The sequence below is a fragment of the Alligator mississippiensis genome, chromosome 5 (genome assembly GCF_030867095.1).
Source record: "Alligator mississippiensis isolate rAllMis1 chromosome 5, rAllMis1, whole genome shotgun sequence".
Lineage (NCBI taxonomy): Eukaryota > Metazoa > Chordata > Crocodylia > Alligatoridae > Alligator > Alligator mississippiensis.
The window spans coordinates 93212749-93284837 of NC_081828.1; the positions used below are offsets into that span (position 1 = coordinate 93212749).

Below are 72089 nucleotides of genomic sequence, written 5' to 3' on the forward strand. Positions count from 1 at the left end.
CTTGCTTTTGTTCCTGAAGATAGAGCGCTGTTGTATCACAATTGTTTTAGGGGTGTCCCCAGTGGGGTTTGCCCCATAATCTAGAACAAGATCTCTCAAGGTTTCAAAGTTGATTTTTTCACTGTTGGCCACATTCAGGGTAATCCCTTTCACCTTCAAGCAAACCTTTCCCCCAGACACCCTGTACCCGTAGGTTTTTGGACCGGCCGACACAAACTCTGTGATGTGTTCATCTGGTGGGATTTCACTGGTGAGCTCGCCTAAATAATCACCTAGCGGGGGATTCCAATCTCCCTTGTGGCTCACAAATATCACAGAATCTGTGTCGTGGTTCTTGCAATCTGTCTAACAGCGAGTACAACTCTAAGCGTGCATAAGCGGTGGTGAAACAGGCTATAAAGATGTTTGTGTTACCAGAGACCGTGTAACGCTCTTTGGCGTGTTTCCAAGACACGCAGGCTGCCTCATCATCAATAAAGTCGCAAGATGAAATTTCATAGGTGGGAGAAAAGAGGTAGCCAAAGAGTTCTTCGGGGTCTCTAACGATACTGGTGTTGGGCAAGTTGGTTCTCTGACCGAATTTACCCCACAAAGAATTTAGAAACAATTTTGCTATTTGGTGCTTGGCAGGATTGGGTTTGATGTGCTCAGGGCGTAAGGTCACGCCTTCTTTTTGCAAGAAATTGGCCACGTATCTCTCTTGTTTTTCTAGGTCAGTACGCCAGGCGGGGTAGCCCGAAGCTTCCTGCTTCTGACGGAGGTGCATTTTATGTACTCTGAAAAAAGGGTGCTAGACTTCTCAGCAAAATGCCAAACTTCATAGATTTGAGCTACTCTGTACCCCTTGGCAATAGCTTTATTCAATTCTGGTGTGCACCACGTGCCCAGGAGGGCCCTCTCTTCATCTGTGTGGTCACACTTTTGCTGTCTTGTTTCTGCGCAGAGGCGGCACAGCGTGAACATAAGTTTCCCGTTCATCCTAGTGGGTAGCACAGGGAAAAAAAGACTTCGCAGTGGGTACAGTCTCACCCTGGCTATTCCAAAATAGCTCAACAGGGGTTGGAAACTGTCATTTCAGGGTGTCCAATTGGGTATTCCTTCGTTTTGTTTATAAAGGGGTAAAAACTGGTAAAGTCGTAATAGTGTATTTGTTCGCCAGGTTTAGTTTGGTAATATAGACAGATGGCATTAGTTCTGCCCCCAAAAAGAGCATCTCTAGGCACCAGTGGAGAAGGCAGCGGGGTTCTGCTTAAAAAATCTGCCAGCTCCCCATCCATTTCTAACAGAGCTCTCCACTCGTGCTCCCAAATGGTCCTAACGGTAAACCCTTCTCTCTTGAGATAATCGGTCTTGTGCAATGCCTGATAATTCAGAAACCCGAAGGTCGTCCCTGTCAAAGGGTTCTGGTTTTTCTCATTGTAGCAAGTGACACAGCCGTGGAAAAAGCATCCGTTAAATTCAAACGCCGTAGGTTCCCCACCAATGTTGGCATAGCCGTCTAAAAAATAGGGACCTACATGAAATTCCCCACCCTGTAAGGCATGTTGAATTTGAATATTTTCTTTCTCCGATATGTACATTAGCCACTGAATAGATGGGGTTGAAAACCTCTTTTTCTTCCTGTGATAGTTGTCCGGGGGGAGAAGCGCTACGGTCTGTGGTTCCAAAAACATAAACCTGTACATGGCCATGCAGACGGAGGCCAGTGTAATGTATTGAAAAGGATCTATGCAGCGTACTACATTTTGGAGTTCACCATCTACTTTCACTCGGTCTACCCGCCGTGTCATTTTCATAATCTCATCCCTGTAGAGACAACAGGCCTCTTTCAAAATTTTTACATCCTGCTGGCAATAATAGGCCAGCTCCTTCTGCATGTCAAAGGTCTTATCGCGGTTATTCTGATACCATTCTAAAAAGTGTCCTTTCTCACTGGACATCATATTTTCAATGCCGTAGTACTCCATCTTTGGGAGAGGTCCCACATAGTTTTGGTTTTCTGCCCTGTTAAAAAAATGTGGGAAATAACCTTTGCATCCTTCAAATCCCATTGCCTGTGGAAGTCTGCTAAGTTTCATAGGCAAAAAGTTTAAAGAATCTATGAAACGGATGCCTAGCCTGGTCACTTCAATGCACATGAGTTTACCGCCCTGGGTGATTAGTTTCACACCCAATTTTTCCTTCAATAACTGGCTGACAACGAAGTAACCGTCATAGCCTTTGGCATTGTGAGCTATGAAGGTGTAGTTCTTGAACTTTTTATCCATAAAAACCTTAATAAAATCAGACAGACACTCTTCACCCTTAAACTCCCAAGTGCTTTCTGGCTTTTTGGGCTTAGCTTTACAAACCCTTTTGGGGTTTTTGCCTGCGTCTTTCTGAGGTTTTTTTTCCCCTGTCTTTAGCTCCATTGCAAAAATATAGTTGGGCACATGCCTACCCATCTCCTGCACACATTCAAAATCATAAAAAATGTACCCCTCGCCTTCTTCAGGCTCTTTAATCTGGCGCATAAAGCACCAGTGTTTGTTTACATCCGTGATTTTCCCATAACACTGTTTGCACTGTCGCCCTTTGCACTCGTGCTTTTTGTCCACATAAGATTTACACTCATCGCACAGAGTTTTAGTCAGACATTCAATCATATTTTCAGAGGCCAGGGCCACGTGCTTTTCTAAGCACTCTTTGGAATGACAGAACAGTTTACAGTTAGGGCACCGCTGTGTCCTACCCACGTTTTCAGAGCAGTTTGGGCTCAGGCAAAGATGACATTGGAACCTGCACGTATGGCTATGGCTGTACAACGTCTGACAAAGATCACAATAATTTCTCATGCCAAACACATTTCTCACATCTAAAACACCATAATAATGTTCACCATGTAGCAGATTGATTAAGGAAAATAGTGCATGTATAAAGTAAAATATAACTGTATTAAAATAGTCAGCACTAAAAGACAACCCACCCCCTTTAGTCTTAAAAAATGTGGTGATCTGGACACACCGGGCGTCTTTTTTATCTTTATAACACACACCCCCATCACCCCTATACCATAACACAATCTGTGAGAATATATCTTTTTAAATTCAGTCTTTATTTCCCTTAAAAACTTTTATAATATTTTATTAGTTTATTTTGTTAATCCTTCATCTAAGAAGTGTTTCTTATCATATCCAGTGACCATTATGCATTGTCGACCGGAAAATAGTGTGTGTATAAAGTAAAATATAACTGTATTAAAATAGTCAGCACTAAAAGACACCTCCACTCCCTTTTAGTCTTAAAACATGTGGCGATCTGGACACACCAGGCCGCTTGTTTTTTTATCTTTATGATACACACCCCCGCCACTCCTATACCATACACAATCTGTGAGAATATATATTTTTAAATTCAGTCTTTATTTCCCTTAAAAACTTTTATAATATTTATTAGTTTATTTTGTTAAACTTTCTTCTAAGAAGTGTTTCTTATCATATCCAGTGACCATTATACCTTGTCGGCCTTATCTTTACAGCAGGCCTTTTGGTAAGAGATAACTTATGGTCATCTTTTTTTTTTTTTGAGGTCTGTTTTATCTTTATAACAAGACCCCCACCCCACCCATACCATACAAAAGCTGTGAGAATATATGTTTTTAAATTCAGTCTTTATTTCCATTAAAACTTTTACAATATTTTACTAGTTTATTTTGTTACCCCTTCTCCTAAGAAGGATTTTTATCATTTCTAATGACCATTAAGTCTCATTGTTTTATCTTTACAAAAAAACCCTATATGTATGTGATTAGCTATCCAAGACACTAAAGCAAATGCTAAAATACATTAGATGTAGAAAACTGTTGTTGTGTTTTACAGCCTCACATTCCCCAGTCTCCCACCCAGAACAGCAACAGAGGTACGCCCCAAACTCGTTTTGCTAATCCCTTCTTTTAAGCAGGGTTTTATAATCTCTAGCACCAATTAAGCGTTCAATATGGGGTATGAGTGTTTCATCTTCCTCAGTGATCAAATCATGAAGGGCAGCCTTAGGATCTTCTGCAGAATACACAGTGTTTAGAAGCTGTCTAACCTGAATTAAGTGTTTCTCAGTAATTCTGAGACTGTTCCTGGCAAACCCTATGATTATAACAGCATTGAAAATGCTATCAAGACATATTTCCTGGCAAAGATCCTGAATTATTTTATTTATGTCTTCATCTAACCAAGTAATACATTCATGGGCTTCTTGACCCCCTAAGTCAAATGTGCACCCCCAGCATAGGTCAAAAAGTCTCTGCCTCAAGCAGTATTTCATTATGCCATAAAAGGAAACGTGAACAAGAGACTTCATGAAAACTTTACATTCACGTGATGTAAGAGCTTGTGTAGATTCGATGCCAAGCTGACTTCTTAACTCTTCAGTCTCATCAGGTCTTTGTTCTCTGCAGAAGCATACACTTCCTTCTGGTGTACTGGTGAGGAGGTTTTCTGGTGTCATTAAAAAGGCTTCATCTAGCTGCAAAGGAATTCAAATAAAGGACTAAGTTAGCTACTTCCAAACACACATGTGCCATGAAGTGAACCCCACCACTACCGTTACAACCCAAAGACCCCCACATTCATGCTCCAAGTCTCTTACTGGTCTCTCCTCTGCAGTGACCTCTACTTCGCACGCAGGCTCAGGCACAAAGATACCATCTTCCAAAGTCTCAACATCTGCTTCGAGGTCCTGGGTCTCCTCCAATTGCCTGTTCACAGGCTCTTCCCCAACAGGGTCAGGCGTCTCAAAGAGTCTTTGGGCAAGGAGTCGGGTCTCCTCCTCAAAACTATTTCTACGGTAACGCTTTCTATAAGGCCGTCTTGGTGGTGTAATGAGTGGGCCTACAGGCGTTGTGAAAGAATCCATATTTGCCCTTGCTTGCCTTAGCACGGTCTCAGATAAACAGAGGGGTCTTTTGGGAAAGCAGATAGACCTAGTGGGTTTGCCGCCTAAACCCCACCCCCCCACTGTACTCATTCCAATTGGTTCAGGATTGTTCTTGGGAGGTCTGAGGCCTCTGAAACCCCTGCCAATTGGTTGGGGGTGTTGGGGCCGGTTGTTAGAGGGGTCACATCACCACCCTACCACCCCATAGGCCACACCTATGCTCCGGCGTAGGGGGGTTAGAGTGGTCAGGGACTTGATAGGCCATAACAGCACCATGTGATCTAGGGCGGATCTTGCAGCATGAGGGGTTGGGCTTTGAGGGTCTGCCTGGGTTGTCCTTCTGATGTCATGAACCATGTGGTGTTGGTGTCACACACCACGTGTTTGGGGTCAGGGCGGAGTTGCTGATGTCACGCACCATGTGATTGGGGTCAGGGGCGGAGTTGCTGATGTCACGCACCACGTGACCGGGGTCAGGGGTGGAGTTGCTGATGTCATGCACCACGTGACCGGGATCAGGGGTGGAGTTGCTGATGTCACGCACCATGTGACTGGGGTCAGGGGTGGAGTTGCTGATGTCATGCACCACGTGACCAGGGTCAGGGGGTGTGGCTGATGACGTCACACACCATAAAAGGGGAACGGGGGGTGGAGCGAAGGGGGCGGGACTTCCGGTCCCACCCACCTGTCACATTTGCATTGAAGGGCGGAGAGCCATATACTACTCTTGGGCTATGGGCTCCCATCCCCAGCCCTCACCCCTCCTGGGTTACAGGCTCCTTGGCCCACTTAGTCTCTGACTGTGACCCCCAGTCTTTGTCCCCTCTCTAGGCCCTGACCCTGCTTCTGGGCCATGTGAGGCTAGAGGCCATGTCCTCTAGCCTCACCAGTCACCAGCTGTGACCCTTCTCAACCTTTGGCCTATCTCTGGGCCCTGGCCCTGTTCCTGGGCCAGTGAGACCTTCAGGCTTGCAGGCCTTGCTTACAAATGCCCCTCCTAGGCTACAGCCCCCTGGGTTCTCCAACCCTACTGACACTCTACCCACTGTGGGCTCTGTGCCCTCATGGCCCCACACTCTGCCTCTCTATGGGGCCCGACCAGCTCAGGCCCTCTAATTGGCCCCTGCCACTCCTTCAGGCTGCTTCTAGCTCAGCCTCTCTTTTCTCTTGAAGTGACAGGTGTACTAAGTGCCCTGTCACAGCCTGACAGCATATTTCTCCTTCCAAAATGTATAAGTTTGCCCCCGTTACCCAAACGGATGCAGGAAAGAGATGCTTTGGTTTTGTTTTAGTTTCTTTCAAAAGCTTACTTCACAAAGCTTGCTCAGTGTCAAAGATCTCTGAATATTCAAGGTATTGCTAAGTAAGTTTTATTATTAATTTATTTCTGTGCACAATTATCCTTGCTGAAAGATCTACAAAACAGGGAAAACTGTGGAATCCATTAGAGGTCATTTAATGCTTCCTAATAATGAGAGAGAACTGGAAAGGGATAAGCATTTTATGGAAAGGATTTTAAATTGTATGCAGTCTTCCCCAGATTAGGGGAAGTGGTTCATAAGCAGGAGGCTGGGTTACTGAGATCTCCTTCCATAGAGGAGTGGCAAGTCCTGTTATCAGTAAAGTTGTATACTCTGTTTTATGAAGGATTTCTGTCTAGATTATCATAAAAGTCCTTTTTTGTCTTAAAATCCATGGGTCAAATTCTCTTCATATGTATCTCAACTGATATTGGTTGAGATACAAAGGTAATTTGTCCAGATAAACATGATTTGGGGATTGAAGAATTCCTACAGAGTGATAATGGGTACCTTTTCTGATATAGTCAACACTGTGAACATGTTAATGCATATAGTATGATGCTTTTCCTTGCTTGTCAGTGATATTAAATTTCATTATTTTGTTCAACACCATTTACTGCAGCCAGTATAATGGTGGCACATGGCAATGGATTACTTTTACTCCTGTACATAACTTTCTTAGCAGCTCTACAGCATGCTTTCTATTAAGTGTTCTAAGTTTAATATTTTAAAAGAAAAATAAACTTGGCTTAAATGAAGAGCAGTACAACCACAGAGTATGGGACGAGGGAGTGGGAAACAGCCTTAGGAGTGGGACAGACTAGGGATTTTGAAGAATGCAAATCCATGCAAGGATGGCCATATATAGATGACTGGAATGATTGAAAAGAAGGATTTAGTGTCAGAAAACCATACCAGAAATGTGGGTTATACAGTTTTCCCTCCAGTACCTAGCAAAGAATTATGTCTGCTACTAGCTTTGAACTAAAATATCCAAATCTGTGAGCCCAGACAGTAGGGGTAAGTACAGACAGTCAAAAAGCCCAAGGCTGAATCAATTGTCTGTCCAGGTTAGTCTAAACTACACAGATTAAATTGAAACAGAAGTGAACAAACGTTTACCACTGATTCAGAAAATGCAGCCACATGCCTGCAGTGGCTCAAGCAGGAAGCCAGGGGGCTCTAGAGCATGGCCTTCTGTTCACTACCTCTTCCTGATGCCCCCAAGTTCTTTGGGATTTGCAGTCCAGAATTATAACAGCAAGACTCTGCAGAGTTCCTTATATTTCCTCTTCCTGCTTCCAGGTTCCTGTGGGATTTGTAGTCCACGTGTGCAGCCTACAGTAAATATGAGTGGGGGAATGGGTGTTTAACCCCCGTCCCTGGCCCCAGATCCCAGCCAGGGTTTATGTAGTAATTGGGCAATTATAGGGTTATATTGTTAGTCCTCATTATTATGGGATGGAGCTGGAGAGCTAGAACTCCACCCTCTGTTATTCCAGAGTTACTTTCATTTTCCCAGGTAGTTGTTGTTTGTTCCTGAATAAAACAACCTGTTGTTTTGGGCTTGGAGAAAAGTAAGTCTCAGTATTCTTTGTAAAGTAAGTAACAGTGGTGATGAGAAAATCTAACTATGTCTTCCTATGGGAAAATTGAGGAATGTAATCCAGACACTGTGGATTGACAGCAATATATTCAGAGATTGGGCCATTCTTTTCAAACTAATGAAATCACTAATGGGGACAAACAGAAGGCAATATTTCTCAGTGTTTGTGGCAGCAAAACATATTCCCTTTTAAGAAGTTTGTTGCAGCCTTAAAAGATAGGAGATAAACATTCGGCAGAGTTGCAAAAGATCTTATCTGAACATTATACTCCAAGCCAAACACTACTTTAAAACATTTCAAATTCCATAACAGAAGAAGGAAGGAAGGTGAATCTATCTTAGAGTATATTGATGAGCTCAAAAAGCTAACTGAACGCTGTTCTTTTGGAAACGTCCTAGAGGATATGTTGAGAGGGAGATTTGTTTGTGGAGTTAGTGATGTCAAAATCCAAAAACAATTACTTGCAGATGGGGACCTGACCTGGGACAAAGCTGTAAAGGTGGCAACTGCCATGGAAGCAGCAGTAGAAAATGTACAGAATTTACATCTAGACAATAAAGAAACCCAAATGAGCCCATAAACCAAGTGCAAAGCTCTCAACAAAAGTTTAGAGACTTGGAGAGATGTTTTTGCTGTGGAGGCATGCATTCAGCCGCATTTTGCAGACAAAAACTGTCCCAGTGCCATAAATGCAGAAAAAAGGGACACTTGGCAAAGAAATGCAAGGGGGGCTATCCGGTTGCACAATTAGGTCAGGCCAAAGAAAAGGAAAGAATGCAAAAAGCTTATCACATACAGGGGGATGAGGAAGAGTAGGCAGATGAAGAGGTACACAGTGTATACTGTGTAATGGAGGATAAAGTGGAACCTTAAAGAGTAACTGTACAGTTAAATAATCAACCTGTATGCATGGAAACAGATACAGGGGCTTCTGTCATAGTGGTTAAAGAAGAGACTTATCAACAGTGTACAGCAGGCCCGAGTCCATTGGAAAAGACAAGAGTGAAACTAAAGACTTATACTGGGGAGAACATCCCAGTAATAGGATCAGTAAGTGTCCCTGTTACAGCTAAAGGACAACAGAAAACCTTAAAAGCCTTAGTAGTAAAAGGAGAAAGGCCAAACTTGTTTGGTTGGACATGGCTGAAAAACAACTCGGACTAGATTGGGAAGAAATATGTAAGTTAGACTTACAGGAAATGCCCTCCCTTAAAGAAATTCTGGGGGCCTACCCTGCAGTATTCCAAGAGGGGTTAGGTACATTGAAGGGAATAAAAGCTAAGATTTATATCCAAGAGAGCAGCCAACCATAGTATTTCAAAGCCATGCCAGTTCCATATGCCCTCAGAGAGAGAATTGAAATAGAATTGGATAGATTGGAACTAGAAGGCATCATTTCCCCTGTGAAGGTTGCTGAATGGGCAACACCCATTGTACCAGTAGCCAAGCCTGATGGAACCGTTTGTATCCATGGGGACTATAAAGTCACAGTCAATCAAGTTTCTAAGTTAGACAACTACCCCATTCCATGCACTGAGGACTTGCTAGCAGTGCTTGGAGGAGGTCAACATTTTAGCAATTTGGACATGTCCCAGGCTTATCAACAGATGGAACTCGAGGAGGACTGTAAGGAATTCACCACAATAAATACCCACAAGGGATTGTGCTAATATAGATTACCTTATGGAGTTTCATCAGCCCCTGGCATATTCCAAAGGGTCATGGAAATCCTCTTAAAGGAGATTCTAGGGGTAGTGGTAAGGATTGATGATAGCCTCATCATGGGAAAAAGTGATGTGACTTCCATCAATTCCCTCTGGGTCCGACCAAGGAGCCAATTTTCCAGTCAGTGGATCGTGGTGGACCCAAGGCAACAATTGGCCCGTTTCACCAAGAGGTGATCATGGGATACCAGATCAAAGGCTTTTTGGAAGTCAAGATATATGACATCAATCTCTTCTCCCTTGTCCAGATGATAGGTCACCTGGTCATAGAAGGAAATGAGATTGGGCAAGCAAGACCTACCCGCAACAAACCTGTGCTGGCTATCCCTTAAGATGTTGGCATCGGCCAGTCCATTAAGGATGGCCTCTTTAATAAACATTTCTAAGGTCTTCCCCAGGATAGAAGTCAGGCTAATGGGCCTATAGTTTGCCGGATCCACTTTCCTCCCTTTCTTGAAGATAGGCACCACGTTGGCCTTCTTCCAGTCTTTGGGCACTACACCAGAACACCAAGAGTTTTCAAAGATCCGTGCTAGAGGCTGGGCTATGATGCTCGCCAGCTCCTTGAGTACCCTGGGGTGAAGATTGTCAGGGCCGGCTGACTTGAACGTATCCAGCTTCTCAAGATGTTCCTTCACGAAGTCAGCATTAATGGAGGGCAGGGGATCACCCTCACCCAGACTTCCCTGTCCTGTAGCAGGCATGGGCGTCCCATGGGACTTATGAATGACTGACGCAAAGTACCTATTTAATAGGTTGGCTTTTCCTGGGCGTCAGTTGTCAGTTGCTACACCTGGTTCAGCAGGGGTCCAATGTTGCCTCTGCTTTTCCTCTGGCTCCCCACATATCTGAAAAAGGACTTTTTATTGTCTTTGATGCTCAAAGCTAGTTGGAGTTCAGTTGCAGCCTTGGCTTTCCTGGTATGCTCCCTGCAGGACCAGACCAGTGCAGAATAACCCTCCTTGGAGGTGACTCCCATCCTCCATCCTTTGTAGGCCTTTCTTTTTAGCCTCAGGAGGTCTGCTAGGTCCCTGGAGAGCCAGGGGGGCTGCTGTGTCCTCTTGCTGCCTTTCCTCCGAGATGGAATAGACTTAGTTTGTGCATTGAGGATCGCTCCCTTGAGGAGCAACCACTCTTCTTGAACTCCCCTCTCCCTGTGGTCATGGTCCCTTAGGGCCTCACTGACAAGCCTCCTGAGCTTGTCAAAGTCGGCTTTCCTGAAGTCAAGGACTTCTGTGTTGCTGACTGACTTGCCAGCTGTTCGGCGGATGGTGAAGGTGATCAGCTAGTGGTCGCTGTCACCCAGCTTCCCATCGATCACTAGGTCGCCGACTAGGTCATCCCCAGTACCAGGTCAAGCAGTGCTTTGCCTCTCGTTGGCCCATAGACTTCTTGAGTCAGGTAGAGGTCATCCACGCACGAGAGGAAGCTTTGTGACCGCTCAGATTTTGCTGAGCAATCCTCCCACGAGATGTCCAGGTAATTGAAGTCACCCATGACAGCCATGGTCCTGGACCATGCGGCCTCAGCCAGTTCCCGGGCAAACTCCTGGTCAAGCTCAGGACTTTGGGTGGGAGGTCTGTAGTAGACGCCCACCATTGTGTCCCCTGTGCCATGTTCCCCACGGATTTTAACCCAGAGGGTCTCCGGTCATCCACCCTGGTTGCCAATATCGGCTTGCAGGGACGTGTAGCTTTCCTTAACATAGAGAGCTACACCCTCCCTCCTTTTATCTACACAATCCCTCCTGTACAGGGTATAGCCATCTCTACCCGTGGTCCAGTCATGGGTGGAGTCCCACCAGGTCTCCGTTATCCCTATGACATCATAATTATTTGCATTGAGCAAGAGGATGAGCTCCTCCTGCTTATTCCCCAAGCTCCTGGTATTTGTGTACAGACAGGCAAGTGTCCCCTGGGGGGCTCCTTCCTTGCCCACAGATTTTACTAGGGCTGGGGCAGGGGTGGGCACCCTTAAGTGCCTTGACCTGCTGGCTTTGCAAGGATTGCTCAGCGAGCCAGCAGTGGCGGTAGTCCCCCCGTCCCCCAGCGGGCTTAGTTTAAAGCCTGGTGGAGCAGGTCAGCCAGTCTGGCTGAGAAGAGCCTCCTCCCTAGGGAAGAGAGGTGGAGGCCATCTCTTCCCAGCAGCTCATTGCCTCTCTCACCAAAGAGTGGGCTGTGGTCATGGAAGCCAAAGCCTTCCCGATGACACCAGCGCTGCAGTCTTTGGTTGACCATGTGGATCCTCCTCTCCCTCCTCAGCCCATAGCCTGAGACTGGGAGGATCGACGAGAACACCACCTGTGCCCCCAGACCCTTTAGCCCTGCTACCAAATCCCTGTAGCACCTCATGACCCAGCTGGGAGTGCTCTGAGCTGTGTCATTGATGCCCACATGAATAAGGAGCATGGGATAGTGGTCTGTGGGTTGGAGGAGCTTTGGGATCCTCTCCGCAATGTCCCAGATGCAGGCCCCTGGGAAGCAGCAGACTTCAGAGATTTTGGTTCATTTTGATCCCAGCAAGGAATTAATACTGTCCTACGATGCTTCATCTTATGGAGTACGGGCTGTGTTGCCCCATAAACTGAACAATCAGGAAGAACGGCCTATTGGATATGCTTCAAGGACACTAAACAAAGCTGAATGGGGTTATTCTCAGTTGGAAAAGGCAAGTTTAGGTATATTTGGCCTAAAAAGGTTTCCTCAGTATATGAATGGGAAGGCTTTCACCATCATAACAGACGAGAAACCTTTGGTAGGATTATCTAAGGAAAATAAAGCAGTACCCACTATGGCAGCAGCATGACTACAGTGGTGTGTTTTGATCCTAGCTGCATAGGAGTACAAAATTCTTTACAAGCTGGGCCATCAGGATGGGAATGCTGTCACCCTGAGCAGACTACCACTACCAGACTCAGCCCCTACAGAACAGCTCCCCAGGCAAGTAGTTTTGCTGATGGAACACTTGGAACAGACACCAGTGAAGGCTTCTCAGATTAGAACGTGGACTAAGCAGGATCTTATCCTGTCTAGAGCAATGCACAATACCTTACAGGGCTGGCCAAAACAGAATCCAGGAGGAGAGCTTTGGCCCTTTTGGACCAAAAGTACCAAACTGAGCATAGAGGTTGGCTGTATTTTGTGGGGCATGTGAGTGGTAGTCCCCCTCAAGGATGACAGAAAATGCTGGCAGAACTATATGATGCACATCCTGGAATTTTCCGAATGAAAGCTGTGGCTTGCAGCTATATGTGGTGTCCACACCTAACTGAAGACCTGGGAAAGGTGGTTAAGCACTGCCCCCCAATGTCAAGTATATCAACAGTCACCAGCAAAGGCACCCTTGCATTCTTGAGAATGGCCAAGACAGCCTTGTCTTTGTCTGCACATAGACTATGCCAGTCCCTATTTAGGGAAAATGTTTTTGATTATAATAGATTTCAAAATGGCTGGAAGTGCACTTCATGAACTCAACAACCTTAGAAGCAATATGTGACAAGCTTTGACAGACTTTTGCCACACACAGATTGCCTGTGGCATTGGTCACAGATAATGCCCCAAATTTCACTAGTCATTAATTTAAGGAGTTCCTTTGTAAAAATGGAATTAAACATATTCAAACATTTTCATACTATCCAGCTTTGAGTGGTCTTGTAGAGAGAGCCATGAGGACCTTCAAAGAAGGGATGAAAAAAAATGACCAGAGGAAGTTTGGAGACACAATTGGCTCGATTAATTTGGAAATATCAAGGCACACCTCAAACCACCACAGGCATGAGCCCTGCCCAGCTATTAATGGGAAGGAGGATCAGGACTCATTTGGACTTACTGTATCCCAATATAGTACAAAAAGTGCAGAAAAAATAGACCCTTCAAAAACACAACCATGATTATTTCGCTAAAGAGAGAGCTTTGCGGGGGTGTGATCCTGTCTACACAAAACATTTCAGTACCTGTCAACCTACTTGGATTCCAGGCAGGATCCAAAAACAAACGGGACCCTTATCTTTTAAAATTGGAGTCAGTAATGGCCAAATGGTGAGACGACATCAGGAGCAAATCTGCTTACGAACCAACCTACCGGAGGGACTGGAGCCATTGCCTGAGAAAGATGGGTTTTTGGAGGAATGACTGAGAATTCTGAGCCCAGTAATGTGGAATTATCCACAAACTCTTCTAGTCTGGAGCTCAGAGATGCTGGAGACAGATACATACTCCCCTGGCCAGAGGAGCAGTGCTTTCCAGCCAGAGAATGGAGAGCTCCTAGTTGTTTGAAAGATTATGTCTGGGTTATAAATTAAGAGGGGAGGACTGTAGTAATTGGGCAATTATAGGGTTAGATTGTTAGTACTCATTATGATGGGATGGAGCTGAAGAGCTAGAACTCTACCCTCTGTTATTCCAGAGTTACTTTCATTTTCCCGGATAGCTGTTGTTTGTTCCTGAATAAAACAGCCTGTTGTTTTGGGCCTGGAGAAAAGTAAGTCTCAGTACTCTTTGTTAAGTAAGGAAGTTAACAGTTTGCCTGGAGGCAGGGGGCAGTCACGTCCTCCCCCACCCTACTGAACTGCATCCCCAGCCTGGCTTGCCCCCCTACCCCCGCCCTCTTATATCAGCCAGCCCTCATTGTTCCAGCTAGGGAGCAGAGGGGCAGGGCAAGCCCTGCTCTCTGAAGCAGACAGCACAGCATAGCCCAGGGCTGCAAAACATGCTGGGGAGGCTGCGATTTAAAGTGAACCAGAAAGGGGTCTGGGACAGAAGTTTGATAAACCGGTTTGATGCAAATCAGTTAAGTGTGATACTACATTCAGCCAGGTTTATCTTAAACCAGTTTCAGCCATTTTGAAACTGGTTTATGTGCACTGAGCTTCTGTTCTGTTACAGGTTTAAACCAGTTTCTGATCACTTAAACTGGTGTATATGTAACTTCTGTTCCTAGCCTAGAGGATCAGTCTTCTAAGTCCAAGGCCCATTATTCAGTGCTGACTGCCAGCAGTCCTCCCCAAGGCATTTCTTTATCGTGTATTCAAGGCCAAAAAATAATAGCTTGGAGGGAACAGAAGACTTGACTGTGCACATGGTTCAAGGGTCTGATTGCACTAAAAATATCTCTCAGCACTGCTTACCAGGAGCTGTTTCAACAACATGTAACTGAGAGATGCAATCTTAATGCAAACAGTTGCCTTAGTTTAAAAAGAAAAATACATAGATTTGAGGCACTAGAAGGAAGTGTGATGCCAAGATGGGAGGCACCATTCAGTTGTAGACTGTTGCTTTTAAACCAGCTTAGTTTTGTCTAATGTCTTATGTTAAATGAAGCAATAATTCCTCATGGACCAGTGTTCACCTCACACAATCCACCAATTAGTACTCCAAACTGAAGAGGTTTAAAGGACCAAATGGCGTGGAGACTTAACTCCCCAGCCATTTATGCTTAAGTGAATTACTCTGTCCGACCCGCATGCACTATGCATACTAAGGGGGCATTTGCCCCTTGACAATGGCTCAGTGAAACAAGCTGGCAGGGACAGAGACTTGCGTCAGACTTACTGATATTTGAACCTGAAGAGTTTTACCTTTGTTAGAACAGCTTGCCCCATCTAATATCAGGGCACAGTCACTGCTTCAGTCTTCCCTGAACTATGGCCTGGCAGGTGACTTGACCCACAACTGAGTCATTAGACTCTGTCCAATTAAAAAAGTCAAAAGAAGCAGCCAGCTGAAACAGGGCACACTCCTGTACCTTCCTCAGACTCCAGAATCTTTCTGCTATGGTCTGAGTTGGTTTTCCATGTTCATACAGTGTTAGAGCCCTTCCTTGTACCTTTTCCCAGCAGTCGCTAGGTTGGATCCCTGGAAGAGCAACAGCTGCAGGGACTAGACTACTTGCCCTCATCACTCCACACCTTTGTTTGCCTTCCCTTTGCCAAGGTCCACCTCCATCATGCTGCTTCGCAGGTCTGTTTCCATAGCCCCTCCTGGGCTGAAGACTTCCCAAAAATGTATGGTTCTAGCTCCAAGGCCACCTCCATGGGATTTAGGTGGGAACCACTAGACACATTCTGTACTCTACCTTGTCTGAGTGAGGACTGCCTGCTCTTGAAAAAAAAATTGTCAGATAAACTTCAGCCAGTCCTTCTGTGTCAACAGACAGAGCTCCTACAATGGGAAAATTATCCAGTCACACTCCCCCTGCCCTCCCTCCCAAGAACTGCAAAGAGTAAACTGATATGGGATTCTCAATATGCGCATTCTGTTGCTAGGAATCCTGACAAGTTGCTAGGGACCAGAAAGGTCTCTAGATCTAGCAACCTTCATCAGACTCCAAGCAGTGTTCTGGTACTCTTGTAATAACATGACCTCTCTCAGTCAGGGTTCAATAGAAGTTAAATTTGATGTAGGGCTCATTCTGCAGGAGCTAACTTGTCTTTAAAGGGAAAGTACACATTCCATTTATCAAGACTTTTCTAGATATTTTCAATCCCAGTTTCAAACTCCTAAACTGTCCTCTAAACAGCTATCTTTATGGATCATTTTGGTGAAATACTGCAGTGAATTAGTAAAGGTAGATGCATAGTTCAATGTTTTTCTTTTTTTTTTTTAACATAATCATATATTTTTCCTTTGACTTTCAATGCAAAAAATAATTGGTCATTGAGATCTTTCTCAATGTACCTATGCATGTTCATTCTACTCTTCAGGTACTTTCTTTAAAAAAAGGGTCACAGAAAACAGTACTACATTGTTAATAAATGTCCTTACAATTAAATAAAATACTGTACACCAAAACCCTGTTGAAAGAACTTTAAGAACACAGTGTTATTCTCTAAAAAGATAGGCAATTCCAAAACTAAGCTTGCATGCGCATGTATAGATCACATACACACACAAGACAAAGAGAAAGAAACAGAGACACTCTTAAAATGGTTTGGATGGGTGTCATCATTTGCAAACCCATGGGCCTAATTTTAGACTCCTATCTGAATTTAAGCTTATAAATGAAATGCCATATTTTTGAAAGTTCAGGATGCTTGGGGCTTATGAAAATGAGGACCTAAGTGATTAAATGTGGACTTAGGGTTAGACCTACAAGTTTTATAATCTGGACCCGTAAGAGAAATCATACTAATCATTTGCACACTGCATATTTAAAGCCACAGCATGGGAGCAGGGTGCAAGCTCATTTTGCCTAATTTTGAAACCTTTTAGATACAGGGAATTTGAATGCTTACTCTTGATTGTTATAAGGTTTGTTTTCCTCTTAGGAGATGCTTTGACCAAAAAAAAAAAAGCCAAGCGAATAAAATCTGACATAAAAATATGGTGAATCATGGAACAGAGTGAATAGAGCTCAAAATCAGTTCAGAAAGACTGCAGGGAAAAAACAGGATTTGGGTAACAGAGTGATATGCTACTAAAAAAAATTAAAAGAAATACCCTATACACAAGCTTATTTTAAATACAGTGTTTTCATCATTAAGACAGGAATATAGGATGGGAAGGGGCCACTTAGGTCACTAAGTCCCATTCTCTACATTTACCTATTACCATGTAAAAGCCAAGTAGAAAGAATCTACAGAAACATCCATGCTGGCTCTGGCCCTTCCCACAAACCACCTAACACCCTATGGCCAAGGGTCTTAAGAACTGCAGCATGCCAAAGGAAGAGAGCAAGAAATACCAGAGGTGAGACCAAAGTCTTGAGCCCTTGCAATAGCAGGTAATTTGTTATACAAAATGTGCCCAAATGATCCTAAGAAACTAACCCTGCTCCTTGCTACAGCATATAGTCGTGATGTCCATTTTGATTTCTGATCCAATGGTCCAGCTTCTTTGCCCTGAATGAAATGGGTTTTGGATTATGCTGTGAAAAAGATGTTTCTCCTGAAATTGCATTTCCTTCAAGAAAAAAAAAAAGTAATCTCTATGTCCTAAAAGCCAGTTCCAACACTGTTTCTTTTCTCCTTCTTTTCTTCTGGGTTTTTTTTTTTTTTATTGCTCTCTTATGGCAGACCATGTCGGGTGGGCAGGTTTTCCTCAAAACTGTATCCATCTTTAGTTTTAAGGTTCTTTCACTGGAATGGAAGGCTGTATCAGGTAATGACTCTCAAATGGTCCTTATCTGTGAGATACCTGATATGACCCCTGTAGCAAGTGGCTGATTCAATACACACAGAAGCATTCATAGATTTTCATAGACATTTCATGAAGTCAATTGGAATTTATAAGATATCCATCAGAAGATGTATTTATATATGTTTAGAATTCTATAACTGTCCCAGATCAGTTTTTAAAATTGCAACAGTTTTTGTGTGCAGTTTTCAAGATTTCTATCTGCAAAAAAACAAATTATCTTCTTGAAACCTGGCTTGTGGGCTGGATCCATCCTGCAACATCACTGGATCCAGCCTTGGGGCTTTGGTGGTGCTTGGCAGGGGAGGGGAAATTTCAGCTGTGGGTGCTCTGCCCATGCCATGCAGAGAGAAATGCCAGGTCTAAGCAAGTCCTGAACCCACCCACCTCTGACCCAAGGTGGGTTTGTAATAGGACCTGCCTTTGAGGATGGCCATGGCACCCTCTGGTGGAAATACTAGTCCTGTTACTCACACTTCAGCTTCCCAGCATACGACCCTGACGTGCCTTAATAGTAAAAAAAAATTAAATAAAATAAAAACATTAAGAGGTCCTTTGGAATACCAGAATAAAGACCCTTACAGCTTTCTCACACTAGCCCCCTGACCAGTAGTCTCACTCCAAACTCTAATCAAAAGATATAGTGTCTTTCTGGACACCCACCATGGCGCCTCATCTCCTACAGCCATACACAGGCTTCATAGCCAAAACAGCCACCATAAACAAACTGATTTAAAAAAAACAACAACCCCCATCAACTTCTGTGTCTTTGTGTCACAGCAAACCCATACACCTTATATGGTTCCCTCCAACTCTCCAGGGTACCTTTGTCAGCCTGTGGACCTCACAGCAGCAGCCTGTACTCAGAGGAGTTTTCTCTGCAGCACTCAGGGCTGCCTTCTCTGGCCCAAAAGCCCTAGTACCATGGGCTTCACACTTTACCATCACCTGATCTTAGGGGTTTCCCTGAACCCACTAATCAGCCTGCTCTCCTCTACTGTAGCCTATTCTGATGTGCCACAGTCACTGCTTAAACAGCTGCCTGGAGCTCTGCTCTTACAGACTATTGCAAAGCAGTTTGATCCTAGATAGTTACTGGCAGATTTGTAGCTCCTGTCCACACCTTTTCTTGGCTACTTACAATGAGGTCCTGCAGCTGGAAAGGGTTGCCTACTGCTCATCAAGAATACTGAAACTGAAATCATATCACATAAACTAGAAAGAGAAAGTGTAAAAACTCATTTTGGTAGGCAAATAACTTTGCCTTTGGTAGGCAAATAACTGTTAACACCTGGTTTCTTCATCTATTCAGAAACCTTCTTGTAGATTTGCAGATGTTCTTGCTATCTTTAGAAAGTTACTGATCATCAGTACAGCTTTGTGCATACTCAGAAGGACCAGATAAGGGCGATACACTGCATATTTGTATTCCCAGCAGCCTCAGAGGAGAAATTGTGTTAGCAGATTCAACTGACCTTACACTGAACCATAAGATACGAAGCTACAGCATTTAATAAAAATCAACTAATTCTTCAAATTCTATCTTCTTTAATACCCCAAATAGTTTCAGATTTTAGACCCATTTTCTAAACCATTCATCGTAATTGTCAGAGCAATTTAAAGGTTACAGCATATCCCTCCAAGCTCTGCCAGTTCCTAATGTTTTGTCTCTCCTATTAGGTTCTTACTGGGCACCCACCATCATAGAATCTCAGCTTCCCCAAATGGCCATAAACCTGCTTACCTGCAATGTACTGATGAAATCTTGTTACATGCTATTATTATTAGAGCTCAGCAGCTATGGGCATTTCTGTCTTAGGGGAAATTTAGCTATTCTTATTTTTTTTTCATCTTCATCTACTCCACTGCTCTCTGCAGTTTTAGTAAAAGCCTGCTCTCTGCTGTCACTTGCTTCACTTTCATCCACACCACCTTTTCACAAAGGGGAGGAACATATAGGGCCATAAACTTGGTCACTGTTTCCAAGAATACGTTACTTCTGGGAACTTCGAGCTCTGACCATACATTTAGTGAGGAAGACCTTTCACTCCCACCATATGCAGCTCTGTTGTCTTCCCTTTTCTGTTATTCAGCAGAGATAATCATACTTCATTACCCGCAAGCTTAAAATTTAACCAACTCATCACTAAAAACTATCACTTTTACTGAAATCTGAATGAGGCCTGGTCAACTCAGGCATTCAATACCAATAAAGAACTCCTTTCCCTGGGGAGCCTCTGCCCACTTGGAGTTCTGAAAGAGCTCTGGATTGTTCCTTTCCCTGGTCAGCAATGCATGTCACTATTCCCTGGGGTCCAGGCACAGAGGCCAGGTCTACAGACAGGCATAAGTGATTGGGAACTAGTCTATCCGTGTAACAGAACAGAAATTCAGCAAACAAAACTTGTCTATACTCATAACAGAAGTTTGGTATGCAGACTGGGGTCCACCATTTTTAACACAGTCTAAAGTTTGCACCCTCCCCTCCTCCAAGGGCAAATATGCATTCTGTTCTCTACTGACCTAAACTACACCATTTACAGAAAATCACATAACTTAAATCAATTCTATCTCAGGCTTTTTGAATGTCTGTATGTAGCCAGAATGTTTATACTTGGTTTAAATTGAAAAGCTATACTTTAATACAGATTTAGATGGAGGTGCAGGAGTTCTTGACATTCATTATAATCTTGCACAACCCCTCCGAAGTATCAAGTGGTGTCTACCATCAAGAATGGGATGCTGGATTAGATGGACCCACTGGTCTGAAATATCCCAACTTGTTCCTATGGTCACTCATACCTAACTGTTCCTCACCCACCTGCAGGTATTCAGAACTTCATACCATATTCACCTTTTCCATCTGAAGGGGGCCCAAGATGGTAGCTGTTTAGTTTAGAGAGGAGATGGAAAAAAATCCTCCATGCTGATAAATCTCAAAATTTTCATTTCCTAATTCTTTTATTCACCATCTTCTTGACTAGCTTCCTCATTTCTGTACAGCTCCCTTTCCCTTCTTCAGACTTCAGTGTTACAATTTAGATTTTGGTATAATTTTCACATTCTCCCCCAAGCATCTTGAACATAATTGTATTGGCTGTTGTGATGTTACCAGGATGAAGAATCACAGAAAACTTAATTTCTTCTAATGCAGAACAAGGAAATCTATGTGAAAAATGGCATCTTCCTACAGGTACTCTCTCTGTCTCTCTGATTGTTCTAAAGCTTTCCTCAGTCGACCCCAGCAGTGCCCTAGCTGGTTTCTTAGTGCAGGTTTAAAGAAAAGTACACACATAATTCAAATAGATGTTATCAAGTAGCAGCTATAGTTAATAGAATGATCTGGTGTTAATAAAAAGGATACAACAAAGCAATCAAAATTTCATGAAAATATTAAAATGAATTGGCATGATTTCACTGATAATTTTAATAGGAAAATATATTTTTACTTTGTATTTAAATATTTTATTATTCATTTTGCTACTGCTTCCTACTTCGGTACAGATGTACATTCTGCTCATATAAAAAAATCAGATCTAATTAATTTATAAACCTTTGGGGGAAATTATTTGATCTATGACATGAAAACTAGACCATTGCTTGCAAACTCAGTAAACAGGATCTTCTACATTCACTTTCTAGAGAAGTTTATATATATATAAAATGAAGACAGTTAATATACCTGCATTCATTCACACTGCTGTGCATTACTGGGAACAAAAGAGATGAGTAGCCTTGAAGGAAATAGGCAAGAGTTATTCATAACATGATCTCAGGGCCATTCTAATTTTAATAGCACCTTCATTGATTTTCCCTTTAGGTATAAAATTTCTTGCTACCTATTTTCTATTAAAATAATTAGGGCTAGATGTTTAAATGTTAGTCTCTGTTTCTGCATGTGCAATTTATATATGTGTAGATAGTTAGTGGTGCAATTTATATAAAGTCAATGTTTGATGAAATATTTGATTGTGCTCACAATTCATTCCACAAACAGCATTGCCATGTAATACACCTTCATACTGCTAACATATTCCTTTGTGCTATTCAGTTCTAGATGATCAAAACTGTGCATGTATGTAACTAACTGGAGGTGCCAAGTATTTCCCCACAAATAGCTAGTTATAAAACTAAATCCCAAGTAAAGATGGACTAGTAAACTGTCCTGTGAATAGCAATTTAATCTCATATTATCAAGGCCTGCCAGCTTTATAGAAAAAAAAAAAGTTTTATCCTTGCTTTGGTAAATCTCAGAAGACTGGATAGCAAAAGGAGAAGGCCACCAGCAAAGATGATATTGGTGTCAACAGGCTTTGTATGCTTCTAAGACCATTCCCAAGGTCTGTAATACAATTTTGTTGCCACACTGTATTGCACAGTGCTTTGCAATGAACAAACTCTTGACTCAATCCCCCTAAAAATTCAGCTTCAGATCCATGTGAAATATAAGAGTCTAGGCAAATTAATTTCTTGCAAGTTAATCTTAGTTGCAAACTCATACATCTGGCCTTCAGCTTCTCTCCTACACCACGAATAAGCTCTGTGTTTTATGAGAATGGGTAACAACCAAAGAGACTGAGGTGTCAATGTTTTGCTGCCAAAGCATTATGAGAGGTGTTTATCTCTCTAGCTCGAGATGTCAAACTCAACTGCATGCTTGGGCCAGATCCAAACTAGGTAGTAGGGTAAGCAGTGACATAGAGGATAATGCGGCTGTTGCTCTCCCCCTCCCTCCCCCCTCACTGACATACTTACCTCGAAGGTCTCTCTGCCCCAGATTTCAGTGGCAGGTCCAACTCCCACTCACTACACCCCCAAATCCCTGGCTCCTCTGGGAGCTCTGTAGTCATAAGTGTGCGACTCCTGCCCTAGCTGATGTGCCTATACCAGAAAAAAACCCTGGTGTAGATGCAGCTATGCTGGTAGGAGATGGGTTCTGTTGGCTTAGCTTCTTCCATTCACGGAGATGACTTAACATGCCAGCAGGAAAAAAAAAACCCCTTCTGCCTCTCCACAACATAGCTATGATGACATAGCTTTTTTTCTTTTCTTTCTGAGGTCTTACCTACCACACAAACTGGCACAATTGTAATTAAAATAGACTTTAAAATTATATAAACTGGTGAGCAACCCTTGTGCAGATACCCTTAAGTCATTTTAACCTGGTCTCTACTGATGTACCTTGCAGTTGTTTCTTGCCAGACTACACTAAGTGGATCCCAGCCACTTTACATCCAACCGACGATTGTCCACACTGGATTAACTAAATATATATTGAGTTAAATTCATTCCAGTTTGTGTTCTGAAAAAGAACAGCATTTTCAAATAGGCCTAAATTACTCAGGAGTCTATGCTGTGTTTTCAAAAGTGCCTTGGGCACTTAGGAGCCTGAATCATATTATTTATGATGTGGGCTTCCTAAATAACTTAGGGGCTTTTGAGTCCTCTTCATGCCCTTATTTTTCCCCTTTATCTTTAGTTGTTCTTTAAACGTGTGATAATTTTCTGTTTAGCTGATGGTGTTACTTTGACTTTTTGTTTTCTCTTTCACTTAATGATGCTAATGTGTGATCAAGCGAACAACTAAAAAATTCTATAAAAAATGCATCATAAAAGAATATATTAACTGCAATGAGCTCTACTACATCCCATTTAGATTCCAGAGTATATAATATTATTCTGTGAAAAGTAAGAGGTGAAATAAGACATTTTGGTGGAAAAAGAAAGCTAAACAATCATTCTGAGGATAAAGAAACAGGTGCAGAAAGACAAAAGCTCGAACAGGTATAAAAAATAGATAAAAATTTAAATCTGAATTCCTGTAAGATTCTTCCAAATGCATTTGAAATAAAAGGAAATGGGCAGCTGGTTAGTTATTCTGGTTTACCTATTACAGTTAAAAACATTTTTTCAAACCATTTTTCTGCCACCAGGTTTTGCATTTTGCTATTTTTCTATTTAAAATTAATTTGATAGGCTGATTTACCTGCTTACACACCTTTGCTAAGCACAGAACCAGGAACAGCAATATGCTCTCCCTTTCCCCTGCCAATTCGCATGAGATCCTTTCATTTCAAGAAACTATGGGCTACTCTCCATTCCATTTCAGTATTTGGCCTTTTATGATGATCATATGCTATAATGATTGGCTTAGTATAAAAGGCTGGCTGGCTGCTTGACCCTTTGGAGAACTAAAGCAGAGAAGCTAAATATATTTAGTCTAACTCCAGCACTTTTAGAGTTAAGACCTTTGAGGATCTGGTCCTGAGTGCTATTATACTTAACATTTTGTAACAGATGCTCACTACCAGACACCGTCTGAACCAAAGTTTCCAACTACAATGGAATAAAGCAGTGCTGCAACCAGAACCACCTCTAATGGTGGGTGTGGTGCCCCAGAGCAACCACACCATTCTCATCTCTCACTCTGCCTTCCCACGATACCACCCTGTCCCAACTGTGATGCCTTCATGGAAAATAAATACAAATTTGGGAGGCTTGCCCTCAGAACACCATAGGGAACCATGAGTTGCCCTGCTCTTCATTAAGCCACCTCTCCCACCATCCCTAAATTCAAACACTCAGCGGAACACCTCTTTTCAACTGGCCTAAGTTTTGGGCTCTCTCTCTCTCTCTCTCTCTCTCTCTCTCTCTCTCTAGCTTCCAGTCCAGGTTTCAGTTAGGACTCTCTGTGAGGGCCTCCACCCCCAGCCATTCCCTCTCCAAGCCTGCAACACTTAACGGTCTTAAAAAACCCTTTTGCAGAAATGTGGTGTGGAGCACGGCAGCATCTGAGCTCTGATAGTGGCAAGGCACTCAGAGGGTAGCAGGACTTCAGCAGCTGAATGGCTGGGGGCACTGGGGGAAGGGGATCCACAATTGCTGCCACCCCTTCCCACCCACATGTCAGTGAGCCTTATAAGCCAGGACTCACCTTCTGCCTGCCAGCCACTGGGCAGTTCAGTGCCAGAGGCGTGTGTGCCCTGATGAGCCAGGGTGCCACTCATACCCCAATGGGCTGGGGTGCCACTCTGCTGCCCAGCTTACTGCTATCTACAGGTATCCTACTGAGCATTAGTTAATGCACCATTTTTCTAGTACCTGTATGTACTGATACTAGCAAATGGAGCATTCATTAGACTAATCTAATGTGTAGTAATTAATTTAATCTGGTGACACTGTACTGCAGATTAGGGCTGTTCAAAACACCAGCATTCCACTTTGACTTCCATTTTGAATGTTTCGATGGAACAGTGTTTCATTTCAACTTTCATTTCATTTTGAAAGCACTGTTCCATTTTGTTTTGTTGAAACAATTTCGCTGTTTCGATTGTTTCGATGTTTCGCCCATAGGCTATAATGGGGAAGCACGAAACAGCCTATAACTTTGTCATTTCTTGCGTGATGTGGATGAAACTTGCAGGGATGGTAGCCCCTTCTGAGGGCATGAAGTTTGCCAAGGTTCAAGTTGATAGGTGCAGAGGTTTCTAGGAAACTTCACCTCAAGCTGTCAACAAGATGGAGTTGGGGAGCAGGAGTAGCGTCTTGTGATCCGGCAGGCCGATCAGGGGCCTGCACGCATGGGAGGAGTCCGGCATAGCCCCCACAGCCCTTCTGGGGGTACCAGAGAGCCCCTGATCTGCCTGCCAGATGACAGGAGGCTGGTTCTGCCCCCTGGGGCCAGCAGCAGCACTGATTTTCCCGGCACAGGCTGTGACAAGTGCTGGTCCCAGGTGACAGCACCAGCCTCCGGTCATTTGGCAGGCAGATCAGGGGCTCTTTTGCACCCCCAGGAGGGCTGCAGGGGCTGTGCTGGACTCCTCCTGGGGGTGTGGGCCCCTGATCTGCCTGGCAGGTGACAGGAGGCTGCTGCTGCTGCTGCTGCCTGGGACCAGCGCTGGGTGCAGCCTGCACCTAGAGCCAGGAAGATTGGTACTGCTGCTGGCCCCAGGGGGGAGAACCAGCCTTCTGTTACTCAGCAGGCAGATTGGGGGCCCACCCATACTCCTGGGAGGTCTGTGGGGACTCTGCTGGACTACTCCTGGGGGTGTGGGCCTCGATCTGCCTGCCGGATCACGGGAGGCTGCTCCTGCTGCCTGGGGCCAGTGGCAGAACCAATCTTCCTGGCTCTGGGTGTAGGCTGCTGGCTTGTGGTGGCTTGAAGCTCTGGGGAACTGAGCCCAGTGGGGGAAAGTGCCTCCCGCCACTGGGCTCAGCTCTGAGTGGCTTGCAGCACTGGGGAACTGAGCCCAGTGGGGGAAGCATCTCCCACCACTGGGCTCAGCTCCCAGTGGCTTGCAGCACTGGGGAACTGAGCCCAGTGGAGGGAAAGTGCCTCCTGGTACTGGGTTCAGCTCCCAGCAGCTCCCAGCCCCTTGGAACTCAGCCCAGTGGCAGGAGGCGGAGCACAGCCCCAGCTCTGCCTGCCTCCTGCCACCGGGCTGAGCTCCATGGGGCTGGCGGAGCCAATTGGAGTGCAGCCCGGCGGAGGGAAATGGGCAGCACCAGCGCTGCAATTCAATCAGCTCTTCCAGCCCCATGGAGCTTAGCCCAGTAGTGGAAGGCGGGGAGCACCAGGGCTGCACTCCCTGCCGGGCTTAGCCACATGGGCCTGCGGAACTGTTTAGCCACAGGGAGTGCAGCCCTGGCTCTCCTGTGCCTCCCACCACCTGGCTGGCTGCTTCAAAATTCAAAATGTTTCAACTGGCCTCATTTTGTTTCGAGGCTGTTTTGAAGCTGTTTGTTTCATTTTGATTTTGCTGTTTCGAGCTCGGAACAAGTCAAAACAGCGTCAAAACAAAACAGCTGGCAAAGTTTCACACAGCCCTACTGATTATATTAGTCTAATGCATAGTAAAATGTATCATGTAGATGTACCCTATATCACTAAAAGTTAATGTTAATTCTGTATTTGAGTATATAAAAAAGTGTTTAGGATAATTCTCTTTGTATCATTAGAAATGGATCCAAATCAAACCCAAATTTAGAATTTCCTGAATTTTCAAAACCGGATTCAAACTTCATGGTTGAAACCTACCTCTGTCATGTAACAATAATACAAATTTTAATGCTACCAGGCATACTATGGTCTGAAGTTTCCCACTGTGGTAGCTTGTGGTTTCAAATCAAGTCTTCAGGGTTCTCAACTTTCTAGCTTTGCTGGAAAATATGAAGCTCAAGATAAAATGTGTTTTTATCTCTGTCTTGAGGGTTTGTTTCTAAGTGTTTTGTAGCTGCAGGACACCAACTACCAAATCAATTAATTACAGCAAAATTTTAATTTTTCCATGTTCTATATAATGCAAAATATCAGCAGTATGATGTACAATATCTTTATCAGCTGAAAGATGTTTTGCCTCTGAATATTCATCTTCCAGATGTAGCTACAAGCCAGTAGCTGTGCAGAATAAGTCATTATAGGAGATCGTTGAGAATGCAAGAAAACATGAATTTCCAAGGTGGATGCACTGACACTAACCACAATATATGAACTGACACTAACCTGACTGACACTAACCTACAATATATGAACTAAAGGATAAAAATTGCTTTCCCCATTTTGACTTGATACACAATGCAATTAAACTGAAAGAATGAGGACCCCAACCTCCAGCCCAAATTCTAACTGATCGAGAATGGAACTCTTTTAGGATCAAAGACACTTACATTTGTACAGAATTTGCCCTTTTCTTTTTGCATACTGATGAGTTTCAAGGTTCTGAGTGGGGTCAGAAGTGGATATGTCAAAATTCTAAGAGAAAAATCTGCTTTTATGAAGTTTCCAGTCCAATTTTCTCAACCCAAGAGAATTCACTTTTGTAGTTCAAAGCATAGTTTGGATGGATATCTAGAATCAAACTTTCATCTCAGTTACATCAGCAATGGTGTGATGAAATCACGGGGCTTGTATCATGTAACATGAGAAAACGTGATTCTTTAACATATAGTCCAGCTAAGAGTTCTACATAGACAAGGAAATAAGTGAACTAATTGGACTTTTTATCTCAAAGTATTTTCTAAAGCTTTCATATGACCTTATCAGGTATAATTTATAGATTATAGCTAAGTTTGAGTAAAATCTATATGAGATAAATGTTAAATAGAGAAGTTCTCTTAGTTACATAGTGCGAAAATGCCTATAATACTCAATGGTAATTTAGCTATAATAATCAGGCTATAGATAAGAACATAAGAAGAGCCGTACCGGGCCATAGCAATGGTCCATCTAGCCGAGTATCACGTCTCTGACAGCAGCAGAAATAGATGTGATAGAAGGAGATCATTGAACTAGATATCTAGAGTGATCTAGATACCCTCCCTAGCATCCACCATTATAGGTTTAGAGATGCCAGAGGAACATCTCCAACCATTCAGTTGATTAGCTATTAATAGATCTATCACCCATGAATATACCTACTCACTTTTTTAACCTAACGTTGCTGTCTGCCTCTATCACCTCCTGGGTGTGACTAATGTGACTAATCTAGACATCATCATCTACATATACATTTAAATTAAGTAATTTACTCCGCCATTGGATAGTACTTGTGTCTGACAGGACTATCCAACAGCACAATAAATTAAATTAGTCTTTACCAACCTAATTGCCACACACAAGTAGATGATGACACTTTACTGAGCAGTAAATTAGGCTACTGCACAATAAAGCACACATGTAGATATGCCCCCTGTGGCAATGACTTCCACAAGTTAACTGCACATTAAGTAAAATAAAGCAAGATAAACAGTAGCCTTTCACATCACTCTTCAGGATACATACATTAGTACATTAGCAGAATTCCTGCCATAAGAGAATGCACTGTGAGCAAACTAAGTTAGAGTACACAGTAATTGAAATAGGGAAGCATAATCGCAGTGAACATACAAAGCCAACTGCAATACTTGCCTGTTTTATGAACATGGGTAAGCAGAAGGTAGGGCAGGATGGCGCCGCAGTATGCAGACACATGAAAGCTTGGAGCCCTTTCAAAAGGGGAGTGTAAAAAAAAGGCAATGTGACCAAGCTGAGAACGTTCGCCTTTTGAGAGAGCTCTAAGCATGCCTGTGCCCATATCCTTAGAGTATAGATACATTTAGCCTTGTTTAAATGCAGTTTAAACTCAAAGAGGACAGATATACAAGACTGCTTGTTCAATAAAAGCTCTCTTTTTAACAAGACAGCAAAAGCTAACATATTTAACAATTTCTTTGCCTCCATTTTTCTGAGTAGGGACCTGGTCATCCCTCCACACTGGGACCCCCATAGGCCCTGTGGGAGGCACACCCAGGCCTAGGGTCAGTGAGGACCTAGTCAGGGAAATACTGGAGGGACTGGACATATTTAAATCAGCTGGTCCTGATGATCTCCACTCCAGAGTGCTGAGGGAACTAGCAGAGTTTATTGTGGGACCTCTGGCATGGCTTTATGAGCACTTGTGGTGCTCTGGCGATGTGCCGGAGGACTGGAAAAGGGCCAGTGTGGTTCCCATTTTCAAAAAAGGGAGGAAAGAGGACCCAGGAAACTAACTCGGGAACCAGCAGCGGGAAGGAGAGGAGGCAGCACACGTGTGTCCCGCACGCACGTGCGCCCTTTTTACCAACCAACTGACCGGAGGTGGCGGCGGCAGCAGCAACAGAGGAATCGGCAGCGGGGGCAGCAGCAGCTGATCCCCCGAAGGTAAGTGGGGCGGAGGGACCCGGCACAGCTGAGCCGGATCCGGAGGGGAAGCCCCCTGGGTCCCATATAGCTGAGCCGGTAGGGAGCCGCGCTCCCGAGCCGCGCGGCGCAAACAGAGCGCGCAAACAGGGAGGGCTAGGGAGGGGACTGTCCCCCCAGGCCAGGGGGAACCCCCGGGGCTAACCCTTGGGGGAGCAGGCTCCTGTGGCAGCGGATCCTCCCAGCGGGGGAGTGTAGGGGCAGAACTGCCGGCAGGCACTTCCGGGTAGACCGGGGCGCCTGAATGGCCGTTGGAGCGGGGCGGGTAATTCAAACCGCGGGCTTTAAAGCCACGGAGTGACGTAGTTCCCAGCACTCGGGAACCAGCAGCGGGAAGGAGAGGAGGCAGCACACGTGTGCCCTTTTTACCAACCAACTGACCGGAGGCGGCAGTGGCAGCAGCAACAGAGGAATCGGCAGCGGGGGCAGCAGCAGCTGATCCCCCGAAGGTAAGTGGGGTGGAGGGACCCAGCACAGCTGAGCCAGATCCGGAGGGGAAGCCCCCCGGGTCCCATATAGCTGAGCCGGTAGGGAGCCGCGCTCCCGAGCCGCACGGCGCGAACAGAGCGCGCAAACAGGCGTGCTCTGTAAGAGCACGCCGGCGTTTGTGCAGGCGTTCGCGCCAGAGGGCGGGCCAGGAGGGCCAGGAGTGAGACTCCAGTAGGGGTAGGGTGTAGACACCGCACAGGTCTACAAACAGTAGCTTGTAGAATGGTGTCTACGAGGAGTGCTGCTAGGGCCTCTGCCCAGGGGGACAAGGCTACCCGGGGCAGGTCTGAGGCCTCCACCCAGACCGAGCCCATGGGGGAGATGGTGTCCCCCTACCTCCTGGCCTGTGGGGTATCCCCAGCAGGGCCAGGGGGGGCAGAGATTGGGGGCCCGCACACCTGTCCGGCAGGTGCCCGTCTTAGGGCTCTGGAGGCGCAGGTGAGGGAGCTCCGGGAGGAGGTTAGCAGGCTGAGGGGGATCAGGGAGGAGGAGGATGAAATTGATAGTTATTTCCTTTCCCTGCAGGCCCAGGCACCAAAGGAAGAAGCACCCCGGGGAATACCCTCCACAGCAGAGTGGCAGACAGTCACAGCCAGGACCGGAGCAGCACGCAGCGAACCGGTACCAGCTTCTCCAGTCCGACTGGTGAACAGGTACAAGGCCCTGGTGACCCTGCAGGAGATGGAAGGGGAGGAGGAAACCCTTGAGCAAGAAGAAACACCACGTTCTTCACACTCTGAACAGATCAAGAGATCCACGATGACCCAGAGGAGGAGGCGACGAGTGCTCGTCATAGGAGACTCCATCCTGAGAGGTACGGAAGGACCCATCTGTCGCCAGGACCCCTCGGCATGAGAGGTATGCTGCCTCCCTGGAGCAAAGATTCGGGATGTGACGGAGGTAATCCAGGCCAGGATCAAGCCCACCGATTATTACCCCATGGTCCTAGTCCATGTGAGTACTAATGATGCGGCCAGGAGAACCCCCGATCATCTGATGGTGGACTACTGTGCTCTGGGTGGCGTGCTGAAGGAGTTCGGTGCCCAGGTGTTTTTCTCTTCCATCCTACCAGTGACTGGACGAGGAAGACGGCAGGAGAACTGCATCAGAGAGACCAACTGGTGGCTTCGGCAGTGGTGTCTCAAGGCAGGCTTCGGCTTCCTGGACAATGACCCGCACATCACGACGAGGGACATGCTCAGCTGGGATGGGCTTCACCTGTCCCCCAAAGGTAAGCGTGTGTTTTCTACTAGGTTGGCGGATCTCCTCCGGAGGGCTTTAAACTAGGCTGTCGGGCGGAGGGGAGTATGAGGGCAGGGGAAGCTGTGGACCACCAAACCATGTGGCACCCACAAGGACAGCCCAGCCTGAAGAAGGAGAACATTGGGAACCTGAAAGCCATGGGGAGGCCAGCACTACAGAACAGGTAAGAAACAAGAAGGTAAGAAACAATGAGCCCCATGGGACTTGGAGCGGGGGGGCAGCAAAGGCACCAGTCGCAGGGCTCAAGTGCCTATATACTAATGCTAGGAGCATGGGGAACAAGCAGGACGAACTAGCGCTCCTGCTCGCACTAAACACCTATGACTTAGTGGGGCTAACAGAGACCTGGTGGGATTCATCCCATGACTGGGCGGTACATATTGAGGGCTATAGATTGTATAGAAAGGACAGGTCGGGGAAGAAAGGGGGGGGGGGGTTGCACTTTATGTCAGTGAGCAATATACATCAACCCTCATCAAGACAGAAACCGAGGTTGAGGAAGTAGAAGGATTGTGGGTTAGGCTACATGGGGGGCAAGGAGAAAGGGATTTGGTGGTAGGGGTCTGCTACAGACCCCCACACCAAGGGGAAGAAATAGATGCGGGGCTCCTGAGGCAACTCTCGGAGACCATAAAAGCTAAAGAGGCGGTAGTCATGGGGGACCTAAACTACCCAGACATCTGCTGGGAGACGCAGACAGCAAGTTCCCATTGCTCATGCAGGTTTCTAACCTGTGTACAGGACCTCCACCTCACACAGGAGGTGCATGGTCCCACTAGGGGGAATGCCATACTGGATCTGGTATTGGCAACGGGAGATGACATGATAGGGGACCTCCAGATCGGTAGCCATTTGGGAGACAGTGATCACCTTATAATAGAATTCAACATAAGATGGCGAGTGGGTAAGGTAACTAGTAGGGTGAAAGTGCTAGACTTTAGGAAAGCTGATCTCAATGCACTCAGGCGATTAGTCAAGGAAGCAGTGCAGAGTAGGAGTTTTGAAGGGATGGGAGCCCAAGGAGGGTGGCTGTGCCTAAAGGAAACGATCCTTCGGGCACAAAGCAAGACGATCCCCGAGCGAGGCAAAAGAGGGAAAGGGGCCAGCAGGCTTCCATGGCTGACCAGAGAAATCCAGAGCAGCCTAAGGGCCAAAAGGGGTCACATAAAAAGCGGAAACAGGGTGAGATCACTAAAGATGAATATACCTCCTCTGCTCGTGCTTGTAGGGAGGCAGTTAGGTGGGCCAAAGCTACCATGGAGCTGAGGATGGCAACCCAAGTAAAGGACAACAAGAAATTGTTTTTTAGATATATTGGGAGTAAAAGGAAGGCCCAGGGAGGAATAGGGCCGCTGCTAAATGGGCAGAAACAATTGGTGACAGATAGGGGGGACAAGGCTGAACTCCTCAATGAGTTCTTTGCCTCAGTGTTCCTAAGTGAGGGGCACGACAAGTCTCTCACTGGGGTTGTAGAGAGGCAGCAGCAGGCGCCAGACTTCCATACGTAGATCCTGAGGTGGTGCAGAGTCACTTGGAAGAACTGGATGCCTTTAAGTCAGCAGGCCCGGATGGGCTCCATCCAAGGGTGCTGAAGGCACTGGCCGACATCATTGCAGAGCCACTGGCAGGAATATTCGAACGCTCGTGGCGCACGGGCCAAGTCTCAGAAGACTGGAAAAGGGCTAATGTGGTCCCCATTTTCAAAAAGGGGAGGAAGGAGGACCCGGGCAACTATAGGCCGGTCAGTCTCACCTCCATCCTTGGTAAAGTCTTTGAAAAAATTATCAAGGCTCGCATTTGTGAGAGCCCGGCAGGGCAAATTATGCAGAGGGGAAACCAGCATGGGTTTGTGGCGGGCAGATCGTGCCTGACCAACCTAGTCTCTTTCTATGACCAGGTTACAAAACGCCTGGACACAGGAGGAGGGGTGGATGTCGTATACTTAGACTTCAGGAAGGCCTTCGATACGGTATCCCACCCCATACTGGTGAACAAGCTAAGAGGCTGTGATGTGGATGACTACACAGTCCGGTGGGTGGCGAATTGGCTAGAGGGCCGCACCCAAAGAGTCGTGGTAGATGGGTCGGTCTCGACCTGGAAGGGTGTGGGCAGTGGGGTCCTGCAGGGTTCGATCCTTGGACCGATACTCTTTAATGTCTTCATCAGTGACTTGGATGAGGGAGTCAAATGTACTCTGTCCAGGTTTGCAGATGACACAAAGCTATGGGGAGAAGTGGACACGCCGGAGGGCAGGGAACAGCTGCAGGCAGACCTGGATAGGTTGCACAAGTGGGCAGAAAACAACAGGATGCAGTTCAACAAGGAGAAATGCAAAGTGCTGCACCTAGGGAGGAAAAATGTCCAGCACACCTACAGCCTAGGGAATGACCTGCTGGGTGGCACAGAGGTGGAAAGGGATCTTGGAGTCCTAGTGGACTCCAAGATGAACATGAGCCGGCAGTGTGACGAAGCCATCAGAAAAGCCAATGGCACTTTATCGTGCATCAGCAGATGCATGACGAATAGGTCCAGGGAGGTGATACTTCCCCTCTATAGGGCGTTGGTCAGACCGCAGTTGGAGTACTGCGTGCAATTCTGGGCGCCACACTTCAAGAAGGATGCGGATAACCTGGAGAGGGTCCAGAGAAGGGCAACTGGTATGGTCAAGGGCCTGCAGACCAAGCCCTACGAGGAGAGACTAGAGAAACTGGACCTTTTCAGCCTCCGCAAGAGAAGGTTGAGAGGCAACCTTGTGGCTGCCTATAAGTTCATCATGGGGGCACAGAAGGGAATTGGTGAGGATTTATTCACCAAGGCGCCCCCGGGGGTTACAAGAAACAATGGCCACAAGGTAGCAGAGAGCAGATTTAGACTGGACATTAGGAAGAACTTCTTCACAGTTCGAGTGGCCAAGGTCTGGAACGGGCTCCCAAGGGAGGTGGTGCTCTCCCCTACCCTGGGGGTCTTCAAGAGGAGGTTAGACGAGTATCTAGCTGGGGTCATCTAGACCCAGCACTCTTTCCTGCTTATGCAGGGGGTCAGACTTGATGATCTATTGAGGTCCCTTCCGACCCTAACATCTATGAATCTATGAATCTATGAAAGTCTTACCTTGGTTCTGGGGAAGCTTTTTGAGAAAATTACCCTGGCGCATGTCCATGAGGGGCCAGCAGGGAAGACTATGCTTAGGGGCAACCAATATGGATTCATTAGAGGCAGGTCCTCTCAGACCAACCTGGTGGCCTTCTATGACGGTCACCAAATCCCTGGATGCAGGTTTCGTGGTGGATATAGTCTTTCTGGGCTTTAGGAAAGCCTTTGACACGGTCTCTCACCTCCTTCTCATTAAAGAAAACTAGAAAACTGTGGTATTGATGCATACACAGTCAGATGGGTCACTAACTGGCTAGAGGGCCGCACCCAGAGGGTGGTGATGGATGGGTTTTATTCGACCTGGAAGGATGTGGGCAGTGGAGTTCTGCAGGGCTCGGTCCTCGGGCCCACACTGCTCAACTTCTTCATCAGCGACTTGGACAAAGGGGTAAAATGTACCCTGTTCAAATTTGCAGATGACACTATTCATGTGGGGTGAAGTGGCCACATTGGAAGGAAGGAATAGGCTGCAATTGGATCTGGACAAGTTACAGGGGTGGGCGGATGAGAAGAGGATGGGTTTCAACACTGACAAGTGCGAGGTACTGCACCTGGGGAGGAGAACCAGCAGCATACCTACAGACTAGGGAACTCCCTTCTCATCAGCGCAAGGCAGAGAAGGATCTTGGAGTCATTATTGAGGCCAATATGAACATGGGCTGACAGTGTGGGGATGCGGTCACGAAGGCCAACCACACCTTGTCATGTGTCCACAGATGCATCTCAGACAGGTCCAAGGAGGTAATCCTCCCCCTCTATGTGACACTGGTTAGGCCACAGTTGGAGTACTGTGTCCAGTTTTGGGCTCCACACTTCAGGAGGGATGTGGTCAGCATGGAGAGGGTCCAGAGGAGAGCCACCTGCATGATCAGGGGTCAGCAGGGCAGGCCCTACGAGGAGAGGCTAAGGGACCTGAACCTGTTCAACCTCCACAAGAGAAGGCTGAGGGGGGATCCAGTGGCCATTTACATTGGGAGAGTCCCTGTTCCCCCGAGCACTCCCAGGAGTGACAAGAAATAACAGTCACAAGCTAGCAGAGGGTAGATTCAGGCTAGATATCAGGAGGCCGTACTTCACTAGGAGGGTGGATAGGATCTGGAACCAACTTCCAAGAGAAGTGGTGCTGGCTCCTACCCTGGGGTTCTTTAAAAGGAGGCTGGATGAACACCTGGCTGGGGTCATTTGACCCCAGTGCTCTTTCCTGCCATGGCAGGGGGTGGGACTTGATGATCTGTTCAGGTCCCTTCCAACCCTACCAACTATGAAACTATGAAACAAGCTGCATCCTCATTCTGTACTTGACCACAGTCCCTCAATATACTCCATGAGCCCCTGGGAACCTCAAAAATGTAGGTTCATGTGTTCTCTCCCGCCCCCTTGAGCACCCCAAGTCAGGCGAGAACTCTGCAAAGCTTAGTTAAGTGAAGGCTATGAAACTTTACTGAACTCAGGCTTAGGAGAGAAGAGAAAGCAGAAAACTCCCACAAACATGGTTCACTCAGCCCCTGAAAACTCCAAAGCATGGGTGCAAGCATTCCCTTCAGCCATACACTGAGGCATGCTGGGCTGGATGCTTATTCCCATTCCTGTGTGCCAGAGCCACAGCACTTCAATGCCAAATACACCTGGAATTCTTGGACAGTGTACAAGTGGACACCTTTGACCTGTGACAGTTGTGAACTAGTCCCTAGTCAGTGACATTTTGGAATAGTTCAATTGTTACTTGTACCCACACACCTTGAGACTCACTGGGTTAAAGGCATGAGCTTTCATAGGCAACAGCCTACTCTGTCAGATGCTATTCTATGCTACCTACAGGAAGTAAGTGGTTTGACTAAGTAATGTGCACAGGGGTGGATCCAGGAGGCTTTGGGAGATGTAACTGTGGCTCAGGTATGGCTGAGGAATCCAGGGAATTAATGTCTCTGCTGCTTGCCCACCCACCTCCTTCTCTGCTGCCAAATGGGAAAAGTGGGGAAGGGTGAGTGATGGTGGTATTCCTCCCTGGATTCCAGAGCCACATCAAAGCAGGGACTCCAGCCAAAGGCATGCTGATAAAGGAGTGAGCTCTAAGAGCTCATTGCACATGCAGCACATAGCCAAAGGGGGTTTGGATGCCCCACAACCCCAGTCCCCCTCCTTGATCTGCCTATGGATGTGCATGTGTTTAAATTTAGAGACTGAATTGAGGCATCTGTGAAAATTTGGTCCATAATCTTAAAAGTAGCCTTTATAAATAATCTGACTCACCTGTTTCCCAGAACTGAATTTTCTAAACTCTTGAGGGGGAAAATTGAATTTCTAGCTACTGTTTGATTTGCATTTTCTTACTCTGAGTGTTTGCATAATTGGATTATCTTTGATATAAAAAAGGCAATCATATTTTATTTAAACAGTGAGAAGTATAATAACTTACCAGGGAAATGCCTACTTTTGCAAATATACAGTAGCAAATTGAAAAAAATTCTTAAAATTTTAATTTTACAGAGGATGATCTGTCAAGAATGATGAAGTGCATGGAGTCTGTGAAATGTGATATGCTTCATAAGCTGCTTATACTTTGGTGTGTTACCCCAGAACAGGTTCCTTCTAGTCATGATGGTCTGCTCCCTAGCAATCTTTAAATCCCTTGCAGGATAGTTTTGGCCAATTCTAAGTATATTTTAATCAACAAAAGAAACCTATGGTGTGAACTAGCGGGGTGGACAGTTATAAATCTAAAGCACAGAATTAGGTTTGTTTCTTAAAAGAGTTAGGTTCTGTTCTCAGTGGGCAAGTCTACATTTGTGCTTTACTGCATATTAGCTTATCTTAATGCACATTAAAACATCACTAAAAAGTTGTATTCTTTAGTTAATGCACATTAAGACAGGCTAATGCACATCTTTGTTGTACCTCACAATAGAGGGTGCCTTTAGACATGCTGTGGGGCTGCTCTGACATGTTACAATTATAGCATGTCAGAGCAGACTCTGGCATAAATACCATGCTCCAGCCAGCATCTATGTCTTGTGTATTAGCAGCCCTCTACTTCAAAATGGCAGTGGGGGTGCTTGAACTAAAGCTCATTTGTTGGGGATGCTAAACACAAGATGCTGCAGTGCTTTAATTAGAGCAGCTCTTGGCATCACTGTAATTAAAGCACCTCCCTCCCCCCACCCCTGGAGCATGTGTAAAAGTGCCCAGAGGTACTAGATTTAATGTGCATTAACTAAAGCGCATTAATGCATGTATAGATGCACCCAGTGTTGTCCCTAAATTACTGCGGTGCCTTGGGTAAGTAATTTGGAATTGCTTGGTTAATTAATTTCCCTCTCTGTGGCACTAACTGATGGGCTTCGAGTTTTTGATCAGAATACCATTTGTAAGAGAAATGCTATTTTCATTCCAACTGACTGTGAGGAACTGAAAGATACTCACCTGGGATGCATCCCCGACCAGGGGCATGGACCCCATGGGAACATGACGTCCACACTGTGGCGGGAGCTCCCGGTCTGCCCCAGCCCGGCTTTACCACCTTGGCAGGTGAAGCAGATTGTTGCAAATCTGCTGCTGGGGCAATATCCAGGGGTCGGGAGCAGAGCCGGGAGAGTGAGGAAGACTAGGACAACAGAAGATGAGGAGAATGAAGCATGGGAGCCAGAGACGTGAGGGCAGGGTAAGCATCTGGTCGGGCTCTGAAGAGATGATGGAACCCTCACTATGAGGGTGAAGAGGAAGGAGGAAGGAAGAAGATAAAGATAGGAGAGATCCAGAGAGAAGGTGGAGGAGGCGGATGCTCCTGAGCCATCATCTCCATGTTTTTTTCTCTTCTTTTTTCATGTTCTGTTTATTTTGAAGACACAGATCAATTGCTGCAGGACGCCGAGTGAGCCAGAGGAGGCCGTGGCAAGAAAACTCTAAGAGAGAGTGGGAGCTTCCCGGACAGAGGGAAGAAAATTGTGCTTCCCCAGTGGCTCCACAGCTGGATCCAGGAGATGAGAAGCTGTGATGGCCTGGGGAAAGAAGGATGGGGAAGACCACCCCTCCAGCTGCCTATTTCGCATTAAGGATTCCCTCTACTCATTAAGTGGTCATGTGCCGTCAATTAAGCCAGGCATGGCTACAATCACCAGGGGAGCACGGAGAAAGCCCAGGGCGGAGGAGAAGCCTCAAACAAGCCCCAAGGGGTGCCTGGAACTCAATTTTCCTGAAACAAGCTTCAACAGCTGTCTTACAGATAAAAAGAAAAAAAGAAAAGAAAGGAAGGAATTGCTTCGGACTGATCCCTTTTCCAGGGCTTTGGGAACTAGGGCGGAAACCGGTGGTTGGTCATGGTGGAGGTGGGTTGTTAATGAAAGAGAGGTGGTGACATCTCCAAAAAAAAGGAGAAAGAGAAAAGATCTTTTAAACATCAGAGTCATGGCAGGCAGGAAGAGAGAGAGAGTAGGACCCCACCTAGACTGACCAAAAGGTTGCAACCACCCTGAGGGGGCCAGTGGATATCAGCGGGACATAAGAGCGTGCGCCCGTACTCGGTGGCTACCCGACACTGATATATTATATAACTACATTTTGAACAACTGAAAACAAGTGTTAGGATAATATCACGATGTTCCATTTTCATATTTTGGGAACAGTGTTTCAATTTGTCCTTTGAAAACAATGTTTATAACTTTAAAAGAATGCATTTTTAATCTAAAAAAAATTAGAAGCAAAAATAAGACTTTATTTGGAAATCCAGTTCTCAGCAAAATCTGAGACCTCTCTGTCTCTGCCCCTTCCCCACCTCTAAACGCTTCCCCAGGATGGGAACAGCCTAAAAAGAGAAGGCACCAGTTATGTTCCACCCTACAAATTAATGATGGGAAGTTCAAGTTTCATTTTCTTTGTCAAGTGGAAAGAATTGAAAAATGGCTGCACTTTCCTTACTTGTTCCTGGGGTACAATAGGTGTGTCTACACATGAGTTTATGCACATCCAAACTTAATGCACCTTAGCCTAAGGCACTTTAAGGTGATTTACATGCGTGCCTACACATGGATGCTTTAAGGTGCCTTAACATACTTAGCTGGGCAAACGCATTTGCAGCCTGCCCTGGGCAGCACCTGGACAGACCCCCGCATGCTCAGCCACACTGGGGTGCAGGTGGCAGGTGGGTGCTGCTCTGGGAAAGTGGCTGGGGGGCAGCACGAACAATGAGCACATTCCTGGCTGGGGAGCACAGAGAAGGGCATGGGGGCATGCCTAGGGACCACAGGGTCTGTCAGTGGTACATGCAGAGCTGGGGCCACTGGACTGCAGTGAGAGGCTGCTCAACTCCAAGTGAGCAGAGGGCATGCTTGAGCCCCCAGGCCATGTGCCAGAACTTGAGACAGCTGCACTCAGTGCTGGGCCTGGCCACGGGTTACCAAGTCACCCACCAGCGTCCCAAAACCCGCAGCAGCGTAGCCAGGCAGTGCATCCCAGCACCAGTCAAGGGGATGGCAGCCTCCAGTCCCCCTGGATGCAATCAGCCTGGCCCCAGCTCTAACCCCCTCCCCATGCTCCTGCCTCCTCAGCGTCAGTTGAGAGTGGGCTGGAGCCAAACCCATGGAGACCTGCACTACCTCCAGGCACCGCCAAGAAGAAACAGCAGGCCCTGTTCTCCTGTTGCCTGTGGGGTCAGGCTAACTCTCAGGATTTCAATATTGCACTGTTAGACAGGAGGGTGTGACAGAATTGCACATATACAAACACACAAATCAATTGGATGCATACACACACACACACACACACACACACACACTACCAACTCAGGCACATACAAGTCCAAACTAGCCTAGGCAGATGCATACCTATCACCAATTCAAGCACATACACTATATACCCCAAAAGTTAAATAAAAATCAATTGTCCATACCCACACACTCAGTACACATACACAGATCACTAATTCATATATCATATAATGAAATATATACACACACACACACTCACCAGTTCACACCCATACAACCCACGTACACATAGATAAGTTCCTAACTTGGATGGCACGGTATGTATGTGTGTGCTTGGGGTACCTGGGATACTTGGGGGAAGGTTAAGGTGAAAGAGAGAGAGTTAAAGTGTAGGGAGCGAAAGTTGCCAGAACCAGGATTAGAACCTGTGCTTGAGTTGGTAGTGTGCGTGTGTATGCATCCAATTGATTTGTGTGTTTGTATATGTGCAATTCTGTCACCCTCCTGTCACATCCAGGACCAGAGCTGCTCGCAGCGAACTGATTTCATAGATTTCATAGACATTAGGGCTGGAAGGGACCTCAGAAGATCATCAAGTCCAGCCCCCTGCCCAAAGGGCAGGAAGTTAGCTGGGGTCATAGGATCCCAGCAAGATGAGCATCCAGTTTCATCTTGAAAGTGTTCAATGAAGGCGCTTGAACCACCTCCGGTGGCAGGCTGTTCCAGTCCTTGGGGGCTCAGACAGTAAAGAAATTCTTCCTTATGTCCAGCCCGAAACAATCTTGAAGTAGTTTGTGACCATTCGACCTTGTCATCCCTTGGGGTGCTCTGGTGAACAAACGTTCCCCCAGATACTGGTGGTCACCGCTAATAAACTTGTAGGTGGCCATCAGATCACCCCTGAGCCTGCGCTTTTTCAGGCTAAAGAGCCCCAGGGCTCTCAGCCTGTCATCGTAGGGTCTGCTTCCCTGACCTCTGATCATGCGCGTGGCTCTTCTCTGGACTCTCTCAAGCTTCTCCACATCCTTTTTGAATTGTGGAGCCCAAAACTGGACACAGTACTCCAGCTGCGGCCTCACTAAGGCCGAGTACAGGGGGAGAATGACATCCCGGGATTTGCTTGAGAAGCATCTATGGATGCAAGCCAGTGTTTTGGTCGCTTTACTAGCCGCCGCATCGCATTGCAGGCTCATGTTCATCTTGTGGTCAATGATGACCCCCAAGTCTCTTTCTTCCATAGTGCTAGCCAACATAGCACTGCCAAGCCTATAAGGATGCTGCGGGTATTTTTTCCCAAGGTGGAGAACCTTGCATTTATCGGCGTTGAACACCATCAGATTCTCGTCCGCCCACTTGCTGAGCCTGTCCAGGTCAGCCTGGATCACCCGCCTGTCTTCCGGTGTGGATGCTTTGCCCCAAAGTTTGGTGTCATCGGCGAACTTGGCCAGTCCGCTTCGGACTCCAGTGTCCACATCATTAATGAAGATGTTGAACAGTATGGGTCCAAGGACAGAAACTTGGGGGACCCCACTGGTCACAGGACACCACGATGAGTGACTTCCATCAATTACTACCCCCTGGGTCCGACCCCGGAGCCAATTTTCCAGCCAGTGGATTGTGGTGGACCCAAGGCAACAACTGGCCCGTTTCATCAAGAGGTGATCATGGGATACCAGATCAAAGGCTTTTTGGAAGTCAAGATATATGACATCAATCTCTTCTCCCTTGTCCAGGTGCTAGGTCACCTGGTCGTAGAAGGAAATGAGATTGGTCAAGCAAGACCTACCCGCAACAAACCCATGCTGGCTATCCCTTAAGATGTTGGCGTCGGCCAGTCCATTAAGGATGGCCTCTTTGATAAACTTTTCTAAGATCTTCCCTGGGATAGAAGTCAGGCTGATGGGCCTATAGTTAGCCGGATCCACTTTCCTCCCTTCCTTGAAGATAGGCACCACATTGGCCTTCTTCCAGTCTTCGGGCACTACACCAGAGCGCCAAGAGTTTTCAAAGATCCGTGCTAGAGGCTGGGCTATGATGCTCGCCAGCTCCTTGAGTACCCTGGGGTGAAGATTGTCAGGGCCGGCTGACTTGAAGGTATCCAGCTTCTCAAGATGTTCCTTCACAAAGTCAGCATTAATGGAGGGCAGGGGATAACCCTCACCTGGACTTCCCTGTGCTGTAGCGGGCATGGGCGTCCCATGGGACTGATGAAAGACCGATGCAAAGTACCTATTTAATAGGTTGGCTTTTTCCTGGGCGTCAGTTGTCAGTTGCCCCATCTGGTTCAGCAGGGGTCCAACGTTGCCCCTGCTTTTCCTCCGGTTCCCCACATATCTGAAAAAGGACTTTTTATTGTCCTTGATGCTCAAAGCTAGCTGGAGTTCAGTTGCAGCCTTGGCTTTCCTGGTATGCTCCCTGCAGGACCAGACCAGTGCAGAATAACCCTCCTTGGAGGTGACTCCCATCCTCCATCCTTTGTAGGCCTTTCTTTTTAGCGTCAGGAGGCCTGCTAGGTCCCTGGAGAGCCAGGGGGGCTGCTGTGCCCTCTTGCTGCCTTTCCTCCGAGATGGAAAAGACTTAGTTTGTGCATGGAGGATCGCTCCCTTGAGGAGCAACCATTCTTCTTGAACTCCCCTCTCCCAGTGGTCAAGGTCCCTTAGGGCCTCACTGACAAGCCTCCTGAGCTTGTCAAAGTCGGCTTTCCTGAAGTCAAGGACTTGCGTGTTGCTGACTGACTTGCCAGCTTTTCGGCGGATGGTGAAGGTGATCAGCTCGTGGTCGCTGTCACCCAGCTTCCCATCGATCACTAGGTCGCCGACTAGGTCATCCCCAGTAGCCAGTACCAGGTCGAGCAGCGCTTTACCTCTCGTTGGCCCATAGACTTCTTGAGTCAGGTAGAGGTCATCCACGCATGAGAGGAAGCTCTGCGACCGCTCTGCGACCGCTCAGACCGGAGGAACTGGTACCAGTTCCTCCATTCTGACTGGAGAACAGGTACGTGGCCCTGGCAACCCTGCAGGAGATGGAAGGAGAGGAGGACACCCTTGGGCAGGGAGCAACACCACATTCTCCACACTCCGAACAGGTCAAAAGATCCAAGCGGACCCAGAGGAGGAGGTGATGAGTGATTGTCATAGGCGACTCCATCCTGAGAGGTACGGAAGGGCCCATCTGTCGCCAGGACCCCTCAACACGAGAGGTCTACTGCCTGCCCAGAGCAAAGATTCAGGACGTGACGGAAGTAATCCAGGCCATGATTCAGCCCACTGATTACTACCCCATGGTCCTAGTCCATGTGGGTACTAATGATGCGGCCAGGAGAACCCCCGATCACCTGATGACGGACTACAATGGTCTGGATGGCGTGCTGAGGGAGTTCAGTGCACAGGTGGTATTCTCTTCCATCCTACCAGTGAGCGGACGCGGAAGACAGCATGAGAACTGCATTAGAGAGACCAACTGGTGGCTTCAGCAATGGTGTCTCGAGGCAGGCTTCGGCTTCCTGGACAACGACTCGCACATCACGACGAGGGACATGCTCAGTTGGGATGGGCTTCACCTGTCCCCCAAAGGTAAGCATGTGTTCTCTTCTAGATTGGCGGATCTCCTCCGGCGGGCTTTAAACTAGGCTCGTTGGGGGGAGGGGAAGATGAAGGCGGGGGAAGCTGTGGACCACCAAACCATGTGGCAGCCACAAGGACAGCCCAGCCTGAAGAAGGAGAATATTGGGAACCTGCAAGCCATGGGGCAGCCAGCAGTACAGCACAAGTAAGAAATAAAGGGCCCCTTGGGATTCGGAGCGGGGGAGTAGCAAAGGCACCAGTCACAGGGCTCAAGTGCCTATATACTAATGCTAGGAGCATGGGGAACAAATAGGATGAACTAGCGCTCCTGCTTGCAGAAAACACCTAGGACTTAGTAGGGCTGACAGAAACCTGGTGGGATTCGTCCCACGACTGGGCGGTATGTATTGAGGGTTATAGGCTGTACAGAAAGGACAGGGTGGGGAAGAAAGGGGGAGGGGTTGCGCTCTATGTCAATGAGCAATATACATCGACCCTCATCAAGACGGAATCGAAGGATGAGGAAGTAGAAGGATTGTGGGTTAGGTTACATGGAGGGAAAGGAGAAAGGGATTTGGTGGTAGGGGTCTGCTACAGAGCCCCACACCACGGGGAAGAACTAGATTCGGGGCTCCTGAGGCAGCTCTCGGAGACCATAAAAGCTAAGGAGGCGGTAGTCATGGGGGACCTAAACTACCCAGACATCTGCTGGGAGACGCAGACAGCAAAGTCCCACCGTTCACGCAGGTTCCTATCCTGTGTACAGGACCTCCACCTGACACAGGAGGTACACGGTCCCACTAGGGGGAATGCCTTACTGGATCTGGTATTGGCAACGGGGGATGATATGGTAGGAGATGTACAGATCGGTGGTCATCTGGGGGAAAGCGATCACCTAATAATAGAATTCTTCATAAGACGTCGAGTGGGTAAGTTAACTAGTAGGGTGAAAGTGCTAGACTTTAGGAAAGCTGATTTCAATGAACTCAGGCGATTAGTCAAGGATGCACTGCAGAGTAGGAGTTTTGAAGGGATGGGAGCCCAAGAAGGGTGGCTTTGCCTTAAGGAAATGATCCTTCGGGCACAAAGGGAGACGATCCCGATGCGAGGAAAAAGAGGGAAAGGGGCCAGGAGGCTTCCTTGGCTGACCAGAGAAATCCAGGGCAGCCTAAGGGCCAAAAGGGGAGCTCATAAAAAGTGGAAACAGGGAGAGATCACCAAAGATGAATATACCTCCTCTGCTCGCGCTTGTAGGGAGGCAGTTAGACAGGCCAAAGGTACCATGGAGCTGAGGATGGCATCCCAAGTAAAGGACAACAAGAAATTGTTTTTTAGATATATAGGAAGTAAAAGGAACGCCCAGGGAGGAATAGGACCTCTACTAAATGGGCAGAAGCAATTGGTGACGGACAGGGGGACAAGGCTGAACTCCTCAACGAGTTCTTTGCCTCAGTGTTCCTAAGAGAGGGACAGGACAAGTCTCTCACTGGGGTTGTAGAGAGGCAGCAGCAAGGTGCCAGACTACCATGCATAGACCCTGAGATGGTGCAGAGTCACTTGGAGGAACTGGATGCCTTTAAGTTGGCAGGCCATGCCCAAGGGTACTGAAGGCACTGGCCGACATCATTGCACAGCCACTGGCGGGAATATTTGAATGCTCATGGTGCATGGGCCAACTCCCAGAGGACTGGAAAAGGGCCAATGTGGTCCCCATTTTCAAGAAGGGGAGGAAGGAGGACCCGGGCAACTATAGGCCAGTCAGTCTCACCTCCATCCTTGGCAAAGTCTTTGAAAAAATTATCAAGGATCACATTTGCAAGAACCCGGCAGGACAAATTATGCTGAGGGGAAACCAGCACAGGTTTGTAGCAGGAAGATCATGCCTGACTAATGTAGTCTCTTTTTATGACCAGGTTACAAAATGCCTGGACACAGGAGTAGGGGTGGATGTCGTATACTTAGACTTCAGGAAGGCCTTCGATACGGTATCCCACCCCATACTGGTGAACAAGTTAAGAGGCTGTGACTTGGATGACTACACAGTCTGGTGGGTGGTGAATTGGCTAGAGGATCGCGCCCAGAGAGTCGTGGTGGATGGGTCGGTTTCGACCCGGAAGGGTGTGGGCAGTGGTGTCCTGCAGGGCTCTGTCCTTGGACCGATACTCTTTAATGTCTTCATCAGTGACTTGGATGAGGGAGTGAAGTGTACTCTGTCCAAGTTTGAGGATGACACAAAACTGTGGGGAGAAGTGGACACGCCAGATGGCATGGAACAGCTGCAAGCAGACCTGGATAGGTTGGACAAGTGGGCAGAAAACAACTGAATGCAGTTCAACAGGGAGAAATGCAAAGTGCTGCACCTAGGGAGGAAAAATGTCCAGCATACCTACTGCCTAGGAAATGACCTGCTGGGTGGCACGGAAGTGGAAAGGGATCTTGGAGTCCTAGTGAACTCCAAGATGAACATGAGCCGGCAGTGTGACAAAGCCATTAGAAAAGGTAATGGCATTTTATCGTGCATCAGCAGATGCATGACGAATATATCCAAAGAGGTGATACTTCCCCTCTATCGAGAGCTGGTCAGACCGCAGTTGGAATACTGCATGCAATTCTGGGCACCGCACTTCAAGAGGGATGTGGATAACCTGGAGAGGGTCCAGAGAAGGGCCACTTGTATGGTTAAGGGCTTGCAGGCCAAGCCCTACAAGGAGAGACTAGAGAACCTGGACCTTTTCAGCCTCTGCAAGAGAAGGTTGAAAGGCGACCTTATGGCTGCCTATAAGTTCATCATGGGGGCACAGAAGGTAATTGGTGAGGTTTAATTCACCAAGGTGCCCTGGGGGGTTACAAGAAACAATGGCCACAAGCTAGCAGAGAGCAGATTTAGACTGGACATTAGGAAGAACTTCTTCACAGTTCGAGTGGCCAAGGTCTGGAACAGGCTCCCAAGGGAGGTGTGCTCTCCCCTACACTGGGAGGCTTCAAGAGGAGGTTGGATATCCATCTAGCTGGGGTCATCTAGACCCAGCACTCTTTCCTGCCTATGCAGGGGGCCGGACTCAATGATCTATTGAGGTCCCTTCTGACCCTAGAGTCTATGAATCTATGAATCTATAAACCGGTGGACTACAGAGAAGTTGGCTGAGGAACTGAGGCTTGGGGTTACTTAAGGTAGATTGGGGCTGGAAACTGAGGCAGACTGCTGAGATATTGGTAGGGGGGCAGATAAGTGGTGGCAAGGAGGAGACAGCCAGGAAAGAGAGAGAGAGGCAGAAACCTGGGAGTTTGGGTCTGTAAACAGGCTGACAGCTTAGAGACTGGGGGGGCGGGGGGTGTACAGATAAGTGGTGGCAAGGAGGAAACAGTCAGGAAACAGACAAAAACCCAACTTGGTGTTTCAAAATAACAGGTTTATTAAACAGATAACACACTGCACAGCCCCATGAAGTTATTGGTGTACACACACACACACAAGCACTCACAATGGCAGCAGGAGAAAGAGACTCAGTAGAAGGGTTGGAGTCCAGGTGGGGAAGAGAAGTAGAGTCAAAGTCCTTGATTGAAGAGGGGGTATGGGGTGATAGCTACCTATCCAGGCTGGAAAGGTGTCCTTGTCCAGTAGGCGTTGTCCAGAGGGGGTCACTAGCAGAGCCTCTGGGTGGATAGGTGGTGTGGCATGGTGCTGGTCCAGATGGAGAGGGTGTCCCAAGGAGTCAGTCTTCACTACCCCTTTTTATGGGGCAGACTACCTCTGATCTCCTATGGGGAGGGCCTGTCCAGGCAGTCAGTCCTGTCCCAGAGGGCTCCAGGTGTTCTTACTGAGCACATGCAGCCTGGTACAATGGTGGGTTGCCTCATCTTTTGTTTCTTGAATGCTGATGGGTGGTTCCAAGGGCTGGGTCCTGGGTCCAGGTATTGGTGTTGATGGTTCGGTCATTCAGAGGGAGCTATTTTTAGACCTACTGCCATTGTCTCTCAAGCACCCTCATTCATCTCCATTCATTCAGGAACCAGGTTATACAGGAGGGGTAGGTGCGAGTCACGGGTTACACAACTGGGCCTGGGGACAGGATGGAGACTTGACAAACAAAATGGAAACTTGACATGGCTTATGCTAACTTACATATGTAGGCCTAAATCATATAGTACCAGTAAAACAGTAATATAGAACAGTAAAAATCAATATAAACATAATAATTATACAATATAAAGAAGGAGAAAAAACAAAACAAATACAACTTGCTACCAAAATAAAATGCTGAAGCTTATCCTATGTCTTAGCTCACTTATACTTATCTATAGGGAATAGAGAGGGAAAGAAAAAGTCAGAAATGGTTGGGGAAGGGGAGGGAATGCATTTTAAAAAGAAAACAAAAGAAAAACTGGGGGTTTTGTTATACTCCAAGGCACAGATGCTGGAGCTGGAGCAGTGGTTGCAGCAGCAGTGGTACCTGTCAGTGTGCTGACTGACTTGGGACAGACGCACTTCAGTACAGTTCAGTCCTTGTTCTTGGATTGCATAGTACTGTGATATCATGGTTAAAAATAAGGAAGACATGTAGCATCCTCCAGTACTTCATGGATATATGATAGATAGAACTTCTGTTTGCAGACCTTAGACAGGGGGGGCAATCTTGATATTCCAGTTACTTCCCACCCCTAGGTAAAAAAAGACAATCATGTGCTCCATTACCTTTTGAAATGCATAACCAGAGGATTATTTATCATTTCCTATTTATTTTTCCTATTTATTTTTACTTTTCAAATACTAAAGACTCTTTCGTCCTTAATTTCTGCATGGGGTAAGACAAGAAACTAAAATGAATTTGAACAACAAGTGTTTCCCTTTGTCCATTAGTTCTATACATTGAAGTGTGTCTGTACTGAATCATTTAACAAGCTCTCTCCCATCTTCTCTAGGGGATAGTTTGAATAGCATTAATTGGACCTTTCTAAATGGAAACTTCTTCTGGTTATGCATTTCAAAAGGCAAGAATTTACAGTGCACTCATTTGAAAAGGGTGTGCATGATTGTCTTGTTTTACCTACAAAAGATGCTATGTGTTTTCCTTATCTTTAACCCTGATATCACAATACTTAGCAATCCAAAAAAAAAAGGACAGCTTTATGAATGGGACAAAGAAATAGCTGGGAGGAAACCAAGCCCTGTCACAAATTCCTTTTGTGATCATGCACAAAACACTTCCTGTCTCAGTGTTTCTGGTTGTAAAATGGGCTCACTAATAATCTATCCTCCTAGGAGGATAGATTGGCATAGAAAAAAAAAAAAAAAAAGACATTAAGGTCCTCAGAATGCAAACACTTGGTAAGGGCAAGCTATTTTTTTAGAACAAGATAGTCTTAGCTAGTTCGATAATGCCTGTTTGGTGATTTAAAGATGAAGCATTACTGATGATATTATACTAGGATTTATATATTGTAAGGGAATACTTGCATCTCTTATATGTCACAAGGTTCAGCCACTTATCCTTATATTGGGCCCGATATCTCATTTTCCCCCAAGATCTAACTTGTATTTTGGCTAAAGTATAGCCTTCAGATAGTCCTCCAGCCCTTATTTAAAATCATCAACAGATGTACAATCCAGAACTTTACTTGGTACTTTTTTCCAGTTGCTAATTATCCTCATTTTAAAAAAAAGCAAAGCAAAAATAAAGATGCTTAATTTCTCATTTGACTTTGGCTCTGGCTAGCAATTGTTCTTGTGTTTTTCTAGATAATAGAATCCATATAATCTAAAGATATTACAACCATAGTTTCTATTTTATTTCTAATTCTGGCCACAATTTGCAACTCACCCAGGATGAAATTTTAGCCCAAACATGTTACCCAAGCTAAAATGCCCTCAATATAATATGATTTCCTTATCTATTACAGACAACAGTTTACAGAGTACTCATCCTGCTCTCTAGTTTGATTTGGTGGTCAGTAATGAAACCTTGTTACTAGTTGTTCCTGGACACTATTGATACATATCTTTTCAAAATCCTGTAGTTCTTAGTTATCTTAGTTATAGCCTCTAAAACAGGTAATGGTGTCTTCAATGTGCATTGGTACCCACTTCCACATCTTTTATCCTTTAGCCTTCCTAAAAAGGCTATAAACACTGATTTCAACATTCCAATCATGAGGACAATTCAATTCAGCTTTAGCAGTTTCTGCAATGCCATTTATAGCAAGACATCTAATTAGAGCTTCCAGATTCTCTTACTCTTAGCATTGGTATATATACACACACAATTGAAACCCCTCTTTTCACACTCACTGTCAGGCCAGTTCAATTCGTTCTGTCACGCTGAGTTTGTATTGTATTTTCTACCTTAGCAACCTTTTGCCATATTGTTAATTCAATACCTGCCTGGCTATTCTTGCTAGCATCCAACTAAGAAAATTAGCCCTACCTTTATCTGCGAGTTGCAGGTCAAACCATTTGTATATTCCCCTCTTCCTTAAACTATAGCCCTGTATTGAAAAAACTGAAACCCACAGTGTAGCAAGCATTCACCTCTACCCTTTCCTGTCTGCTGTCTTCTGTCACTCATGCTCTCAAGACTGTTTGGATTGTTCTGTTCTGAATCTCCCTTGCAAGGTCTCTGAAGGTACATTATGTTTCATCATCTGATGCCAAAATTTTAGCCCCAAAATATATCACTATCAGTGATTTAAAGACAATTTCAAAGCTGTCTAATATTGCTCTTGCATCTCATGTTTTCAGCTAAGAGAGGTAGCACACTGTTCTGTTGTCTACACTTTTTGTGGTATCTTCAGTCTATTCTCCCTAACATGGAATTGTAGAAGATGATTGCTTGACTCTTTACTGTAATTGAAAATCTATCTTGATAACTGATTGCTTCATACCACAAGGATGCTCATATGCATATGTGTCTCCTCCAACTTTCTGTTCACCTTTCCTGTGTTCAGGCCTCTCACTGGTTGTCTCCTAGTTTAGTTGAGTGGCTCCTGGTTCACTTCTATCTCTTGATCACAAGTCACCAATCCACATCTTCTGTTTCTAACTCTTTCTGGATCTATTTTGCTGAACTTCTTCCTTATGATATTGTGACAGGACTTAAGAGGAGGGGTCCTTGATCTCACTATGGTCAGTCCTGTCATCCCAGGGTCTACTTAGAAGCCTCCCTGGTCCTGACTCGCCTTCCTGAAGAAAAGTGATCTGAGAGGTATCATGCCTCTGAACAGAGCAGGGGAGGTTGGGGGAGGGAGGGCACAGAAACACTTGGTGACAGTATCTCACTGCACTGACAAGGCTCCTGGTGTTCACTGGTTCCCTGGCTGTCTTATCTCAAAAGTAGCTTCTCCAGTTCAATCCTTCAATCCAGCCCATTTTGGGCCCTCATTCTCTCTGGACCTGGGGTCCTTGGCCTTCAGATCCTGTCTCTCAGTCCCTAAATCACTTCTCTAAAACCCAGAGCCTTTAGCTTGGCAAACCCACCACCTAACCCTTAAGGCACCGTACCAGGTCCTTAGGCATGACACACCCAGCTCAGGTTCCTACACCTTCTGGAACATATCACGCAGGATGTTAGCACAATGTTACGCAGCGTCCTTGTCTCCCCCTTTAGCCCCAGGTACTGTCTGGCTGGGCAGCAGCCCCAGCCCCTGCCCAACTTCCTCCCTCCCTGCCTATGGGGGCCTCAATCTCCCCCTTCCTCCACTTATCTACAAGAGCTGCTCTCCACGCTGCCTGGCAGCCATGTACATATACATGTGCATGGTGCCCCCTGCCTCACTGCCCTCCTCCTGCTCCCCACCAGCCCCTTGCAGGCAAGAACTCTGTCAGCCTGCAGAGAGCTCACTGCGAAACTGAAAAATCCATGGGTTTCTCTGGTAAAATGAGAAATCCATGTTTGCTTCCAGTAAAAGGTAACATCCGCGGTTTTCTTCATTTTTCCATGGGAAATGGAAAACCCAGATCCCTGGTCATGAGTGTGACAAGGGCGACTTCCAGGCCTTGCTCTCCTGCCACACCTTGTTGTTAAATTATTAGGAAGTTAAATAGGTGGGAGGCTGCCCTTTGAATGCCCCAGTTGCGATGGAGTAATGTTTACACACTCCAATCACCCCTTACATGTCCTGTGCCTTGCAGATGTTATGCTGTTATAGTAAACTGCTCTGGCTCACAGCGGGGCCAAATCCAGACCTTTGTAATGTCTTTAGCATACCGCCCCTATCTCACAGGGGCCTCTTTCACTCAGCCCTCTAGGCCACATACACACCACCCTAGTTCCGTGGAGATCATTAGGCTTGTCCTCTCACACTTCAAGAAGCCCTAGCCCAGCCTGTAGGGCCTCTCCTGCAGCCCTCATCTGAGTGGTGACTGCCTGATTCACCTAACTCCAGGCTAACTCTGCTCTAGCCCCTCACCAGGCCTCTATGCCCCTTTCTGAGCCAACACTCTACCCCTTCCTTTGGGTCCTGGGATCATACACCCCCTTGGACTCTGCCGCTTCCTCATAAGTTTAGCTGACCCTACAACTCCGCCCTTTCCCTCACAGGACTTGGGGTTCCCCTCCTTACAGGCTCAGATGCTTCCTAGAGTGTGCCTGGCCCAACTCACCAGGGTCACGCCCCTACAGGCTCAGGTGCTTCAAAAAACTTAACTGGCCTAACTGCTACAACACACTCTCAACCCACCAGATGGTGGAGGCTGGGGTTTAGGCACCCCAACCCACCTTACACTGGGGAGGTTCTTGGTCCTGGTAATTACATGGGGGCTGCCACACCACTGGCAGTCCCACCAGGCCTCCCTATCCTGGCAGGGTGCAGTTTTAGATCTTGCCCAGGACCAGGAGCCTCCAAGCCTTCCCCATAGCTCTTGCCCTTAGCTCCAGGTGTTCCAGGAGCAACTCAGTCTGATGTTGTCTCCTTGGCTGCTCACTCAGACTGATGCCTTTCTGGCCTATGGCTGCCACAATCAGCTACCTGGCAGCTGCCTGTTCCGTCATAATGAGCTTGCCATTTTGCTTGTCCTGTTTCTCCCTAAGCTCCTTTTCAGGCCTCTGGCTCCTGCTGGCCCAAAATGTTCAAGCCTTAAAGGGCCATGCTAGGTTTCTGGGCTTTTCCATCCCTTCTCGGTTAACAGGGGTTTGACTCCCTTTTTCAGAGTCTACAGCAAAATTTCCCAATCTAGTTGTCCAAGACACCTTTGTTTCTCCAGTTGCTCATGGCATTGGAACTTGTGCTTCCAGAACACCATCTTCTCTTTCATTATGGCCATCAGCTTGCATTCCACACACCTGAAATCTCATCTGTCTTCCACAGGAATGGAAATCAGTGCATCTCAGACTGCCCCAAGCAACTGGTCTCTTGTTATGCATACCACCTACTTTCTGTAGCCATTAACAACAGAAAAAGACTCCTTAAAATCACTCTCTAAATGCCTTCCTACACTACTCAGCTTGCTACTTTTATTTGCCTGGTGAGTGACTGTGTACTAAGCCTTACTGCTAAGCTCCAACCTTTTGCCAAAGGGAAGGATTAACCACTTTAAGACTTCAAACATTGGAGTGATCACAGACAGACACAGTACTCTGCCACATGGATCTACTAGAGATACAAATACACATGATTCCCTGAGAGAACAAAAAAATGGCAGATAAACCAACAAACTATTTCCAAATCCTGAGCACCTCCAACCAAAATGGTCTTGTGTACAAGAAACTCGATTAGAAGGCAGACAGTATGGGCTCTGGCCAAGAAAAGAGCCAGGAAGCCAGGCTTTTAAATCAAAGTTTAGATACTTTTACTGCCATTTTTTAAGCTACCAAAAGCATTCAGATACCCAAATCCCATTAGACAATTAATAAAAATTAATTAGTATCCTGCTACCCTAGGTGACTTTGTAAAGCCCACTCTTAAATTAGACCCTTTTATTTTTAAACTCAGAGCAGTCAACAACTACTGAGAAGTTTTTGAAGCCACCCACTTAGGTGCTGATATCTGATCTTAGGAGCCTAAATTTAAGCTTTTATTTGTTTAAATCTTGCCAGTTGTCCCCAGCTTTGCCATAGATTTTCAATGTGATTTCTATAGGTGTCATGGGAATATATGTGTGTTCATGATAACTATGGAAGTTATATATAAGAAAGGAAAATGCCTTTGAATTTAGATTAGATGGCCACAACGCTGGTTTTACCTAGAGATCTCTACTGAATGAAGCCCTGACAGGAAATACTGCTTGCTTGAAAATTACCTCAAACTTTTTATTCTTTCATTCCCTTCCACTACCCCCTTTCCTCCCTCCATATAGACAAATCAAAATAAAGTTGTATAAAATTCCTTTGGTGAAACAAAGATGACTGGAAGCAAAGTGGCAGACACCAAGATCAGCCTTAGGCACTAAGGAAGAAGAGTAAAAATATTTGCTTGAATGCATGGAGTGGGAATCACAAGTGTTTTACCGGTCAGTGCTCTGTTGCCTGAACAGAACATTGACACCAAAGATGACAGGGTCAGGAAAACCATTCAGAAATTGTACATGACATTATAACAATAGATCATCTTGATGTTCAGTTAGTGCTCTCCTATGAATGAACTGAAATATAACAAATTGGATGAGCTTATTTAAATGCCAGTCTTGGTAATTAGTAATTTTGACATTATTTTCTGAAAGACACAGTGGCTGCTAGGCATAGTGTAAGGAAAGTGCATGAAAACCTGCAGGGTAGTACCATAATGTCATAACAGGAAAATGGCAGATAGATAACATTAATGCCTTCTTGTGGAAAGAAGACATTAGCAAATCATTCCCATATCTCTTTTTTAAAAAGGGCGTGTGTGGTGGAGGGAGAAATATATTTGTTTTTATTCTGTTGACTGAAGTGGCTCATCCTTAGCCTTTGAAAATGCCACTCCATGAAATTTTAAACATTGCTTACTTTTAATGGAGAAAACATTGCCATCTCTTTGCCTTTTCTCCACTGCCTTTGCTCTCATCACTGGTTGCCTACTGACTGTGATGCTATGGTGCTCAGAAGACAGAGTGTGCAGCTAAAATGAATTGGGGGGGAGGGGATAGAAAAGATAAAGATGAAGTACCTCAACTGTCTCTGATATTACTTCTCACTGGCAATCTGCAGAAATAAAAACCGTTTTAGAATTTGATAGAGAAAAATGACTTAAATCATGGAGAGAGATTTTTCAAGCCTCTCTGGAAGATAATTCTAGGCATGATTTTGCATACACCTTGATCTGAGTTTCCTGATATGAGTTAACCTGAAACAGAATGGAACCAGTTAAAGAAATAAAAAGCAGTGCACACAGCAGGGATGTGACTGCAGTGGATAGTATTAAAAACATTAAAATTCATTCAGTCACCAGTTTTCTCCTATACTTCAAGCAGTAAACTAGATCCATTTTTGTGCCATTGTCAGGTAACTGTTTAATTATGCTAGTAATTACTAGTAAAGACTAGTAATTAGTCTACCAAATCTAGGCATTACAGCAGTAGTATTGCTTTACTCACAGTGATATATTTTAACTAGCATTATGTAGTCACAAAAGGATATGAGGCAGAGTGAGAAAGCCACCTATATTCTGTGGACTATCTATGTTTTGAGCCTGGCTTTGTGGGAGTAAAGGGATGCTACATACCCTTTTTTCTTCCCCTGGACCTGGAGGGGCGAATTAAATACTTGTCCCTCCTCTGCCAACTAATGCTAGTTTATACATTTGGGCTGCATAAAGTGGATGTTGCAGTTTACAGCTGGTGTAGGACAGAAACAAATTATTTTCATTTGAAAATTTTCAAAGAGAATATTTTTCCTTTGGTTGCTTTATTAAAAACAAACCTTTCTATGGGCAACTTTCTTAATCCAAATAAATTTTTATTTTTTCCAATGTATTTGATATTTCTGTATCTGAAATTACAGTGTTGTATAATATTTTTAGAGACTCAACAAGGAATATATTTCATTTTATTGAAATCCAAACATTCAGAATCCTTGGATTGGGCTGAAATTCCTTGGTTTGACAGTTTTGTTTCATAGGAAATGCTAGCAATCTTTTTGAATACGGGACAAGATATATATTTGAAATATTAAGATTTTCAGACAATACAAATCCCATTTTCTGGCTTATTTTAACAAATCCCTCTTTCATTTACCTAGATCAAGGGAGTAAATGGAAGATATCTTAGCTCAAGGTGAAATGCAAGGCCTCCTGAGTCTACTCCTGGAATGGTGAAATGGATTTCCCATCCTTTCCCCAGGGCTTTTCCTCCAAGTACTGTCTAGCTCACTGTGACTGCAGAAATGTGCTATATTGGCAGTGAATCACATTCAGAATCATACATTTCTGTGGGAAAAGGTACTGTTTGGGCTTATTCCTTGTTATTCTAGGAATGAAAGCACTGTAATCTAATTTACTGTATGACAAAAAATAAATAGGTACTTAGCAACTGGGGCCCTGATTCAGATTCAGGATGTGTATACATCAAAGCTGATTTTCCCTAGCCATGTAGCAAAAGGTTTCTAGTTCTGCAAGGGGAGAATTTGGATTTAAAACACTATTCCCTCATGAGGCAACATCAATTCACCCCTATTCTACTGCCAAAGTATAATAAAAGCTAGGGCTGTGAAAAATGGCACCGTTCCATTTTGACTTGCGCTTTGACAGAACAGTGTTTTGTTTCAAATTTTGTTTTGATTCGAAACCACCGTTCTGTTCCATTTCGTCAAAACAGTTTTGGTGTTTCGATGTTTTGCCCATAGGCTATTATGGGGAAGCTCAAAAGAGCCTATAACTTTGTCATTTATGGTCTGATTTGGATGAAACTTGTAGAAATGGTAGCCCCTTCTAAGGGCATGAAACTTGTCAAGTTTCAAGGAGATAGATGGAGGGGTTTGGGGGAAATTGCACCTCAAATTCTTGAAAGCAAAACTTATGTCATGTGCATGTGTTAAGCCACAGTGGGGTCAAAACTGCAGGGGTAGTAGCCCCTGCTGAAGCAATGATGGCTGCCGAGATTCAAGGAGATAGATGCAGGGGTTTAGGGGAAACTGCACCTCAAGATGCTGACAAGCAAAACTTGTGACATGGGTGACACTGTGTGTTAAGGTGCAGCAGGGTGAAAGCTGCAGGCTTGCTAGTCCCTGCTGAGGCTACAATGCCTGCCAGCTTTCAAGGAGATAGGTGCAGGGGCTTCTGGGTTCTGGGGCCCTGCACCTCTAGCTGCTGACAAGCAAAACTCGTGACATGGGTGGGTAACACTGTCTGTGTGTGTTAAGGTGCACCCTCACTCAACTGACACCAAGGTAGAAAGCAGGGCAGTTCAAACAATGTGCAGTTTTTCCATCCCTCCCCCAGAGCACTGGGATTGGAAGGGACCTCAGGGAAGGGTGACAGTCACTAGTCAGCTACACAGTCAATACTGAGAGCACTCCTTCTCCTCTCTTCCCCCTCCCTTCCTTACTTTAGTTTTGGTTTTCTTGCAGGCAAGCCCAGCTTGAGCTTTGAAACTCAAAACATTTAGAAAATGTCAAAACCTTTCAACTTGCCTTATTCTGTTTTTGGAATAAGTCTGTTTCAAAGCTCTCTGTTTCATTACAATTTCACTGTTTCAAACTCAAAACGAATCAAAATAGCATCAAAACAAAACTGCTAGCGAAATTTCACACAGCCCTAGTAGAAACCACCCACCTGGCCATTGTTTTGTCAAATTACTACATACAATAAAACAAAATCCACAGTATTAAGACCACCATCTAACTTTAAAAATTTGAATTTTAGGGCTCAGAAACAGTTTATTGCTGTAACTTGCAATATGCAGCCCACTGGTAAGGGCTGAGGTTTGACTTTGAGACCAGCTAGTGTAAAATGGTGTTAGGGTTTTGCAACCCTTTTCTAAGCAGTATCTCATTCTGTAAGCAGTCCCAGTGAAATCAGTAAATCAGTTCTTTGAGACAAGTCCCTCTTATTGTGTACAAGTGAGGCAGAATAAAGACTTAAATGAAAAGTAATGAATAATGTAATAAGTAATTAAAAGAAAAAAACAAACCCTTCACTTCCTGAATATTTCTCCTTGCAAATCTCTCTGTCGTATAAATTTCAGTTTATCACGAAATGGAGCAGCTGTGCGTCTAAGCCTTGTAAAAGAATTTCGATTAATGCCAAGAATTACAAGGCCTTGTATATATGTATCTGTGTAAATAGTTAGATTCATATATGAGCATATGTATATAGAGGACATGCATGCGCACACGCATGCACACATAGACACACATGCAGGTGGACACTGATATTTTCTCTCTATTACCAGTAGGGAGAGTTTTTGTGCTTTTTCTTTCTATAAAGGTAAATTCTGAAGCTGAATAGGTCAATGCTGATTGAGGTGGGGGCAGTCTGGAAGAGGGACTATGAAATTCATGAAACCTATACATACAGACAGAATTCCACTAAAATTTACCACATGTAAGATGTTTAAAATTCAAGATTTGGCTTATTAGCTTTAAAAAAAATAATTATTCAGCCTCTATCTAGAGCAATAGTTATGCTCTCAATTATACCAGTCAGTATTTTAAGTTATATTTCTCTTATGATGATAGTGCTTATTTTCACTGTGGTTCATCAGCTAAAGTAATTTCAATGTATTCTTTCCTTGAAGTGACAATATTTAATCAAAATGCCATTGGCTTATGCCCCGTTCCTATCTTAATATTTAACTTTTGTTTTTTAGTGCTTCTGCATAGGTAGCCAGCATGTATCTACCAGTATTACTACTATAAATATATATTCACACACACACATCTTAATTTGTGCTTGTGTCCTGTATATGAGAAAGCACTGAAAACCTAAATAGCATATTAAGAAGGAAACAGAACACAAGCAAATGGTGATACATGATTTCTTCAGCGAAAACATCCTTTCAATGATCTTGGTCTGAACTATGGTGGAAATTAGCATGGTTATGTTTAGAGGAACATCACTTGTCAGGCAATTATGGTCTTAGCTTTAATCTGCTTCGTAAGTGCTTTAGACAGTCAGACAGACACAGCAGGAAACACTGAATAGAAGAATGCCTTGTGGCTTTCCAGTAGGAGTGGAGTTAATGCTTTGCCTTTGCGTTTCAAATTGCTGAAAGAAACATGCACCCTGGCTGTTAAGAAAGCAGACAGTTAAATAATGGTAATGTTGGTGATACTGAGAAAAGTAACAAAAAGTTTTTCCTCCTTGCTCATAGTAGGTATTGCCTGAACAGTCAATCTTATTATTTCACATGTATTTTATATTGTACAAGTTAGAAACAAGGCTTGATTTTTCCAATCTCAGTATTTGACCTTAGCTAAGTCACTTAACTCATTGTACCCAGGTTTACACATCTGTAAAATAAGTATCTTAATAATAAACATCTCAAAGGATATTGTGTCACTTCACCAATGATTATGCAAAATCCCATAGTTCTCAGTGCAAGAAGCTGTATAATTGCAAAACATTATTTTTACTGGAAAACTTTTAAGAGGAAAGTTAAGCATGTGCCTGCCTTTTAGATGGTTTGCTAGATCAGAGCCAGGAATGTCATTATTTTTTATAAAACCATAGTTTTTAGTCACAAGGAACTATAAAATCATCTAATCTAATCTAATATATACCACCAAGAATCAAATTTCAGGCAATTACCTTTACCCTGAGCCCCCCAAATTGTCTTTGATTAAATTATTTTACTTTATTATATAAAGTAGTTTATGTAGGAAGACACCTAATCTTTATTGGAAGACACTGAGAGGGAGGAATCTACAACTTCCCTTGATAGTTTGTTTCAAAGGCTGGCCAACTTTACTGTTAAAATATGTGCCAAATTTCTGGCTTGAATTTCTCTAGCTTTGACTTCTAGCCATTAGCCGTCCAGGAGAGAAATAATTCATTTGGGTGGGATGATTTTTAATGAAAGAAGGGTGCATCTACATGTTGCTATATGGCAATGTTGCTACAGCACCATGCTTTAGTACTTCCTTTTGGAAGTACTTAAGTACAGCACAGTATGGGCGGTTACTGCACTGTGTGTGTGGCACATGGGTAGATTTTGTTTATACCCAAGGAGCGCACCACTATGGCGACGTAGCTGGCGATAATGTGTAGACACATGTGATCACTACATCACCATGGCATACTGTAGTGCGATGTGTAGACAAACCTGAAGTCTTTTAACAGCTGGTCAGTTATTTGGAATATTAGCAGAAATCTAGTGGCAGAAGAGAAGGGAAAGAAGACATTGGCATCTTGTGCATTATGATTCATTTATACAATATTTACAGTATTTTACCTACCACTCCCATTTTTTGGATGGATAAAACTATTTATATATGCATAAATGTGTGCACAAGCACCTTTGGTACAGCTCATCAGTACAGCACGTGGGTTGGAGGTGGCAATCTCTATCATCTAAAACCTACAGAGTCTAGGCAGAAATATCAATGTGTTGAAACAATGTCTTACTACCACGGAGCCAAATAATGTGAAACACAAAATATATTGTCTGTATTTCTAAAATTCTATGGGCAGCAGACAGATTTGTACAAGTACTGAGAAGAAGGAATGGAGTTCCTTGTAGTTTTGCTTTGCAAACCTTTCTGTTACAGAAACATTCCATAACGCAACACTATCCAAGGACTAACCTCCCTGAATTGTTTTTAGCGAGAGAGATGAGAATAATCTAGTTGAGTTCTCTATGATAAAATCTCTTCTTGACAAGTATGTGAAATGCATACAAAGGTCAGCTGGTAACACACCATGATTCTGAGATACAGAAGATGAAGCTCCTTTATAAATTCAGTATTTAGGGCACTCAATCTCTGTAAAGAATTGGCAGGGAGGAAGACAGCAACAATAGCTTTTCAGATAGATGTGAGGATTGCCTGCAAGAAATATACTGCTTACATAGAGAATACATAACACTTATCTAAATACACTCCACTATGCTGTGGCACACTTTCACCACTCACCATTACTGCACACTCCCTCCCATGTACTACAACCCTAACTTTGTCCCTTACCCAACCTAACTGCCTTTTCCCAATTGGTTATACCACCCTCTCCCAAAATTATTAGCGGCGAATATTTAAATTACTAGTTTGTTGTGCTGGGCAGGGCATAGGCTATGATTAGAATTTTTCTGTGCAATGTTAGTTATTGCCCATTATTAACTCAGAAAGGGAGCAAGAGTGGGAGTCTATGTAGTCTCCCACATGTAACTACATTTTTTATGCCAGGCAGTTACATTGTCCTGTTATTAGGGATCCTTTGTTAATAGTGGAGATCTTGCCTTAGTCTTGGGAAAACTAAATAGACTTTGCAACTTTACTGTCAATATTACTTTGCTATTCATGCAAATGCTAATGATCCCCCGCCCCCCCACCCCCACTCCCTCCAGCTGTGTTGCAAGGTGACTTCCACTTGTGTTTTAGCATGGCATCAGCTTTAAGGTAAAGATTTTGAATCCTGGTTGTGAGGCTTAGCATCATCATGCTCACCTGGATTAGGTCAGCATTTTGGAGGTGGATTCTGTGTTCTCTTTTCTCATTGCAAACTAAACTGGAAGTCAGCCACAAAAAACACTTAAGTTTTTCCACTGCATGGAGGCAGGCAAGGTTCTTTGGGTAGATATGATATCTTAAATAGTTGGAAATAAGTTCTTTGCAAGTTTTCAGGCACAAACACCCTTCATCAGATGTTTTTGTTTCAGGCTTTTCAGCTGGATAGTTTTTCCATCGGTAGCTTAGATACTCATAGAGATCAAAATTTAAATTCCAGACAATCAATTCAAGTGAAAATCCCCAAATTAGGCCACCTTTGTTTACTGAGCTTGTCTCCACTCAGAAAGGGTTACACATTATGATATAGTGTCTGTAATTATACTATGGTTTTGCTTTTCAATAACTAAAAACCACTTATTCATATTTCTAGAAGGCTAATTAAGGTTAAAGACAATATTACATCTAATTACTGCAAGTCACATGGAATCTGGAGTGATTAGATTTGAACCTTTGGCCTTCTCTGCACTACAAAGTTCTGGTGGCAGAACTGCTTTAGCTAAAAGTGAGAAGAGATCACATCCTGCAGGACGTAACTCTGCTGTCAAAGCTCCTGAAGTGGACATTGCTCCACCAGCTGGGGGCAGCTGGTACCAATATAGCAGTGGTCTCCAACATTTTTAAGTAGGAGATCACCTTTGGCATTTAAAAGCAACCCAAGATCTACCATGTGCCGCCACCACCACCACCCTGGCCTCTCCCGCCCAGCAGGTAAGTCTGTGGGGAGGGAAGGGGTGGGAGCAGGTCGAGGCAGAGGGAAAAAAAATTATTTGGGGGCACGCCTCCCCAGTGGGTAAGTCCCACTTGACCAGGGCCCCATTCAACTTACCCCTGCTTCTGCCTCTGCAACACTGTCCCACACCACAGGGGCCTTCTAGGTCCTGCCCCTTCCCTCCCCCACGGACTGACCTGCTGGGCTGGGGCACACACGTGCATGCATGCAGGCACCCCGCCTCCCACCCCAGCCTTGGATCAACTCCAAGATGCTCTGAGATTTACTGCAAGAGGCTCTGAGATCTATTGGTAGATCGAGATCCACTGGTTGGTGACCACAGTGATACAGCTTCTGCCATACAGGAGAGGTGATACAACTCTGGCAGCAGGAAAACTTCTGTTGGCAGTGCTGCTTCTGCCCCAGGGAGCCTATCTCCACCCTGTCCATCATCACTGGGCCCCTAGGTTAATGCATCATTGAGATAAGTAGTACCATTTGCACGTCCCACCACAATTATTCCCAGGTTTTCTGCAGATTCAGGCGTTTCTGAAGTAGTTAGTCTTTAAGGGCACTTTTTCACATGCTCTGGGGGTAGAGGGGCTGCACTTTAATTAGAGCGACTCTGAGAGCTGCTCTAATTAAAGCACCACAGAATCTCGTGTGTCAGCATCGTGCGCTTCAAAATGGCAGTGGGGGTGTTTGACTTAAAGCTCACTTGATGAACTTTAGTTCAAGTGCCCCCACTGCCATTTTAAAGCATGGGGATGTTGATACACGAGACGTGGGAGGCTGCTGGAGCACGGTAATTGCTCGATTAATCATGTCTGCTCTAACATGCTGTAATTACAGCACATCAGAGCAGCTTCTGCACTTGTCTACAGGCACCCTAAGGTGCTACCGTGCTCTTCCATCTGCCTGATACCAGAGTAACACAGATAACTACCTCTCATACCTCTCTCTGAAGATTCACTGACATTTCTGCATGGTTACCTTCCGTTCACATTAGGTAGGACCTTCTCCCTCTCCCCACCACCCTGCAACCATGAAAACTGAAGACTTAACCCAGATTCTAGCCCATCTGTTAGGCATCTAAGTGATACCTAGGCATCTGTAGGTCTAAGTGCATCTCTATGCCATTCTACTTGAGTCTCTGAAAAATGTTAATGCAAGGAGGTAGGTGTGTCTTTTCTCCCCAGCACCAAATGGGGTGACAAGGAACAATGGTCATAAGCTGATGGAGAATAGGTTTAGTTTGGAGATCAGAAGGTAATATTTTACAGTTAGGGTGGCCAAAATCTGGAACCAACTTCCCAGGGAGGTGGTCCTTGCCCCTACCTTGGGAATATTCAAGAAGAGGTTGGATGATCACCTGTCTGGGGTCTTGTGAACCCAGCATTCATTCCTGCCTGTGGTGGGGGGTCAGGCTAGATGATCTGTTCAGGTCTGTCCTGACCCTAGCTACTATGAAACTATGTGTCCCCCTAATTCTCCTTGCAGCTTTTTATGACTTAGTTTTGAGGTGAAGGTGCATACAAAAGCAGCTTCACTCACATTTTTCCAGGGAACTGAGTTGGATGAAATGGGTTCACACTTAAACATTTAGGGCAAAATCCTACTTCACCCCCCAGAGATGTATAAGTGCCACTTAAATGCCCATGTTGTAACTCTCAGCTTGGAATCAGACTGGGTCAAATCTTTATCCTGAAACTGATATTTACACAGCTGTGTGTGTCATGTGGCTGCAGCTTAGCCACAGTCCTAGCACCTGTGAGTACTGTGTATGCTCTGCAATTCAGGATGTTCCTATTGGCAGGCAGAGCCTGTTTATGCTTCAAGGTAAGTCAGACTTGTGCCTCAGGCACTGGACTGCTGCATGGGGCCTGGGCAGTCAGAAAAAGTTGGCTGTGCCTGAACCATGACTAATGCTGCTCACTGCATGTGCTGCTGCTGCTGTATTGGTCAGGTTCACCCAACAGGCCCAAGTTGACTCATTTTTAAAGGATTGTGGGGACCTCAGGAAACTGTAGGCCAGGCAGTGACCATGAACCAAATATTGAGAGACAAGTGACTGAGGGAAGATCAGAGAACTAGGTAGGCAGGCAGGACAGGGACAGGGCAAGGTAGCAGACTAGGAAGTAGGGGTAAAGAGAGGGAGCTTGGAGGACATAGCAATAGGCTAGGGACAACCAGAATAGGAAATCAGGGCTGGAGAATGGGGTGCCTTGGGCCAAACAGAGATGAAAATTGTGAGGAAACCCTGATGTGGGCTGTGATGACTGGACACTGATTTAGGGAGCCAGGTGGGAAGCTGGCAGGAAGACTGGGTGGGGGGTGATCAGACAGCACATGGGGATATGCTGCTGCACCCCATGGTATTGCTCCCTTGACAATGATACACTGCCCAGATGGAGCCTGAGAGTGATGGGACCAGCACCAGCTGTTCCTTATTCAGCATACTTAATCTGGCTCTTTCCCTTCTCCTAAAAGAGGAGAAGTTTTCAGACTTACACAGCAATTACTTACAATCAATTAGTGCACTTAAAAAGATCTCCTCTGCAAGATCCTGTTCATTATAGAGCTGTCCTACCTTTTACCTAGGGCATTCCATAATAACAGGTAGTTTTTTAAATCCAGGGAATTTTTTTAGTGCCATGCTTCCATATTTCTACTGAAAAACAAATATGGACATGTCATTGCATGAAAAGAAACTATTTCCTAGAATAAGAAATGCACTGAAGTCTGAGCAGCTGTGAGGACAATAAAGTGATTGCTACCTAGTTGTGATTTTATACGTCTTTCCTCTAACTCAGAGATCTAAATGTAAAATCTAGCACTCAAGGACATTGTGTAGATTAGCAATGCTCTCAGGAGGCTTGCAGGACCATAAAACAGCAAATGGATTACACTTCTCCCTCAATATATATATATATAGATAGATAGCTTTTTCCATCTGTGACAAATGTAAAATTGAAAATATTTTTTCATTCAATAAATCACCCCAATATAATTCAATGAAAGTATCTAATGTACCCCAAACTCTTTTATCTTTTATAGAACTGAAACATGACAGTTGCGTAAAAGGAGAGGATTATGTTGGAAGGGAAGACACTGAGGACCAGAGACAAAGTAACATGTTAAGAATGACAGAAGCAGGATAATGCTGGAGAGTGTGAAAAAGGAACAGGTACAGCTGAAGGGAAGGACAGAACCAAAAAGAAAGTATTGTAAATATTGTAGCTTTATTGTAAATAGTTAAAGAGCAGAAAATAAAGACTGTTGAATTGGAGAAGGGATCAAAGACCTTCCTGAGCCTTGGTCCATTGGGCTAGTGTGGCTAAAGCACCAGTGCCAATGGCACACAAGGTAGTATCTCTAAGCTTCTTTGACTCCCAGGACTAATCCCCCATTTATAACTATTCATTTGTTGGGTGGGGCATTCAGTGTGAATTCAGAGCAAGACTTGACTGCATGGAGTCATAGCAAAATGCCTTAACTATTTAAGTCAGAGCTGCAGAATATTAATATCAATATTAATTAAAGAGAGGGAAATGTAATAAATTAGGAGCTGCTAAAGATATAGGATCCGAGCCAAGAAGAGAAAAAATGCAAAACATGTCTTCTCCACACTGCATTGGTAGTGGATCCTGGCAGGGATGGGCCCAAGCATACCCCACATATATTGTGCCTACCCATCCATCTGCACACATAGTCTAAACCTGGTAGAACACCAACAGGGCTGCTTCAGACTCATCTTCAGTACCTGTTCTCAGGCCCACCAAAGATAAAAGGCACAGAGATGAACCTGAAGCAGCTTCAATGGCATACTGCTGTGTTTGGAGTGTATCTGCAGATGTGGTGAATGAGGCATGGGTTGGGCATGCTCAGACCCCTCTTTGCCAAGACCTGCCATTGCTATGGTATAGACAAAACCTTGGGGAACCTTCATGAAAAGTCCTTGTTAATGTCATTTTTAGACGGAAGAGCACAACTAAGCAAGACAATCATTACTAGTCTAATACACTTTAGGTAACAAGTATAATAATGAGCATAGAGAGCCTGTGTGACTGATCATAACAACATTGACCAGAATCACACCCTTTCAACATGTACAATGAAACACCCTGGTGCAGCTTCTTACATTTCTTTCTCTGTTCTCCTTTGCTGAACTTTTCAGTTCAATTAATTGTTTTGCTTTACTTTTTTTCTTTTTTTAACTTTTTTTCATGAAACTTCCAAGATTCTTTCCACTTAACTTTTTGCCAAGACTACCTTTGAGACCAAGGCAGTGAAGCACAGCTATCTTCAATAATTCCAATATATATTCACTAACTATCTGATGTCTCTGTTTTAACTTCCGCTTATAGCATAAAAGTGATAGCAGAATGGGCATGATGTTTATTTTCTGAGCCTGAATCAAGTTACTTGATTACAGTGATAAGCTACTCATCCTTCAGTCTCAGTTTATTCACTTAGGGCCTGACTGAACTGTCTTCAAATAGGGAAGCGAGAACCAGGTTTAGTGACGTGCTGTGCGAAACTACCTCATTTTCAAAGGTCTGCCAAATCAAGGACAAGGTCAGCAGGTAACAACATGATTCTGAGAAATACTATAGAGGATAAAATAATCCTTTACAAATTCTTCCCCTTGGACAATCACCCTCCATGGAGAGTTACAAGGGAGGAGAATAGTAAAAAAAAGGAAATAAAAAGGGCTTGTATGGAATGTAACAAATTTAGTTTCAGAATCTTTGGTGAGCGCACGTGAAAGGCTTTATTTTATGCTGCCTGCAAGGTATGCTTCTTTGCTTATCAGTGTATAATGTTATTGCTCCATAAAACAGAGTCCCTGTCCTATTACTACTTAATCGCTGGAGCACTCACTTGTTCTCTTATGCTAATTGAAAGAGTTTTTAAAAAGGCAGAATAAGCAGTTGCTGAAAACAGTCAAAGTTTTATTATATTCATTTACATACATTTTAAATTTTATGTATGGTAATAATATGCTAAATGTTACAATTATATATCTTGATATACCAACATGAGTGACTAGGGTAGTATGCAGAATAATTACTGATATGGTAGAAAATTGCCAATTTACTCTAGTTTTCCAAACTTTTCCTGAGTGCATATTTCCTAATGGAAATAAATGGATGTCATTGGCAAGTACAGTTCAATGACAAAACTTCTTAGATCCTCTTCAGCATTCAATTTCTATCTTATTTATTCTAAACCTTCATATAAAATGCTACCAATTGTGAAAGTCACATAATAGAAAAAGACTGCAAATTTATTTGGACCTGTATTCTGATACAACTGCTTATGATGAATAATATACTACTTTTTGAGTAGCCTTGTAGAAATTAATGAGAGTACTCACAGAACAAACCATTATTTAACATGAATAGACCATACATTAAGGACATCAAAATCAGATCTAGATTATATTTATCATCATTAGTGATTATCATCATTGTTGATTAAAAAATCTTCTCATAGTTTTTCAGTTAAGGGATAGTTTTTCATGAAACCATTTCTATTTTCCATACAGATGTAATTATTTAGTTTATAACAGTTGTACCTATGCACCCCACTGAAATACGAAATCCATTGTGCTAGGCAGGGCACATCTACATAAGATGCTTAACTGTGCAGTAGTGTAGTTTATTGCACAGTAAGCATGCATGTCTACCCATGCACATGCTTACTGCACAGTAAATGACACTACTTCTGAGTAAATTTATTTACTCTCTGGGCTGAAAGCCTCTCCTGCCTCAGGGCTGGGCTGCCTCTATGGTAGCCCCTGCCCCAAGCCTTTTAAAAGCCTGCAGGTGTTTTGAGCCCTAGGACAAACATGCAGGGAGCCTGAGGGCACTCCAGACCCCTGAGTCCCCCAGGACATGCTGCAATCTAGCTGTGCCAGCCTGCTGGCATCCCAGCACTGCTGCCTGGCACTGCAGTGCCACACAGCTGCCAGGCCCACAACATCCAGGCTGCAGGGTGCTTCAGGTTCCAGCCAGGCTTGCCAGCACCCAGGCCCAGCTGCAGGCAGCTTCTAGCTGCAGGATATTGCCTCAGCCACATGGTTCTCAGTCCCACACTGTGTCCCTATGTTGGGCTGTGCAGGCAGCTGTCCAAGCCTGGCAGCACAAGGACAGCCACATGGAGGCCCAGAGAGTTGCTGTGGGACCTCTGATGTCATCATCCTCACCCATGCCTGTGCCCACACCTGTGCCTCCCACCTGTCAGGAGGTAATGTGACTCCACCAGATTGTTGTGTAAGACATTAAGTGACATGACTACCCGTGACTGGTATTCGGTGATGCAGTGGCGGAGGAATGTTACCTTAACCTGCACTATCATGCGGACAGTGCGTGATCGCTAGTAGCCTAACCAATCAGAAGTTGCCTCTAGAGCGTGACTGGCCGGACCAACATGCTGAGGCCTCCAGAATGTTCCATCAAGGGGGGACCCTGATTGGCTAGGGAGTCTATAAAGGGGACTGCGCACCTCAGCGTAAGGTCCCCAGATGCTCCCGAACTCAGGAAGACAGCCTGATCACCTGTCTTGTCTGGACAGACCCCTAGGCCTCTAGCTAGATTCCTAGCATAGGCTACCACAGCTTATAGCTAGACCACGCGCAATCCGGAACGCCCTGCGTGTTGCCCAACTAGGCATCATACTTGTACTGATAGTATTTTCGGCTGCAGTCAACCTTCACGATTCCGCTACCCATCATCTGTTCCTTCTCCGCACCACGTCGTCTGTGTCCACCTGCTACTGTAAATAGTCCTTGTAATTAGTTCCTGCATTCATCAACTCGTTAATCATCTTGTTGGTTTGTAAGTAAACTTATGAATTTTCTTCACCTATTAGTTGTCGCACTTTTTCCTCTCTCACACTTGGCATCCCCGAGTGTGTCTGGGTTGGGGTCACTACTCAGTGCCCCACTCGACACGCAACTGAGGCCATTTTCCAAACACCATCCTTGAATTATGGCCCACATGGCAACAAGGATGGGATCGCCGAAGGAGCGAGAGAGGAATAATGCCCAAAATTTAAGATCCTCAAAAGGCGAGGAGGATGGGGTTCATTATGTGTCATTCAACTGCCCCTGGAGGGATCGTTGACGGCCCCTGGTTGAGAGTACCACTGACTTGCAAGATCATGCCCGGTACCGTCGAGCCCTAATGGGCCCAATTAAAGGGTACTTTTCTGTAATTGCCGCTGCAAACTCCAAGGGCAAGAAGGAATGGGCCGTGGAGGGCCTAACTCTGGCCGCATTTGCCTGCCTAATGTCGAGCCCAGCAGTGAGGTATCAGCCTTATGATAAAGCCCAAGACGTAATTCCTTTTATAACATCGAAAGAGATCGCCGACAACAAAGATAAAGACCCCAGGCGAGAGTACGGGCAATGCATTAAATATGTAAAAGAAAGTAGCAGCCATGCCATGCCGTCGGACAGATTCAATTGCCCCACTCTTTGTGAGGAAAGCAGAGAGAGTGAAATCCTAACGGAGCTCAGGGAACAATTAGAGGAAAAGGGGCGAGAGTCCTCCCGGTGGAGATGTGGAGGGGAAAAATGGAAAAAAGGAAAAGTTATCAATATAATGTATAGAACAATAACTGAGCTCTTAAGACTTGCAGCGAACCAGGCTGGTGACATCGAGGCCTTGGCCCAAGATGTTGCCGACAAGAATGCAAAACTGGCAAGGTTAAAGTCCCAAAATGGCGGCGACCCTGAGGAGAAAAATAAGGCGGGTGAGGAAGGAGCAGCTCACAAGATGGGAGGGGTAAGTGACATCACCCCAGGAGGGGAGGAGAACACCAGCCCTCTAGCGCCCCCTACCGTCTCCCCGGGAAATGTAGGGAATAATGCTTCGGCGCCCCCTATGGTGTTAACAAAGGGATCAATCACAGACCCTCTAGCGCCACCTCCCTCACTGCCACCATACAAAATCCCCTCAGTATACCCCAGTCTTCCCCAGAAGGCCGACACCGCGAGTGCCCCCACCTTCCAAGTAAATCCAATTGCCACAGTCAAAACAACGGTGGAGGGTGAGGTAACCCGGACGGTTGCAGTCTACCGGACCCAGACAAGGGGGGAGATGCAAGATTTAATCAGGGAGACAAAAATCAGCCCAGAGGAGACCCCAGTAATGTGGGTGGGGCGCCTCGTACTAAATCATGGAGGCGAATTACTCGACATGGAGGAGGCCAGTACCCTGATGAGACATCCCGTCTGGAGTGGGGGAACATGCACAGACCAAACCCAAATTGCTAACAACTGGGTATGGCCGATACCAATAAGCGCAATAATAGTCCTGACCCTTTTAGCACAAATTCACAAGTGGCACGCAAACCCACCATCTCACCCGATGCCGTTACAGTTGCTTTATTCCATAGCTGGCATGAGTTACCTGATATGGAACACAGAGGTACGGCCAGTGATGCTAGATGAGCAACAGCGACGAGAGTACTGGCCGCACTGTTGGTGCAGGGAACCAGGCAGAGCTCCCATGGAGGCGGATGCAGTGAAAGCCTGCGCAGAACTATACGGGGGAGACCAAACCCCCTTGCTAAAGGTAATGCTACACACTTTGATAGGGAGCCCCATAGGAAACATCCTTACGGAATTACCAGACCTTACAAGGACCAGCAAAGTGGAAGCGGCCACGGCTAGTCCAATCATACAAGTAGCAGAGGGGCAGGGAAAGAAACACCAATCCCCTAGGCCACCTCTAAGGATGTCCCCCAACGTTCAGTGGAAGGAGAGAACCCCGGAAGAAAAGGCTAGATTTGGGTTCCTTCTTAAAAATAGTGGCCTCACACAGATACAACTACAAAGAATAGGAGATCAAGGCCAAAAGGGACTAGCTACCCGTATGGGATTCAAATACAAAAAATGGGACCCAGACAAAAGGACCCAACAAAAAAACGAGTAGCGGCCGTTGAGGCGGGCACCGGCAGCTACTTTAGTAGCGACGAGCGTCTGTATATAACTTTAACGATACAGAAATTAAGTAGTCAAGAGGAAATGTCTGTGCGCTTTTTACTAGACACCGGCGCACAAGTTAATGTTATTAAACCCAAAGTCTATCATAAAAAAACCTTAAAAATAATATTCGTACAGGGGCTCCATGTGATTGCCAGTACCCCTGTGATAAGGTTTAAAGTCAATGGCAAGACCCTATCCGGGACACTAGGGGGCATAAACATCTTAGGGGTCCCCGGAATTAAATCTTTGCGACTACAACAACATCTTATCTCAGCCCTACCATTAGAAATCCTGGAGATGGAGAGGCACCGACCAATCGTCAAGAACCCGACGTCGTGGCGATACAAGCCGATAGGGACAAAAGAGCATCTACGGACATCCATTGAAAAACTGCTACAAAGCCTTCAACATCACGGCTGTATAACAGAGGTGAAATCTTCCACTTACCTCTCACCCGGGTGGGGCATACCAAAGCTGGAGAGGCCATCAGAGGCCCAGCTAGTGGTTGATTACCGGCAGGGCAACCGCCGATGCACCTTACTGCAAATGCCTGCAAATCATACGATCACAGAAATCATACAAGCCATTACAAAGGCCCAGACGGGGGGTGAATGGTGGGCAGTAATGTTAGATTTAAAGGATATGTTTTATTCAGTCCCAATAATAGACAACCAAGGAATATTAAATATGTGTGTCGGTGGCAAGATATACGGATGGAATGTATGCCCACAAGGATACCAAAATTCCCCAGCTCTTGCAACTGCTATGATGAATAATAGCATCCAATCTTTCAGAAATATCTATGCAGGCACACAAGAAATCAACATCTGGACCTATGTAGACGATGTAGCAATAATGGGATGTCACCGAGAAGCCATATACTAAGCAGCCATGAACCTAAGGGCCCATCTGTGGAGAGAAGGTTGGAAGATAAACGATGAGAAGTCCATGAACGAACCAGCTAACAGCTTCATGTTCCTGGGAACTCATTTTGAAGGTCAGTCCCGTTCGGGTACTACACATAACATTATGCCTACATCTGCAAAACGACCAAAAACCCAAGCTGATTTTCAAGCCCTGCTGGGACATCTAAATTGGCTCTGAAATTATGTAGCACCTCCATATCTTAAAGTGGTACAGTGTATTCAACAACAGCTCCAGAAAAAGCCTAGGAATCGAAAGCCATGGACAAATTATGACCAGAGGGCTCTAGAATCAGTACTAACTGAGGTGACTAACACTCATCTGACGGTGCCGTCA

General features: G+C 45.3%; 1 protein-coding gene across 1 annotated transcript in view; it reads left to right on the top strand.

Moving 5' to 3' along the window:
- Positions 1–70941: 70941 nt before the first annotated feature.
- The window catches only part of LOC132250844 (uncharacterized), a 5342-nt gene continuing 4194 nt past the window's right edge, over positions 70942–72089 (top strand). The window contains exon 1 of the mRNA XM_059728595.1: positions 70942–71826. Coding sequence (XP_059584578.1) covers positions 71721–71826 — 106 coding nt within the window. The 5' untranslated portion in view covers positions 70942–71720. The remainder of the gene's footprint in view (positions 71827–72089) is intronic.